This window comes from Podarcis erhardii (genome assembly GCF_964252035.2).
Source record: "Podarcis erhardii genome assembly, chromosome: 15".
Classification (NCBI taxonomy): Eukaryota; Metazoa; Chordata; class Lepidosauria; order Squamata; family Lacertidae; genus Podarcis; species Podarcis erhardii.
The window spans coordinates 1,625,472-1,679,013 of NC_138505.1; the positions used below are offsets into that span (position 1 = coordinate 1,625,472).

Genomic DNA, 53,542 nt, shown 5'->3' on the forward strand with positions numbered 1-53,542 from the left:
CCCTTTCTCTAGCATCAGACAGCAAAGAGAAAAAGAACAAAGGACAATAGTCCCACTTCACGGAACACAGTAAAACAAATATCCTGTCTCCATCACTTCCCACTCTGTGGAGTCAAAACATACACCTTCATGTAATAGACAACAATCCCATAACTGCAATCATGGAGCAGGAATTCTAACAGTTATATGGTTGCACCTCACCAAACATAAAATGCTAGCAGACACATTTGACAATAGCTGCAACTTCCAGTTTGTCTTCAAAGGCAGCCTCAAAAAGAGGGTGCTATGGAAATCTAATTGGAGGGTTACCAGAGCATGGATTGTTGTGGAAAGGCAATCATACGGATTACTGTGACAAGGTATCAGTATGATGAAAAAAGCATGTGAGGCACTGAACAGGAAACATGTAGCAACAATGATGGGGATAATCAAGTCCACAATAAAAGACGGAAGCAAAGTATAAATTTAGAGGTCAGGAGAGATGAGAGTGATACTGTGGAAGGAGAATAAAATAAAATAATTTTTAAAAAATTGAAATTTGTGTGAGAAGGGCTGAGCAAGTGAAGGTTGGAATGCGAAGCTTGTGTTTGCAAGAGAACCATGAAAGGGGGACAGAACGAAACATGCAAAGGAGCTGTTGCTTTAACTGTTGAGAAAGAAGGAGGAAGGCAAAGATAAGAAAGCTGGCATGCCTCACTATTAAAGCAGTATAAACTAGTAGAAGGAAGCATTGACATACACAGACATAACTGATCCTTTGCTCCCACTTGATTGCAAGTGTATAACTGCTTGTGCAGTTTTTATATTTGCTGTGCCACCCTTCAACTACTTCCCGGTTGAGGTTGTGTTGCTGACATTTCCAGCCCAATCCGAATAACTTTATTGTACTAGCCATTGGCCAAATCTGAATCAAAAATAAATACCAGCAAAAGGGGTGTCACGCCACAATAGTCTCTATTTAGATCTCTGTGTCTCCCTTACAGTTCAATGCTATATTGTCCAGGGTCTTCTTTCTGATCTTTTTGGCCACCAGAGCAAAAAGGGCAACTCTGTGAGTCACTGAAGCATTTGCATTGCTAAGAAGCCATAGGACCTTCTCTGCCAAGGAGAGACATCCTTCTTGCATGGATGGGAGGGTGGGGAATTGCCCCATGGGTCCAATGTATACTGAGCCGTATAGAAAATAGTACAAGGTGTCTTCCACCTGCGGTTGCCCACATATACAGAGTCTGTCTTCGTACAGTAGTACCCTGTTATATTGTCCATCTAGGACAACGGAGGGCATAGCTTGAAAACGGAGCTTAGTAAAAGCAAATCTTAGTGAGTCTGGAGGCTTGCTGACATTTGGTATCTGAATGAATGAATCTTTATTTGTGTCAGCCATCAACCACAGCAATAAAAGAACAATACGATATACAAAGAATAGAAATAAAAAGTCAATTATATAAAATATACTTTAGGGTTTTGAATCAATAGTCAGATAGTGGATCTTATTCTGATTGCCCCAGCTAAAAACCTTGCAGCCTTTGCTGTCACCTGCTCATCTTGATCTGCCAAGAGAAAGGACCCTGTGGCAGTGGTTGGGCAACCCAGAATGGACAATAAAAGAGGGGTGATAACCTCATTCCTCAAGTCTTTATAAAGAGTGCAAGCCAGAAGGGCATGCACCACCGATTCGGTACTGTCATCTCCACAGGGACATATGCATTTTTCGTGTGGAATCTGTTGGAATCATCCCTCAAGTGCAGCTGAGGGCAATATATTCAATATATTCAAGCGTGTCTATATTTTAGAATTGCTAGGTTATGCAGGAAGGGTGCCAGCGAGTCGAAATGGGAAGGTGGGAAAAAGTCATACCATGGGGAAAATTTCTTTACTGTGGCCAAGTTGTTCTGACACTCGATATCATTTAGGTGCTGACAAATGAGACTGTTTGCTTTACTAAAACCCAAAGTGAGTAGCTGTTGTGGTGATAAACCACAAGAGTGAAGTTTTTGGTAGATAATTTTAGTCCAGGTGCTCTTGTGACAATCTTGCAGCACTAGGGATATTAGACCGGGGGGGATTTGAGTTTAGGCGAAGCCAATAGTTAAGTGTCCTACGCCAGATCAGGAATTCTACCGAGGGCAGATTAGCCTCTAGCTGCAATGATGCATATGGAACACAAGGTGGGGTCTGGACTCTATAGGTATTGGGCTTGAACCACAATATTTCCCCGGCAATATTTTCATCATCTGATTACACCACAAAAGCATGAAAATTAATCCTAGTCTTTACACAGGTCGCTGAAGAAATAACGCAAGGGGCTTGCTGGATGCTTTGTGCATTTTAGCAGAGTTAGGCTTTGTTCATATCTCGTTGCCTTCATGAAGCGAGAGCGTGGAGAAAAACACAAGAGAAAAGTTGTGATCTTTGGGAATAATGGGACACAGCAATCTAAAATGTGACATTCAGAAATTATAGTTGGATGCTTCTCAGCTTTGAAATTCCCAGCCAAAAGACATTTACCTAAACGTTTTATTTGGTTCTTAGTTCATTCGGGGGTTAGAATTTACAAAAAAAGCAGGAAAAGTTGTTGAACGGTATATGTTTAGATTTTGATTGCTACTTTGCAATTCCACCTGCAAGTGGCAAAACATGGGGGAGCAGTGGTTGGTGTAACAACTCACCCTGGAGCAGAAAATATTGGTTAAATGGTCCTGCCCAAAACCATTCAAATATCCATGGTGATGTTTTGCTTCATTGGCAACAGGATGGGTGATTCAGAGGAGAGCCACTGTCTTCATTCTTCGGTCTGGTCTGGGACCTTTTTAAACCAATGTTTCTGTAGCAATGGGGGCTTTCCGGGAGTTTCTTTTCTGATGGTCTACTGAAAGACTATCAGCTCTGGTTCTAGGGCACACCGTCCAACATTTTCTCTGATGAAAACAGGGACACTTCTCTCATTCATTCATTTCTACCCCACCCATCTGACTGGGTTGCCCCAGCAACTCTGGTTGGGTCTATCTATCTATCTATCTATCTATCTATCTATCTATCTATCTATTAAAACATTAAACTTTAACAAACATCCCTATACAGGGCTGTCTTCAGATGTCTTCCTTGCCTCAGGAGTCGCATAACTCCATAGTCTCCAACATTGATGAAGATAGGGACATCCTATGGAAAAGCAGCACATTCCAGGATCAAATCAGAAACTGGGGTGGCTTCTGTAAATCCGGGACTGTTGCTGGAAAATAGGGACACTTGGAGGTTCTGCTAGGGTCCCATTCAAACCCCAAAGCAGCAGCATAACTCAGGGCCCCCTTCATCCCCAAACGAACACTGTATCCCATAGTCCCAACGATCCTCGTGATTCCTGTTGAAACTGTTGTCTAGGGGACAACACACAAGGCCTCGTTCTCGGGATTCGCAGGATGGCCTCACTGAACAGCCCTCTCTGTTCCAGTCAACCTGCAGGTTCAGAGAGAAAGAGAAAAAGCTAAACAACACAATGCAGTAGACTCTGGGGCGCAGCTCCTAAAAGAGTTTCTGAGCACCGGAGGCCACCTAAACCCTGGATGCGGATTAAGCTCTGGCCAGGCCCAGTTTGATCTGAGAAGTGCAGATGGCTTAACTATACTGCTTAGTTCAAGTATTTGGGGAGCTTGCTTCTATTGACTGCTGGATCACCCATCTGCATAGGTGACCTTGTTCCACATCTGAAGGTTGGCTTATAAACTGCTGAAAGTTCAGAATGTGTAATTGCTGTATTGGAATCATTTACTGTGCTTACCTGGACCCCTCCTTTCCCACTGCACATATCATTGGTTCCAACTGCCTTGGGATGCAGAGAAGCAGGGTCATCTGTTCTGGGAATTGTGGCAACATCTGGGCCCCCTACCATTCAAACATTATTGGACATGGGTGGCACTGTGGTCTAAACTACTGAGCCTCATGGGCTTGCCAGTCGGAAGGTCAGTGGTTTGAATCCCCACAATGGGGTGAGTTCCCATTGCTCTGTCCCAGCTCCTGCCAACCTAGCAGTTCGAAAGCACACCAGTGCAAGTAGATAAATAGGTACTGCTGTGCAGGAAGGTAAACGGTGTTTCTGTGTGCTCTGGTTTCTGTCTTGGTGTTCTGTTGCACCAGAAGCAGATTAGTCATGCTGGCCACATGCCCTGGAAAGCTGTCTGTGGACAAACACTGGCTCCCTCGGCCTGAAAGCAAGATGAGCCCCACAACCCCATAGCTGCCTTTGACTGGACTTAACCGTCCAGGGGTCTTTTACCTTTTTTACCTATTGGAGTGACAAAACCTGACAAATTCCATATATTTCTTAATTGCTAGTAGGCTGCACAGATCCATACGATTGTAGGGATAGATGAGGAGGAGTGCTGGAGATTGCCTGACCAAGTGGCCTCCAAGGAAAGTTCAGGAGAGGACAGTTTGGACCCAGGTTAGTGGTGGTGGGAGGAGGAAGAGAGGTGTGGAAAAGTGGAAGCTGGGGGTCAGGAGGATGAGGAACAGGTGCAAACAAGCAGATGCCCCAGCCCTGAGCAAGGACAGGAGACAGACTTAATAGAGATTGCACATCTCACCTGGGGATCAACATAGGTGGTTCCATCTCTCTCTCTTTTCCTGGATTTTCTTTTCTTCACTATGATTATTGTGACCACCAATAAACAGGCAACGATGGGGAGAAGAAGAATTAACATGAACTCCCAACGTATAATTTGTCCAAGGCCACCTGCAATGTACAATAAGAGTCTCTTGGAATATACTGTAATGAAAAATGTAGCATGAAAAATATTTTGGAATAAGCGATAAAAAAAGACTCAGCAATAACTCATTGTCAAAACTGAAAATTGTCCAGTAGCACCTTAGAAACCAAGTAAGTTTGTTCTGGGTATAAGCTTTCATGTGCATAAGCTGGGGATAAGCTTTTGTGTATCTGAAGAAGTGTGCATGCACATGAAAGCTCATACCAATAACAAACTTAGTTGGTCTCTAAGGTGCTACTAAGGTCCGTATAGTTAAAGCTATGGTTTTCCCAATAGTGATGTATGGAAGTGAGAGCTGGACCATAAAGAAGGCTGATCACCGAAGAATGGATGCTTTTGAATTCTGGTGCTGGAGGAGACTCTTGAGAGTCCCATGGACTGCAAGAAGATCAAACCTCTCCATTCTGAAGGAAATCAGCCCTGAGTGCTCACTGGAAGGACAGATCGTGAAGCTGAGACTCCAATACTTTGGCCACCTCATGAGAAGAGAAGACTCCCTGGAAAAGACCCTGATGTTGGGAAAGATGGAGGGCACAAGGAGAAGGGGACGACAGAAGACGAGATGGTTGGACAGTGTTCTCGAAGCTACTAACATGAGTTTGACCAAACTGCGGGAGGCAGTGGAAGACAGAAGTGCCTGGTGTGCTCTTTATCCATGGGGTCACGAAGAGTCGGACACGACTAAATGACTAAACAACAACAACAATAAAAGGTCTACTGGAAGGATTTTTTAAAGATTTTGTTTCAACAAACCCTTCCTTAATGTTAAAAACCATGGGTGTAGTTCTGACCCTGGAGGTTCCAGAAGAACAGAAGAAGAGGCCACAGGGGGCCCATCCAGTCCAACTACATGCCTCTCACTGGCCAACCAGATACTTTCAATGGAAGCCGGCAAGCAGGACCTGACTCCCCCTCCCTTCTATTATTCACTGCCTGCCCAGAGCCATTTCCTTGAAGGCCACACCTCAAATCACTTCCTTTGTAGCTAGAAAAAAGAAGGGTGTGTGTGTTAGTTTGAACAGCTTGTTTTTTTAGAGAGAGAGCAGTGGCAGACAGAAAGTGTGAGTATCTTCCTGCAATATTTATTTTTTACAGATTCATTTGTCTTTATTTACGTGAATGGGGGAGGGAGATGGGGAGGAGAAGGGGTGAGGGCCATAGCTGAATGGATGAAGTTCACAGGCTCAACCCCTGATGGCATCTCCAGAAAAGGGCTGGCAGCAACTCTCAGCCTTAAACCTTGCAGAGCCACTGCCAATCAGTGTAGACAATAGTGAACTAGATGGTATGACGTCATGTAAGGCAGTTTCCTGTGTAACTGAGAAATGGTGGGTCTTTTCTTTGCTTGTCACAACAACTATGGAGGTTTTCCATTCCTGTTTCCATTTAGTTTCAAAAAACACAAATGCTCTGCGTGCCCACACACTTCTCCTTGATTCCCTAGTTTTTAGAGATACCCCAAGTTTTCACCACCCTAAGCAACACCTCTCAGAAATGTGGGGTGGGGGGAAGAATACATTTCTCACCTCTATCACTTGTGCAGATTTTGAGAATGTCAACTGAGGTTTCCTTTTGATCTGAAGAACTGCTGACCATGCAGGTGAATGTGGAGTCATTAGAACCTTTTCGCCAGGAGACATGGAGATCCCTACCATTGTGGGAAAGCTGGTATTCACCTGAACCTCCAGCTAAGGTCCTTGGGGGGTTCCCTTTTCCCCAGGAGATAACAAACTTTTCTTCTGTGGATGCAATGCACTGCAGGGTCACATTGCAGCCTTCTGGAGTCTTGGAGATGTTTTGGGGGAGTATCTGAGGTGCTGGCACTGGCTCTGTTCAATACAAACAAAAGTTACATGAAGTTTGTGCTTCAGTGGCTGCCACTAACTGTGTAAGGCAGTGAAAAGAGACCTCATGCCCTGGTTCTCTCTAGTTGGCCCTTGAGACTCTTTCAAGTCTGCACCCATGTACACCCTCTGCTCCATGCCCCCACACAAGTGCTTTTTGCCTTTCTGGGATGTTTCCTTCAACAAAGGTAGAAGGCACATTTGTTGCTCTGCCAAATTTTGCCTTTGGCCTGGAAGAAACGTGGGCCTCAGAATGTGTGATCAGATCCACCACGGTGCTGGGCCCAGGGGGTTAACCCGAGCAACGCGGTCCAGGTCTGGCCCCAAATCCAAGGGTTCTGCAAGGAGTCAGTCCAACAGGGCCAAGGCAGGACACGAGGCAGGAAACCAGGCAAGGACAGGTACAGGATCACAGGCAGGTTCTGGCAAACAGCAATATTGCTCCCACAACCTGGGGCAGGGTCCAACAGCCTTTTATCTTTGTCAGGGTAACGGCCGGTCCTGTTCCCCCAGTGACTCACCTCCCTGTCTCACCCGAAGGCGAGCACTCCTCCTGCGAGTACTCAGGTCTCTTTTTCTCCCAGACCTTAGACTCTGCAGCTCAGGAGATGTCAGTGGGTTACTAGACCCAGGGGCTGCCACAGCCCCCCTGACCCAACCAGTAGTGGAGCAGCTGTAAGTGATGGTCCAGCTGAAGGCAACAAGGTCATCCCCGCATCTGAAGCCAGGGCAGACTCAGGCCCCTGACTCGGCCCAGCTGGTGCTTGTTGCAGGGGAACCTGTGCAGACTGGGACTCTTCAGGATCAGGTCCCAGATGTGGTTCAGATGTTGCCTGAGGCAAAGGAACTGGTGTGGACTGAGACTCCTCTGGTTCCGAGTCCGAGCCCGAGGCCCAGGCCATCACACCAACAAGCGCAACAACACTCTCCCCTCCTATGGTTTCCAGCAACTGGTGTTCAGAAGCATTACTGCCACCAAGTATGGAATAGTCAAGGTTGGTGGCCATCACAGTCACCCCTGGGAATGAGTTCCATAGTTTAACTACTGTATGCGCTGTAAGGACAAGTAGTTCATTCTTGCAGCTGAAATTTTCCCTCACCCTTGACATGTCCTCAACAATCTCCTCCTGATACCCAGTAGATGGTATCTGGCTTCTCCAATTTCCCCATCTCTGGACTCACAAAGCTTACCATTTCTGGGATGAATGACGTCCACTCTTCCTCCCTGGACTCTCTTCACCCGATGGGTTGGATTCTCTGCTGCTTGACTTAAAGTTCCTTTAGGGAGACAAAGAGGGTGGGAAACATTGTTCAGGGCTCTGTTTCGGGTCCCCTATTGCTTTTGCGAACTGAATTTCTCCCTCCCTTCCAGCGCTGAAGGATTTACCAAAGGCAGAGAAGATCAACAGATGGAAGTCAAGAAGGATGAACAAGCTTCTGTGAGTGACTTTCATGGCCGGTTCTCTCTGGCAATGAAGTGAGCTTTCAGTGTTTCCTGGAGAGGCAAGGAGGAGAGAGAGGGTAGCTTACCCCAATTGCAGTCCACTCCTTTGCTATCTGCAAACTACAACACAGAACAGGTGCCAACGGAGAAACTTCCGCCAAGCCGTTGCAAATAAATGTAAGGCTAACGACTGGAAGCCATAAAAATGAACCATGTGACATATTGCTCTCCCATAAAATCACTTTACAAGTATTTAAAAGTATGAGTCAAGGTTAAGTAACACCTAAATTACAGTCAGGCTAGCTATCCAATGAACAAAATGAGTTCTTTAGATCTGCTTGCTCTCTCTAGTCCTTTTAGTGATGCTGTGTATCTTTCTGTCCTGTTTTAATCTCTAGCATTATCACTTATTCTTGTATCTGCCTTATTGCAGGGCAGATTCGAGGGTAAACCATACGTGGAACGAATCTGCCCCTGCGGCTTGATGGAGGTAGAAACTGTCTCTCATGTCTCGTTACGCTGCCGTTTCTACGGGGATAGATGCTCAGTATTTATCACTCCTGTTATACAAAAATCTCCAAATGGGTCCGAACTTAAATGTCTAAAACTCCTGGTAGAGGACAAGGATCTAGAGATTATGCTAAGGGTGGCCAAATTCTGTGCAATTGCCATAAAACTTAGGGAACAAGCTGTACTACCAAAATGATTAAGGTTTTAAATGATAATTTTAGTTATATTTTAATGATCAAGATTTAATTTTTTTAAAAAACTGCTGCTAAGATCAAATCTATCCATTCTTAAGGAAATCAGCCCTGAATGCTCACTGGAAGGACAGATCCTAAAGCTGGGACTCCAATACTTTGGCCACCTCATGAGAAGACTCCCTGGAAAAGACCCTGATGTTGGGAAAGATGGAGGACACAAGGAGAAGGGGACGACAGAGGACGACATGGTGGGACAGTGTTCTCAAAGCTACTAGCATGAGTTTGGCCAAAGGGTCTTTTCCCGGGAATCTTCTCTTCTCACGAGGTGGCCAAAGTCTTGGAGCCTCAGCTTCAGGATCTGTCCTTCCAGTGAGCACTCAGGGCTGATTTCCTTCAGAATGGAGAGGTTTGATCTTCTTGCAGTCCATCGGACTCTCAAGAGTCTCCTCCAGCAGCAGAATTCAAAAGCATCCATTCTTTGGCGATCAGCCTTCTTTATGGTCCAGCTCTCACTTCCATACATCACTACTGGGAAAACCAGAGCTTTAACTATACAGACCTTTGTTGGCAAGGTGATGTCTATTAAAATTTTCTATGAAAATGGGGGGAATGGGACCCTGCTGAAATAAATGTTCCTTACCTAGGAGGGAGAGAGGGAGGGAGCCTGTCTGCTATCAGCCAGGATGGAGTTCCACAGAATCGGCCCACAGAACTGGATGCAAATGGCTGATGGTGGAGACAAACTGTGTTTCTGAGCCATTGGGGAGCACTTACAAGAGACACACCCACCCAAGACTTCAAACATAAGGGTTCAGGAGGCTCTTATGGTATCCTGGACCCAATGACTTTGTGAATTAAGGCAACCCAGTAAGATGTGTGGGGTATGAATTGTAAAATTATCATTATGGAATGGGACGTCACTATTTTCATCGGAGAAATGCTGGAGTCAGAAATTGGATCGTTTTTATCCAAACAAAAGAAATACAACGAGAAATCCAATTTCAAGCAATACTTGCTTTCTGGCGCCATCTGGTGTTGCATGTTTAAAACACATACAAATCACATTATTGTGACGAATGTAGCTGAGTCCTCAATCCGCTCAGAGCTGCTTCTTTGAAGGAAGGGTGCTAGTTTGAACAGCTTGGTTTTTTTTGTTTTTTGTTTTTTTTTTAGAGAGAGAGAGAGCAGTGGCAGACAGAGTGTGAGTATCTTCCTGCAATATTTATTTTTTACAAATTCATTTGTCTTTATTTATGTGAATGGGGGAGGGAGATGGGGAGGAGAAGGGGTGAGGGCCATAGCTGAATGGATGACGTTCACAGGCTCAACCCCTGATGGCATCTCCAGAAAAGGGCTGGGAGCGACTCTCAGCCTTAAACCTTGCAGAGCCACTGCCAATCCGTGTAGACAATAGTGAACTAGATGGTATGAAGTCATGTAAGGCAGTTTCTTGTGCAGCTGAGAAATGGTGGGTCTTTTCTGTGCTTGTCACAACTTCCAGCAGAAGGAGTATGGAGGTTTTCCAATCCTGTTTCCATTTAGTTTCAAAAACCACAAATGCTCTGCGTGCCCACATACTTCTCCTTGATTCCTTGATGCTTTTTTTAGAGATACCCAAAGTTTTCACCACCCCAAGCAACACCTCTCAGAAATGTGGGGTGGGGGGAAGAATACATTTTTCACCTCTATCACTTGTGCAGATTTTGAGCATGTCAACTGAGGTTTCCTTTTGATCTTCAGAATTGCTGACCATGCAGGTGAATGTGGAGTCATTAGAACCTTTTCGCCAGGAGATACAGAGAGTCCTGACATTGTCAGAAAGTTCATTCTTAGCCAAAACTCCAGAACCCAGAGGCCTTATTTCTTTTCCATATGATTTTGAATGTTTCTTCTCCATATGCACGGCACTGCAGGGTCACATTGCAGCTGTCTGGAGTCTTGGAGATGTTTTAAATCACTGAATGGAGCAGTCTTTAATTTTTACAAGCCTTTCACGCTTCCTGAAAGAAAACGTGAATTGAAGCACAGCCACCCTTTGGATTTCAGGGTGAATTTTGCAGTAGAGTTCCTCAACCAACAATTGTGGACAATATGCGGCCATTAGTAAAACGTGTGCATTAAATTGCATGGATTAGTTAAAATAACACACAAAAGGGAGAGTATGAAATCAACAGTGCTCTTTAGCTATACAACCCTGTAGTATCTGGTATCTGGAGGTAGCATAGCTGTCAACGTTTCCCTTTTTTAAAGGGAAATTCTCTTATTCTGAATAGGATTCCTCACAAGAAAAGGGAAAAGTTGGGAGGTAGAATGCCTCTGTCAGTGGAAGGTCCACATTTCCACTAAGAGCTTTCAACAATTCCTCCTCCATTTTGAATTTACCTAACACCCTTTCTAAGGGACCCCATTTAAGAGTCCTCTTGTGAGCTTTTGGAGGCAAGTTTAATCTTCATTGAGTGGTAAACTTTTTTCTCTTCCCTCCAGACATTTTCTGCTACAACTCCCATCTGCCCCTGCAGTCAGAAGGCCCAATCATCTGAAGGCATATATTTTCTTTATTTCAAAAATAAATACACCAGTTAACACTGTAGTGCCTGAGGTTTCAAAAGATACATCTGCATTATTATTATTTGCAGAATTTATATACCACTTTTCAGACAGACTTCACAAGCAATTTACATAATATTATAACAACAATAAGCATCACATTTAAAAAAAGAATAGTTATAATAGATATAATATAATAATAATAATATAACTTCTTCATTTGGAAGAAAAGCTGTTGCTACTTCAGATGCCCTCAACTGTCCCATTAAAACTGGAACATCCCATTTTCCCACACAGCAGCACAGTGGCCCAGTTTTTCGCCTTGACATGTTGAAGGCTATGCATTTGGTAGCACCTCAAAGCGGTTTGCAAAAGATAAAATCAAGGGGGGGAAATGCAGCCCGCCTTTAAAACAGACAAAAGTTAAAATACTGAAACAGATTAAAAGTGATGTTGTTGTTCAGTGTCTTTATAAACGACAGTGAAGGCACCTGCTTGAGTTATACAGGCAGGGAGTTCCAAAGTGCAAGCTCTGCCATGCTATAGGGTTGAGTTCTTACACCCACAGGTCTGATGTTGTGGGGCACCTGTACTAGTGCAATTCTGCCAGTCGAAGCGGATGAGTGGGCATATGTGAGGTAAGGCAGTTTTGTATGTAAACTGCTCCCAAGCTGTTAAGGGTTTTATATACAGGCAACTCCCAATTTGCATGGGGATTGTGTTCTGGGTCATCTCACACTGCAGTGCAATGCAGCCCAGCCCAATCCAACCCCATTATGCACTTTTACCCCCCACTATGCCCTGTTATAAGGGACGTGGGTGGCGCTGTGGGTTAAACCACAGAGCCTAGGGCTTGTCGATCAGAAGGTTGGCAGTTCAAATCCCCGTGACGGGGTGAGCTCCCGTTGCTCAGTCCCTGCTCCTGCCAACCTAGCAGTTTGAAAGCATGTCAAAGTGCAAGTAGATAAATAGGTACCGCTCCAGCGGGAAGGTAAACAGCGTTTCCGTGCACTGCTCTGGTTCGCCAGAAGCGGCTTAATCATGCTGGCCACATGACCCAGAAGCGGTACACCGGCTCTCATGACCAATAAAGCGAGATGAGCACCGCAACCCCAGAGTCGTCCACAACTGGACCTAATGGTCAGGAGTCCCTTTACCTTTACCCCGTTATGCCACCACCCCATCAAGGTGTTGCTTTGATCATGCACAAAACAGCCGTTGCCAGTCCTAATATGAACACCTTGAAGTTGGCAGGACATTGGCCAATTGGCAACCAGTGCAGAGCTCTGAGAAGGGGGTGTTTGTGCTGACAAAGCCACACACCTATCAGCAATCATGCCGCAGCATTCTGCAACAACTGCAGCTTCCATATCAAGAGAGGAAACCTGCACGTTGCAGCAATCCAGACTTGAAGTATATGAACTACTGTGGCAAGGCTTTCATGGTCTGGGTATGGCCGTAGCTGTCAAACCACCTTCATGTAGATATGAAATAGAACCCCAGAGAGTGGTTCTGCCTTCACAGCTGGAGACAGCAATGCTTATGAAGATTAGTTGCTAAAAGCAAAGACTCAGGCAGCATTTCCTCTTTATGACGGTCCCAGGAGGGGGAGATGAGCAAAGCCAAATGATGCTTTTCCATTGAAGCCACAGGATCAGAGAAATCAGAGAAAAGTCCCTCTTCTTGATTTTCACCTTGGCCCATGACCTTTTTCAGACAGTGTTCTCCAACAGGGTGGGTGGTGGCGGTGGCGGCCAGCTTGTCTGGCAGTCGCTCGGTTTCTTCAGTCGGGTCCTCAGCTCTGAATCCAGGATAGTTAGCTGCAGTCACAGCTGCAGTCACAGGCATCAGGGGCAGACGCGGTGCAATCAGAAAGGGAATCACAGGCTGGCGGTTCTGAGCACAATGTACCTTCTGCTCCATTCCGGTCAGCCTGCAGGTGGAGGAGAAAGAGGAGCAGTTAAACAACACGGTACAGGAGACTGTGGGAAGCAGCTCCTGAAAGAGCATTGGAACTCACCTAAACCACCAACTCAGCCACAAATTCAGCAAAAGGCAGATGACTCAACTATATCTCTTAGTTCAAGTGTTTAGGGATAGCTTAAGGTCCATGAATAACCATAGGTCAGAGGTCCTGGGCCCTAAGGAAGTCAGATTATCCTCCACCAGGGCCAGGGCCTTCTCAGTGATGGCTCCAACCCGGTGGAATGCTCTGCCCCAGGAGACCAGGGCCCTGCAGGATTTAAGCTCCTTCTGTAGGGCCTATAAGACAGAGCTATTCCGCCTGGCTTTCAATTTGAAATTAGCCTGATCTTTTATTCTCCTTCCTTCCCTCCCCCTCCCCTTTTTATGAAGATTACCCTCTCTGGGATCACTAATTCTCCCCTGGTCTCCTCGCTGGCCCAAATAGGACTAATTTAGTCAGCTAGCCCTGGTGATCATCTAATGTTTATTGGATGGATTTCCCCCATAAATTGATTTTTGAATTCTGAATTTATTTTATACTGTATTTTATGCTGTTTTTGTTGCATCAATTAAGTGCTTTAAATTTGTTGTTAGGCAGTTTTCTGAACTGGGAAGGGTGGGGTATAAATAAAATTATTATTATTATTATTATTATTAGCTTAATTGTGATGAGAGATCCAGGAACCTGTAATGACAGTTTGGCTGTGCTCTTCTGCTTTAGTCAGACAATAATGTTTTAATTCTATTAGAATTTAACGTTTTGGGCCAACAATATAATCAGTATTTTAGAAAGAGAGAAGAATAGATTTTCTTTTGGTGCGGAGAGTCACCAAATGATGGAGGCAATCGAGGCCAGACATTTTTCAGCTTGAGGGAAAGGACCAGATGGTGCCACCACCCCTCATTAAATGTACAGAAGTCTACCAGTTAAATCTGACTTTGAAACTGGCCACAGGGCACTGCCCTCTACTGCACCTCTGGGCTAACTTATGTGGGGGGCAGTCGTCACAGACTCTCGTGCCAAAACCCCTGAAGTCTCTCACTACTCTTGAGATGGCGGTGGCACGTAACAGTAGCACCGAACCATCACCCCTTATTTTCTTGACATACGCATCTCACCTGGACCTCATCATAGGTAGGGGGGCTCATTGCTGTACTGTTGGGGGCAAAAACCATCAAAAGGCGGTTCATCATTGGGTTCTCGGGTGGCGGACGGTACACCATCTCCTCTTGTGCCACAGAGGGAATATCTGCAGAGTGCAACATGAGACACGTTATTTAGTCCTTGGCAATGACCAATCCCTGTCTTCCAGGATACACAAATGGAAGGTGGGAACATATTTGGCAGGGAGCCTCCATCACAGTTGAGATGGAAGGAAGAGTAATAGAGAGGGTTCTACCTCTGTTCCTCTGATTGGATTTCCCCGCCTCATAACACTTGGAGATCACCAAAATACATATAAGGGGTACAAGAACACCCAGTATGATACCCCACCAAGGGATATTTTGTGGAATGCTGCCTGGAACAAAAAAAAAAAAAAAAGAACCTATTGGAACAAGAACATAATAGCTACTGCCAAAGTGACCTCTGCCCCAACATGTGACCAAGAGCAACAGAATAAATAACAGAGAATAAGTGAAAATGCCAATTGGTTTCATTTGTAGGGAAATTCCATAATGGCCAAAGTCATGTTTGTAAGGTCCTTCACGCAATATTTCTCCTACGATCATCTGATAATTGTCCTTAGCATAAAATGAATTGTCAGCTCATCCCATGAGAAAGCCAATCTATCAATATGACAAGGGGTCATTAAGCTGTTCACATGTTTTCTCAGAGAGGTCTTTAACTGAACTTTACGAGGGTGGGAAATTAGAGAAATTCTGAGTTTCCGGTTCTGGTTGTTTCACTTAAATGTTTAAAATGCTACATTGAGAAATGGTTGCCGGTTATTGAAAGCTTTGGAAAACTATATTTTGTTAGGGGCTGCCATCCCTGCCCCCATTGATCACCAACTGCCCTAACTCCCCCTCCACCTCCATGCCAACCCCTACCCACTTGCAACCACACTATGGACCTCACCCTGGTAACCATCCCTCACGGTTGATTCAGCCATTTTGCCATACCTCCTTCCACCCCCAGCCCTCCCAACACAGCTCCTTCTACCCCACCTCCCTGCCACCCCAACCCTGAGTCCCATCCTCTCCCCATGATCCTACCAAAATCCCCCCATGTCCACTCCATCACCCATTGCTCCAGTCCCCAAATACCACTGCCTGGAACAGAGGGGAACGGAAGAGCAGAAAGTCTTTCTCGCTTTAGCTCCACGCTGCTGAGAGACTGACGGTACTTTAAAGGGTGAAGCCAGTGGCGTAGTGTGGGTTGTCAGCACCCGGGGCAAGGCAAGTAATTTGCACCCCCTAACCCGTGGATTTGCACCCCCTAACCCTTGGATTTGTGGCCCCTAACCCTAACCCCCAGATGCTGAGCCCGGTGCGGCCACCCCCCCCCTGCACCCCCACGCTACGCCACTGGGTGAAGCATCCCCAGTTTCCAGCCTCAATTCTATGGAAGGCCTGGAAGGGACTCACTGTCTTAAACCCCAGAAAACCATTGCTGCCAGTCCGTGTAGACAATGCTAAACTAAATGGCCCAGAGTTCTGACTCTGCAAGAAGCAGCTTTCTGTGTGCCCTGAGAAATTGTGTGAGCAACTTTTAACAGAAGTCAGGATGTTTCCCATTTGTGTTTTCCTTCAGGTATTTTTTAAAAATGCTCTGCATGTCTGTGCACCTGTCCTTGAATCTCCATCCCTTAAGGATATGGTAATTGTTCACTGGCCCAAGCAGCATCTCTGGATAATTTCGGGTGGGAGGAAAGATTGCTCACCTTCTGGACGTGCCCAAGGATCAAGGCTTTCTGGGAAATGATCTATAATGAAATGAAAAAGGTATTTAAATATACTTTCCTGAAGAAACCAGAGGCCTTTCTCCTGGGCATGGTCGGCCAATTGGTGCCAAAGAAGGATAGAACTTTCTTTATGTACGCTACAGCAGCAGCAAGAATACTCATCGCAAAGCATTGGAAGACACAAGACCTACCCACCCTGGAAGAATGGCAGATGCAAGTAATGGACTACATGGAAATGGCGGAAATGACTGGCAGAATCCGAGACCAGGGAGAAGAGTTGGTGGAAGAAGATTGGAAGAAATTTAAAATCTATTTACAGAAGCACTGTAAAATTTTTGAATGTTGATGACGTTGAAATGAAATGAAGTGGTTCTAGTAATAAGGCAAAATAAGAATATGCAAGAATGGATTGATATTAGACGAAAATTTGAAGCTATAATATATGAGGATAAATAATTAAGGGTAAATTAAGAGGGTATGAATTTGCTGAACCAATTTTTAAATGGAATACAAAAAAGGGAGGTGTGAGGAAGTCAGGAAAATAAGTAAATGAACGGTGAGAAATTAAAAAGAGGGATTTTTGTTTTTTTATTTTTATTTTTCTTTCTATGTTAAACTTTGGTTTTTGTATTTTTCTTGTGTTTTTTGTTTATTGTCTTGCAACTTTTTTCTTGTTAAAAATTTAATAAAATATCATTTAAAAAAAAAGATTGCTCACCTTTATGAATTTCAACTGCATGACGTTCATAATCCTGGCAGATTCTGCGCAAGTCAAACCAAGCTTTCTTTTGATCTGCCGGATTGTGGACCAGGCAGGTGATGATGGAATGGGAAGAGTCTTTTCTCCAGGAGACATGGAGATTGCTGCCGTTGTCAGAAAATGAGAAACTATCTAAAGCTCTCACGTTTTCCCAGGAGATTTTGTACGTTCCTGTTTCATATGTCTGGCAGTTCAGGGTCACATCACATCCCTTTGGAGTCTTGATCAAATCATAATAGTTGATCCTTGGTTGTGGTGCTGGATCTGTTCAACACAAAAGTCATGTGAGGTTTGTGCCTCATTGGCTGTCACTAAGTGTGTAGGGCAGCAATGGGGGAACCTCAGGACCAGGGGAAAATGCACCCCCCTGGGCCTCTGTATCTGGTCCATGGGACTCTCTCAAGGCCACCCCCAGGCTGTTAAGATATTTATCCACCCAAGCTGCTCAGTAGTAGCACTATGGTTGTTGTTATGTACTGAGTTGAATAGGATCCAAACTGCAGCAGTCAGATTGGTCCTAGAACAATAGGATCCAAAAGGCAGCAGTCTGATTGGTCCTAGAACAATAGGATTCAGAATGCAGCAGTCTGATTGGTCCTTGAACAATGCAGCACTATGATTGGTTGGCAGGAACTACCCAATCATGCTCCAGATAGAAGTGAATCCACAACCTGATTGGCTTACAGTAGAATTCTGGAATTAGCCAATCATGGGCAGCCCATTGTGTAAATAATGTATATAAAGCAGATACTTTGAGGGGACTTTCATTCATTCCTCCTCACCACTATGAGCTGAATAAAGAGCATGAAATCACTTTGCGACTCTGAGTATATTTCAGTTGTTTATATCATGTGAGTGTCTGAGAGCATGAGACAGGAAGTCTCAGGATTGTTGGAAAGTTTTGTTTCGCTTCTGTGTGTGATGCTGTTCTGTACTGCTGATGAGAGAGCACAGACATGCTGATGGATTCTTAGTATATAGACTGTAAATAAAGTAGTTTAGAGCTACTGGTTGTCTCTTTCTTCTACAATGAGATGCCAGAAGACAAGCGTGCTCCTCTCTGGAGAGAGGGGTCGCTTACCACCTGTCTCTCTGGACTGAGGAAGATTTACAGCCAGAGAGTGACCATCGGAGAGACGTCTTGGGAAGGTGGTAGCCTTCTCGGGCGTTTTTCCAACACAGGCATCCCCTCTGCTCCACACTTTGCTTGAGTGTGATTTGCCTTGATGGAATAATACAATCATAGAATTGCAGAGCTGGAAGGGAGCCCAACGATCATCTAGCCCAAGTCCTACAATGCAGAAATCCCAGCCAACTAATCCCTGGCGGCTGGCCATTCAGCTTCTGCTTAAAAGCCCCTAATGAAGGAGACGTCCACCACTTTCCCAGGGAGACCATTTAAAGATGGCTATCGTCTCGCCTTTCAGTCATCTCTGCTCCAGGCTAAATAGTCCCAGCTCCTTCAATATATCCTTCAACTCTGAAAATGATGCTTGCTTGCTTGGAGGGATCGATGGAGGGTTAGACATGGGTGTGAGTTTGAGAGGCTGTGTAGATATTGGCCTACTCAAGAGTCACATTCATTACTCTGCCTACTTTCCCCCCCTTCCACCACCACCATGTGGCCCCAAGAAGATTCCCTAGGAGGAAATGTGGCCCTCAATCTGAAATAGAGGTGTTGATGTGGGCCCCAGATTGTGGGTGCTCAGTGGTGTGCTTGCGTGCGATGTGATGTCATGACATTATGTTGCACGCACAGCGCTCCGCCTCCACTTCCCTCTGCCCCCTGCCGTGCCTCCGCTGGCTCACCAGCACCATAGCGGTGACCAGGCCAGGGCCTCCGCCATGGGGCCTCTGCCTGGGCCCACTGAGGCTGCAGATGCACCCCGTCAAGATGGTGCCTACGTCGCTTTGTGTGACATCACACGCACAACACGTTTTTGTCACCAGGCTGGGCTCCCACAGTGGAAATTCTGTGGGTCCCGAGGCACCCAGGTCCCATCAGAGATGGTGCCTATGGTCTGAAAAAGGCTCCCCATTTCATCTGATGACCATCCTTTTCCATGCTCAGCTCCAGCACAAAACTCAAGAATGGAGAAAAACAATTGCTTACCGTAAAGAGTCACGTTAAAAAAGTGGTCCTCAAACTGTTCTGCATCAAACCAGACACGAGCTTTATAGATTACAGCATCCTGCCTCTTCATCTCCCTGATTATAAGAGTGGTCCTGTCAGCCATCAGCAGCCGACGTCCAAATATGTGCTCCGACATTACATTAGTCACAAAATCATTTTCCCCAAATAACCTATGACCTTGTAGGTTCATCCATGTTGCCATCCACGTGCTGAAATTTGACTTCTTCAGCTTCCAATCTCTGAATTCACAAAGGCGATAGGGCGCTCCGCTTACAGGGCTAATGAGGTCCCATTCAATTTTCTCCACTGGTTTTCCCGGGGGGACCTTTACAGGAAAGGAGACCTGTCCCCCCACGACTCCCTTCACATGCTGGGATGCATTCATCGATGCTTCACCTGTAGTGCCTTTGGGGAAACAAAGAGGGGCGCCATTGTTGTTTGTCCGTTCGCATATGGAATTTATACCACACTCTTCCTCCCAGAGGTGGGGCTAGTTGCTCCAGCACCCAGAGCGGCGCACATGTTGTGTACCCCGCGGGGGCAGGGCTAGCTGCCCGCGGGCGTGGGGCTAGCGTCCCAGGGGGGTGCACTCCCCCTGGGATGACACCCGAGATGGGCTTCAAGGGCACCCACCGCACCCCACTTTCTTCACCAGTGCTTTCTCCTACAATTGAAAAATATTTTTTGTTTAGTAATGATATTGGAAAGCTGTTACATGCAGATACAAGGAAACTCAGAAGGGAGGGACTAGAGGAAGTCAATCAATATGTACATAAGGTTGGGCTTTTAAAGAATTAAGTTCGTTTTTATCGTTTATTTGTTATGGTGGTGGGTAGGATGAAGTTTCTCATATTGTTTTCTTCTTTGACGTGCTTTTTTGTTTTTGTTTTTGGTTGTTGTTCTGTTATGTGATATTTGTTATAATTGTGGAAAACCTAATAAAAAATAAAAATAAAAATGAAGGAGCCCTAAGCAACATCTCTGTCCAGAATGTCAACGTGGGGGAGTCATTTTCAAAACAGTTACCGGCCACATTTATATCAAACTCTCCAACTTTTCTGAGATGAAAATAGGGGCGTTCTATTCAACATCTGTCTCACCCCCTATATACCATATTTTTTGCTCTATAAGACTCACTTTTTCTCTCCTAAAAAGTAAGGGGAAATGTGTGTGCATCTTATGGAACGAATGCAGGCTGCGCAGCTATCCCAGAAGCCAGAACAGTAAGAGGGATTGCTGCTTTCACTGTGCAGCGATCCCTATTTCTGTTCTGGCTTCTGAAATTCAGAATTTTTTTTTTTCTTGTTTTCCTCCTCCAAAAACTAGGTGCGTCTTGTGGTCTGGTGCGTCTTATAGAGCGAAAAATACGGTATATGCACTGACAATAAGGGGGAAAGCGCAGGCGTACCGGGACTTACTTTTAAGCAAACATGCAGTAATAATAATAATTATTATTAATAATATCATTATTTATACCCCACCCATATGCTGGGTTTCCGAAGCCGCTTGTCAAACATTAAAAACATCCTAATAAAGGGCTGCCTTCAGATGTCTTCTAAAAGTCAGGTAGTTGTTTATTTCCTTGACATCTGCTGGGAGGGCGTTCCACAGGGCGGGCGCCACCACCGAGAAGGCCCTCTGCCTGGTTCCCTGTAACTTCACTTATCACAGGGAGGGAACTGCCAGAAGGCCCTTGGCGCTGGACCTCAGTGTCCAGGCTGAATGATGAGGGTGGAGATGCTCCTTCAGGTATACTGGACCCAGGCCGTTTAGGGCTTTAAAGGTCAGCACCAACACTTTGGTATTTGGTGCTTTGAAACATACTTGGAGCCAGTGAAGATCCTTTAGGACTGGTGTTGTATGGTCCCGGCGGCCACTTGCAGTCACCAGTCTAGCTGCTGCATTCTGGATTAGTTGCAGGTTCCGATTTAAAGGAGATATATTTTCATAGTTTTTATAGGAGAGGAACGGGAGCCAAGGTAGCAGTAATGTTATGGCCCCAGCTTAAACCACGATTTCCCATGGTACAGAAACAAAGTGGGATCGCTTATTGCTATCCACAAGTGCCAAGGCTAAATAGGAGCATTTGGAGACTCTGTTATATAAGACATTCAAAGTCGTAACATTTTCTACCATATTTTGAAGGGCTTAAAAGAGGACACATTGGCCAACTTCTACATTTAGCTACGGATCACTATGATGACTCAACCCATGAAAAAGAGGGTGTGTCCTGGAAAAAGAGGACATCTGGCAACCCTAAATTGTTCCCCCCTATGATCATTGTTGGTGCTGAGGTTTTCTTAAGAGATCCCCCTTTCCCCACACAGAACGACAATTCCCAAAGTGGTTCAACAACCGATCTCTCATCCTAATGAACACTTTAAAGGCTGGAAGCCTTTCAGGTCCCATTCTGATAGATTTGGCTTCAACTGAGAACTGAATGGAATTCCTGCCTCCATGCCCACCAGTTTTGAAGGACTTACCAAAGGAAGAAGAGATCAGTAGGGCAAAGGTGAGAAAAACAGGAAGGCTTCTGTGAGTGACATCCATTGCCATTTTTGTCAGACGACGCAGCAGGTCTTGGACGTGGTTCACAGAGTGAGTGGCAAGCAGAACGGAGTTGGTTCACCCTGTTTGCAGCACACTCCTTGGATTCTGCTCTCTGAAAGTAGCAATGCAGGAGAGAGGCTGGCGATATCAATAAGAGTTTTCTACTGTCATTTCCAGTCGTTCCTTCAAGCAGGGAATCCTCTGCCAAGCCCTTCAAGAGAAATCTGGGGTTAGCGAGTACATACGACCAATTACGTCACCTCCTTCCATGAAACCACGTGACCCCAGTTGAAAAGCATCTGTGGAATATCAGCAGCATTTAACCCTTATGCAGCCTCACTATCCAATAAACATAACGAGCTTTTAGATCTGCTCTCTGTTTTTAAGTGACGCTGTATATCTTTCCGTCTCACTTTTCGCTCCTTGGCTTTGAAGCCACTTACTGTTGAAACCAAGCAGCTGCTTTTATTATTTTGTGGTTACTTCTCCTGAATATTTTAAATGGTTTATTACCCAGAAACTCCCCACCCCAGGAGAAACACTTGTGAAGAGCAGCATTTATAAATGTTGTTAATCTGTGAATTAAAGCTGCCCTAAACCTTTTTGCAAGCCCTCTCAGCTCCACGTTGCTCCAAGTTATTTTCTCCTGTAAAAGGAGGGTTCGCCCAACAGCTGTGATTGCTAATAGCTTTCAGCAAGAACCCCTCCTCTTTTTATTTTCTGTACACTCTTCTAAAGCCACTCCAGTTAATGGTCCTCCTGTGTGATTGTGGAAGTGAGTTCAGTGCAAAATGAATTATGCATTGTGTGACGAAAGGCTTCCTCGTATCCTTCAGGTTGTAGGATCTGAATCAAGAAGAATTTGGCCTTAAATTAAGCGTTGGTTGTGCTCCGAGCCCCAAAACCCATCCCTCATGGAAATAAAGACACAGTCTTTATTTAGGAGACAGAATTTAATTTAAATCTTAATGGGCAAATTTTGGCCACAACTTTATTGAATACACAAATGTGACTGGTATTGACTTAGGCATTGGTATCAGAACTATATCTGGCTCCTTTTTTTTTTTTTTTTTTTTTAATAATTTTTATTGGTTTTACAACATAAACAAAAAACAAATAAACATAACACGACTTCCCCAAACCTCCCCTTCCCTGCATCCATATTTTAAAAATTTTTAGCAATTCTTCATCCCATTTTTATATTTAATTCTCTTTAAAAAAATTCTATTTTATAAATTTCAATTTATAGCTGTAATTCTTTGTATCCAATCCCTTGACATCTTAACATTCCGAAATTTTACAACAATTTTTAAGATAGATTTTAAATTTTTTCCAGTCCTCCTCCACTGTCTCTTTCTTCTGGTCACGAATTCTGCCGGTCATCTCTGCCAATCCCATAAATTCAGTCACCTTGGTCTGCCATTCTTCCAGAGTAGGTAATTCTTTAGTCTTCCAATACTTCGCCAAAAGGATTCTTGCTGCTGTTGTTGCATACATAAAAAAGGTCCTATCTTTCTTTGGTACCAATTGGCCGACCATGCCCAGGAGAAAGGCCTCCGGTTTCTTTACAAATGTCCACTTAAGGATTTTCTTAATTTCATTATAGATCATTTCCCAGTAGGCCTTAATCTTTGGGCAGGTCCACCAAAGGTGATAAAAAGTTCCTTCACATTCATTGCACTTCCAACAATTGTTATTGGGCAAATGATATATCTTTGCAAGCTTGACTGGAGTCATGTACCACCTATAGATCATTTTCATTATGTTCTCTTTCAGGGCACTGCATGCCGTAAATTTAATACCTGTGGTCCATAACTGCTCCCAGTCAGCAAACATAATATCATGACCAATATCCTGTGCCCACTTAATCATAGCTGATTTAACCGTTTCATCCTGTGTATTCCATTTTAGCAGCAGATTATACATTCTAGACAAATTCTTGGTATTGGGTTCTAGCAATTCTGTTTCTAACTTTGACCTCTCCTTCTGAAATCCTAGTTTTCTGTCCTGCTTAAAAGTTTCATTGATCTGGAAATAATGTAACCAATCTCGAACTTTAGGTTTCAATTTCTCAAAACTCTGTAGTTTCAACTTTTCACCATCATATTCTATAATTTCACAATATTTTGGCCACTCTGTATCCATGTTCAGTCTTTTTACCGCCTTGGCTTCCATTGGTGACAACCACCTGGGGGTTTTACTTTCAAGCAAATCTTTATATCGATTCCATACATTATACAATGCTTTCCTAACAATATGGTTTTTAAAATTTCTATGTACCTTTACCTTGTCATACCATAAATATGCATGCCAACCAAAACTATTATCATAACCTTCCAGGTCCAGAATGTCTGTATTCTCAAGAAGTAGCCATGGTTTCAGCCAGCAAAAAGCCGCTGCTTCATAATAAAGTTTTAAGTCCGGCAGGGCAAAGCCCCCTCTATCCTTTGCATCAGTCAAAATCTTAAATTTTATTCTGGGTTTTTTGCCCTGCCAGACAAATTTAGATATATCTTTCTGCCACTTCTTGAAACAGTCCATCTTATCTAAAATTTGCAATGTCTGGAACAGAAACAACAATCTCGGCAATACATTCATCTTGATAACAGCAATTCGGCCTAACAAGGAAAGTCTCAATCTTGACCATATATCGAAATCTTTCTTCACTTCGGCCCAGCATTTCTCATAATTGTCTTTAAATAGGTTCACATTCTTAGATGTTAAATTCACCCCCAGATATTTTACCTTTTTAGTAATTTCCAAACCAGTTTCTCTTTGAAAACTATCTTTTTCCCCCACCGTGAGATTTTTTTCCAACACCTTTGTCTTATGTGAACTATATCTGGCTCCTGCCCCACCCTTCAGGAAGCCTGGAAGGGTAAACAACCAGCAGGGGGAGCCCGTCAGTGTATATTGACTGGGTTCCCGGGGGTCCTGGCATTGCCCTAGCCCCTCTCCAGGCTTTGGACGAGGTCCAGACCCTCAGATTCCTTTAACGGAATACCCTATTCATTGGAGGGGCAGGTGATGGCCCCCTCCCCACATTCCTCTAAACCAATGCCTAACCACCAAACCATACAAAGTTGTGACGATTGCTGAGAGGTAGGCAAAAACCAAGTGGCCACAGCCAATCTGTCACATTGGGAAAAAATTCTACCCGGCCTGCATTCCAAAACAGGTGACCAACTGAAGTCCAAAGCAAGGCCAAAGGTAAAGGTCAAGGGACCCCTGACCATTAGGTCTAGTCATGGTCGACTCTGGGGTTGCGGCGCTCATCTCGAGGGAGCCGGTATACAGCTTCTGGGTCATGTGGCCAGTATGACTAAGCTGCTTCTGGCAAAGCAGAGCAGCGCACGGAAAAGCCATTTACCTTCCCGCCGGAGCGGTACCTGCTGATCTACTTGCACTTTGTGGCACTTTTGAACTGCTAGGTTTGCAGGAGCTGGGACTGAGCAATGGGAGCTCACCCCGTCATGGGGATCCGAACCGCCGACCTTCTGATCGGCAACTCCTAGGCCCTGTGGTTTAAACCACAGCACCAAACGCATCCCAAAGCTAAACATGACCTGATTAACAGGTGGGTGGGCGGGTGTTCGGCAGCGTGAAGTAAAAGGAGGTTCCTACGTCCCACTGCCAACCCCAAACCTTTGCCACAATGCTGACTGGCTAAAGGCCAGTGGCATAAGTGTGGCACCACTGGCTTGCAGCAGGGCAAGCCCCACCCTCAATATAGTTGGGGAAGAGTTTCAGGGGCGAGCACAACATGGACCCTCTGTTAGGAGGATCCAACTTGTCAAGCCTGTGCTTGCATAAACTCCGTGTGGATGAGGAGAAAGACAGTGCCTCTCAGGTTGTTGTGAGGTGTATATCTCAACACGTATGCATGTCCAGCAGGCTGGTCTATTCAGCAAACAATTCCAAGAGGAAATCTCGGCATGGGTGTCTGTCATGAATATGTTTTTACCCTTAATCTTATGCTCCATAAATAAGTCACACACTCCGGGAAATAAGGAATACAGTGGTGCCCCGCAAGACGAATGCCTCGCAAGACGGAAAACCCGTTAGACGAAAGGGTTTTCCGTTTTGGAGGCGCTTCGCAAAACGAATTTCCCTATGGGCTTGCTTCGCAAGACAAAAATGTCTTGCGAGTTCCTGTGGGTTTTCCCCCTTCCCCCCCTTTTCCTAAGCCACTAAGCCGCTTATCAGCTGATCCGCTGATAAGCCGCTTAACAGCTGATCGCTAAAAGCCGCTAAACCACTAATAGCGCTAATCCGCTAAGCTGTCAATGGGCTTGCTTCGCAAGACAAAAAAACCGCTATACGAAGAGCCTCACGGAATGGATTAATTTCGTCTTGCGAGGCACCACTGTACATGAAATGAAGAGAGACAGAATATATAGATGCTGCTTCAGGGAGACATGAGTATGGGGGCAGCAAATCATCCAATTCATACACGCCTTAGACCTAAAGCGTAAAGGAATCTCTATGTGATGGCCTGGGATTCCGAGTCTGAGAGTGATCCGGAGGAATCCCAGCCGGCGCAGGAGTCCCCGCCTCCAGGGCCGGCTGAACTGGGGCAAGGCCTAGTTGCTGAGGAAACTCAAGAGCAGGCACCAGGTGAAATCATTCAGGCCCCAGAGGTGCTGGAAGACTCAGTGGCTACAGGTGAGCCTCCCCCGGGGCCCAGTAACCCTTCGGCCTCTCCTGATCTGCAGAGGCTTAGGGCAGAGAGGCGAAGGGAACTGGTGTCTCCCAGGAGGAGTGCTCGCCTTAAGGCCAAGAGAGGCGGGGCTTCTGGGGGCCGGGGCCGCCCCCGGCCTTAGAAGAAGATAAAGGTCAGGCAGCCCGGTCCCAGGTTGCGGGAGCAACGTCGTTGTGAAGTATCTGCTTTACCCAGTCCTTGTTCGGCACTACCAGTGTTCCTGTTCCCCGCCTGGACTCCTGCTTCTGCCTTACCAGTGTTCCTGTTCCCCGCCTGGACTCCTGCTTCTGCCTTACCAGTGTTCCTGTTCCCCGCCCGGACTCCTGCTTCTGCCTTACCAGTGTTCCTGTTCCCCGCCTGGACTCCTGCTTCTACCCTACCAGTGTTCCGGTTCCTCGCCTGGCTTCCTGCTTCTGCCCTACCATCGTTCCTGCTACCCCGCCCGGCTCCCTGTTGATCTTGGCCTACGGTAATAGTACCTCATCCCCCCTGGGACCAGCACAGTTTGCTCCCGCCATACCCGCACTCCCCCTTCGTAGGGGTGCGTTCGGGAAGAGCCAGAGGCCATGGCTGACCAGGCGGCTGCACTGGTGGATTTGGCCCAGAGGAACCAGACCTTGACTCACACCGTGCAGCAGCTCAGTGACGCGGTTGTGGCACTTCAGCAACGCTTGGAAGCCCTACCGGCTCCTGGGGCCGACGCCCCGGCTCCTGGCAAGTACCCAGTGGCTTTGCCTGAGAAATTTGATGGAGCCCCGGCCAGCTTTCCCATGTTCCTGGCCCAGGCCAAGCTGTATATTCAGGGGCGAGCCCGGAACTTTCCTGACGACCGCACCAAGGTGCACTTTTTGATTAGTTTGTTAAAGGACCAGGCGGCCAAGTGGGCGTTGCCGCTACTCAGGCAAGACTCCCCCTTGCTGGCAGACTATACGGGGTTTTGCAATCATTTGGAGGCCGCGTTCGGCAATCCCCAGAAAGGGAGTCAAGCCAACCGGGCGATTCGGCGTTTGAAACAGGGCGAGTCCACGGTCGCCGCATATACCACGGAGTTTCGGCTGCTGGCACAGGACTTGACCTGGAATGATTCGGCACTGCGGGACCAGTATCTCGAGGGGCTTTCAGACGAGGTACTGGACCAGTTGGCCACAATGGAACGCCCCACCACGCTAGACACTCTCATTCAACGGTGTCTACAAATAGACGATCGGTTGGAGGATCGTCGTCAGGCCCGGGGTCGCCGACACTTCCAGTTCACGGCACCAGCTTTTTCCAGCAGCCCCACGGTCACAACTGATTTAACGGAGGAGCCTATGCAGCTCGGGGCAGTGCGGCCACGCCTTTCCCCTGCAGAGAAGGCGCGGCGTCGGGAGGGAAATCTCTGTCTTTACTGTGGCGGAAGTGGACACTTCGCTCGGTCTTGTCCAGAGAAACGCCAGCCGCAGGGAAACCGCCAACCCCAGTAGCTGATGGCCCTAGCTACCGGGGGTCCCAAACAGCACAGAATGGGGCCGCACCAATTGAATTACAACACCTTATGGTTCCGGTACATCTATACCCTCCAGGAGGGCCATGGATTCTTACCCATGCTCTGGTGGATTCAGGGGCAACCCGCTCTTATATGGACGCTGCTTTTGCTGCCCAGCATTGGGTGCCACTTCGGAACAAGCCAGAACCGGTACAGGTGGAGGCAATCGACGGACGGCCACTGCGTTCGGGCGCCGTCACTCAAGAGACCCAGCCCCTGGTCCTGTGCCTCCAGCAGCACCGTGAGATGCGAACTCTGGATATTGCTTCCATGCCCCGGTTCCCCCTGGTGCTTGGGATGGACTGGCTAGAGGCTCACAATGTGCAGATTGACTGGGTCAAACGGACTGTACACTTCCCAGACCCCAATTCTCCTGCTGAGACTGAGATGCTAGCAGCTGCGCCCACTGAGGAGGCGGCTGCGACGCTCCCCGCTGAGTACCGGGACTATCACGACGTGTTCGAGGAACGGGGGGCAGACCAGCTGCCGCCGCATCGGTCCTTTGACTGCGGCATAGACCTCCAGCCCGGAGCGCCTCTACCGGTGAGTCGCTTATACTCGTTAACAGAGCCAGAGCGCGAGGCTTTGCAGGACTTCTTGCGCAAGAACCTGGAGCGTGGGTTCATTAGACCCTCTACCTCGCCCACTGCTGCACCAGTGCTCTTTGTTAAAAAGAAATGTGGGGAGCTCCGCCTTTGCCATGATTACCGGGCCCTGAACAAAATTACCATCCCGGACCGGTACCCCTTGCCCCTTATTTCGGAGTTACTGGAGCAGGTGCAAGGGGCGCAGGTGTTCACCAAGCTAGACCTCCGGGGAGCCTACAATTTGATTCGGATCCGCGCCGGGGATGAGTGGAAGACAGCATTCGGGACCCGGTACGGACAGTTTGAATACCTGGTTATGCCCTTTGGTTTGTGCAACGCGCCTGCTGTGTTCCAACGGTACATCAACCACGTGTTCCAGGACTTGCTAGACAAGTACGTGGTGGTGTACTTGGATGACATTCTGGTTTACTCCCGTGACCCGGCGTGCCACGAGGGCCATGTCCGGACCGTGCTGCAGCGCTTGCGCGAGCATCGTCTGTATGCAAAGCTCAGCAAGTGCGAGTTCCATCAGCAGTCAGTGGACTTCCTGGGTCATCGACTCTCACCAGGTGGGGTGCAAATGGATCCTGGGAAGGTGGCAGCGGTTCGAGAATGGGCGGCACCTCGGAACCGCAAGGACCTACAGCGTTTCCTGGGGTTCGCCAACTATTACCGGACCTTCATTGCGGATTATGCTCACCGCACCACCCCGTTGACCCGGCTTCTGCGCCCCAAGACGCCGTTTTCCTGGGACAAGGAGGCGGAGGAGGCATTTCAAGGGTTGAAGGCCTGTTTCCAGAGAGCGCCAATCTTGCAACATCCGGATCCTTCTCGACCCTTTGTGGTAGAGACTGACGCCTCCAGTACGGCTCTCGGTGCCGTCTTGTCTCAGCAGCACGGACCGGAAGCGCCACTCTTACCCTGCGCCTTCTATTCCCGCCAGCTCCTTCCAGCGGAGCGTAACTATACCGTGTGGGAGCGGGAACTGCTGGCCATCAAGGTGGCCTTTGAGGTTTGGCGCCACCATCTTGAAGGAGCAAGACACCCGGTGGAGGTGAGAACCGACCACCGGAACCTGGAATACCTCCAGACCACCCGCAAGCTGAACCAAAGGCAGATCCGGTGGGCGTTGTTCTTTTCCCGGTTCCAGTTCCGGATCCGCTACATCCCTAGCTCCCAAAACCAGAAGGCGGATGCCCTGTCCCGGAAACCTGAAGACAACGCAGACACGGTTCAGCAAGCAGCACCCACCACGATCCTACCACCAGCTGCGTTCCTGGCCACCCAGGAGGTCGAGCCACTGCAGGCTCGGGTGCGGGAACAGCAGGGGGTCGACGCTTGGGCCCAGGAACGACTCCGGGAACTGGCCGAAGGATCATGCCCTCAGTATCCAGGGCTGGTCTCGCATCAGGGTCTTCTGCTGCACTACGGGCGCCTGTACATCCCACCAGGGCCGCTGCGGGCTGAGGTTCTCCGGATGACCCATGACGCTCCAGCGGCGGGGCACTTTGGGCGGTATCGGACCACCCATCTGGTAAGCCGTGAGTTTTGGTGGCCCCGTTTGAAGGCTGACGTGGCTCGCTACGTCGCTGGTTGTGACGTCTGCAGGCGGGCCAAGGGGCCTACCGGGCGACCCCCCGGCCTCCTTCAGCCGTTGCCGGTTCCACCACGTCCTTGGCACACAGTTTCTCTAGACTTTGTAGTGGAGTTACCCCCGTCTCGTGGCTGCACCTGCCTTCTAGTTTTCTCCGACCACTTCACGAAGATGGTGCACTGTGCCCCCTGCCCATCCATACCCTCAGCTAAGGAAACCGCGCAGCTGTACCTTCAGCATGTCTTCCGCCTGCATGGCCTACCTGAGCGTGTAGTATCCGACCGCGGCGTTCAGTTCACGTCCCGGTTTTGGCGTGCTTTGCACCAGGCCCTCGGAACAGAGGTCTGTCTCTCATCTGCTTACCACCCACAGACTGATGGCCAGACGGAACGGGCGAACGCGGTACTGGAACAGTACCTCCGGTGTTACTGCAGCTACCAGCAGGACGACTGGGTCGACCACCTAGCATTTGCGGAGTTCGCTTATAACAACGCGGTGAATGCGTCCACCCAGCAGACCCCGTTCCAAGCCAGTTATGGCCTTCATCCACGGTTGTTTCCGGATGTGCTGCCGGCATCTACGGTCCCTGCGGTGACAGAGTGGCTTCAGGAGCTCCAGTCCCAGCAACAGCTGTTGATGGAGCAGCTGCACCAGGCCAAGGAGGCGTACAAGGTCCAGGCCGACCGCCACCGCCAGGTGGGGCCGGAACTTCACGTCGGTGACTTGGTATGGCTTTCCACTCGCCACCTCCACCCTTCTCGACCTTCGCGGAAGCTGGACGCCCGGTTCACCGGCCCGTTCCCTATCGTGGACCAGGTCTCGCCTGTGGCATTCCGTCTCCGGTTGCCAGCAAACCTGAAGGTTCACCCGGTATTCCACAGGTCCCTTCTGAGTCCGGTGGCCCCACCCGACGAGTTCCACCCGGACCGTCCCCGACCGCAGCCAGTCTTGGTGCAGGGAGAGCCTGAGTACGAGGTGGAATGCATTCTGGACTCCCGATACCGCAGGGGAAGGCTGCAGTATCTCATTGACTGGAAGGGGTATGGGCCAGAGGACCGTTCCTGGGAACCAGCGGTCAACGTCCACGCACCTGCCTGCATCCGGGAGTTTCATGCAGCGTACCCCAGCAAGCCGGGTCCGGGCCCTCAAGTGAGGGGGGGGGCCTGGGAGGGGGGATGGTGTGATGGCCTGGGATTCCGAGTCTGAGAGTGATCCGGAGGAATCCCAGCCGGTGCAGGAGTCCCCGCCTCCAGGGCCGGCTGAACTGGGGCAAGGCCTAGTTGCTGAGGAAACTCAAGAGCAGGCACCAGGTGAAATCATTCAGGCCCCAGAGGTGCTGGAAGACTCAGTGGCTACAGGTGAGCCTCCCCCGGGGCCCAGTAACCCTTCGGCCTCTCCTGATCTGCAGAGGCTTAGGGCAGAGAGGCGAAGGGAACTGGTGTCTCCCAGGAGGAGTGCTCGCCTTAAGGCCAAGAGAGGCGGGGCTTCTGGGGGCCGGGACCGCCCCCGGCCTTAGAAGAAGATAAAGGTCAGGCAGCCCGGTCCCAGGTTGCGGGAGCAACGTCGTTGTGAAGTATCTGCTTTACCCAGTCCTTGTTCGGCACTCCCAGTGTGCCTGTTCCTCGCCCGGCTTCCTGCTTCTGCCTTACCAGTGTTCCTGTTCCCCGCCTGGACTCCTGCTTCTGCCCTACCAGTGTTCCTGTTCCCCGCCTGGACTCCTGCTTCTACCCTACCAGTGTTCCGGTTCCTCGCCTGGCTTCCTGCTTCTGCCCTACCATCGTTCCTGCTACCCCGCCCGGCTCCCTGTTGATCTTGGCCTACGGTAATAGTACCTCATCCCCCCTGGGACCAGCACACTCTAACTACTGCAAAGCCCAGAGAGTGGTTGCAACAATGTGCCACAGACCCACACTATAAAGAGCGAAAATAAAGGAGGGAGATGTATATATTTAATCTTGTAACCTAATGGAACAGAAAATTAGGGATTAGAATGAATGTGATAACTCTTTTACTATTTGGTGCCATATCTATACAGAACCCAGTTCTTTTTTTACAGGAAGGCATTGTTAAACTTTGCTGGCACACAGCAGACTAGTTTGTGGATTTTTTGCATTGTGCATTTGGAGGTCATGATATTTACTCATACCATTGTTGTAGCCATGGGTTTGTAGTTTTTGCTTTTTGCTTTTTTTTGGCCAAACTCTCCATCGAAGATGCCCAATGTACAGGCTCTTCTTTTAGCTTGTGTGACTTAAATACATGGACGATGTGTTTTGTGATTAAAAGGCTCCCTCTCATTAGAGTTGCACACTGGATTCGGCCAAGGCAGAAACCAATTTGGGCATCTTTGGAGGGACTCAGGTGTTGGAAGATATGGCTAAAGAGATCCACAGATTGTTGCTGAGATGGACCAGTGGTATGACTCATTAAAAGACAGCTTCCAGTGTTTGGGAAATGATGGTTAGCATCTGTGCTTTCTTCGACTTTCAAAAGAAGCATGGAGGATTCCCATTCCTTCTTTTCCCTAGGTGTTTTTTTTTAATGCTCTGTGTGACTGGGTACCTCTCCTGGAATCCCTCATCTTTAGGGGTATCCCGAGCATCCAAAACACACTCAGGATTCAGCACTCCTGGGTAGCAATTGTTGGTATACTGCCGGGGAGACGGGGGCATCAGGAAAGCCCCCAGCTGGCTCCAGCCACTGATTGGCAGCCGGACAATCACCAGTCTCCCTTGGAACAGGATCAATCAGCGACACGAGCCTCAGATATGTTTAGAGACCCGTGCACGCTCTGTCAGCAGAGTGAATAAATCTTCTCACAGCAGAAGCGGCGGACAGACCCATGTGTAAGCATTATTTGACAAGCGTTTATTCAGCATAGTTCAGGAACAAAGGAAAACATGTCTGCTTCTCCAGCAAAACAGCAGCAAAGCAAAAGCAATATACAAAACGGAAGTTCCCAGCAGACTGCTGGAATGTAAACAGGCATGTGACACACAACAGTCATGCCTGTTCCCTGTTAAGGTGGAACGGAACTATATCCTAACAGCAATGTGAAGGTTAGGACAGCTTTCTCTCATTCAACGCTTGTGCAGATTTTGAGCAAGTCAATTGAGGCTTCGTTTTGATCCGCAGGATTGTTAGCCAAGCATGTGAAGGTGGAGTCAGGGGAGCCTTTTCTCCAGGAGACACAGAGTTTCCTGCTGTTGGACAAAAGCTGGTACTTAGATGAACCTCCTGCTGAGGCCCTGGAAAGATTGCCTCTTTCCCAGGAGATATGGTACTTTCCCTGACGAGATACCTGACACCACAGGGTCACATTGCAGCCTTCTCGAGTATTGGAGTACACACGATAGAGTATCCATGGTACTGGCACTGGCTCTGTTCAACACAAAGAGAAGTCATGTGAAGTCATGTGAAGTTTGTGCCTCGGTGGCCATCGCTAACTGTGCTGGGCAGTGACGGAGAGACACGGACCCTCCAAGCATCCTTAAGAGGATTGCGCCCTGTGGCACTCCACACACCAAGGAGTGGCACAATGACATCTCCCTCCCTAGTGCCACCCTCAGTCCCTGACCAGAGATAAAGGAGCACAGCCATTTTTGGGCTATGCCCTGTATCCCCACGTCTGCGAGGCGGTGGTCCAGAAGATCATGATCGACCATGTCAAAGGCTGCTGACAAATCTAAGAGAATCAGCAGTTCCGACCCGCCTCGATCGAGTTGTCTACGGAGATCATCTGTTAGGGCGAACAGAGCCGTCTCAGTCCCCAAACCAGGACGGAACCCAGACTGAAATGGATGTAAAGCTGATGTTTCCTCCGGAAACCTATCAAGCTGTTCAGCAACCACTCTATTGTCAGGGAATGGTCTGGATCTGAAGAGTGGGGAATGCAGTTGCAGGCAGATCAGCCTCTCTCAGAAGAGGAGGGGGAATATTCGCGCATCCTCTGCCTCCCGCATTTTCAGAAATAGAGAGACAGGCAGACACAGACACAGAAGCTGAACAGATTAGGGAGGAGCTACCCAGCTATGAGATAATGACAAGAGATCCTTAAGGGAGAGGTAATTGGGAGACGCAGCAACTGAGAATGTGGGGAAACCCCCCTCCCCACTCAGAGGTCTGAACGTATCAGAGAACGAAGGAGGCAGAGAGGGGGAGGAACTTCCCGTTGGAGTGCTCCTTGCTGAGGAAGTAGGGAATCGGATTCAGAGTAAGCAATTGCCCTCCTTGCGGAGAGCTGTGTATTTTGTGACTGCAACATGAAACCGTAATAAAAGGACTATAAATCTGTCAACTGCTCGTGAATTCTTATCTGTGAAGTTACCCAAGGGAGGGGAGGACTCCCTGAGCTTGAGAGCTATAAGATAGACACGTAGAATGAGCACATGAGTCAAGACAAAGAAGTTTTAGTAAAGACTGGCCTCCAAATATTCCTAGAGTGCTCCCCGGCCCCTTTGCTGGAATGTTTCCTTTCAGTCTGATCCATTTATAGCATTTCCACCCCTCTTTTTCCTGCAAGGAGTTCAGAGTGATATACCTGGTTCTCCCCATCCTTGCTTAATCCCCACAATAACCCTGTGAGGTAAGTAAGGCTGAGAGGCAGTGACTGGCCCCCAAGGTTACACCCAGTGAGCTTCATGGCTGACTGGGAGGATTCGAACCCTGATCCGTTTTCAGGTCCTAGTCTGACACTCTAAGCACCACACTGGATGTATGCTTTCTTTGGTGCAGCATAGAGGTGTGTGCATGCATGTAGAAGCTACCCTACTCTGCAAAGTTATAATTCACATTCACATTTAGCTGTGATTCCTGCAATTGGGCCAGATGACCTTCCAACTCTACAATTCCCTGATTAATTTCTCCCCCCCTTTTTTGCCTCTGATCCCTCCAAGCTCTGGCATGTGGCCCACCAGAAAATTGCCCAAGAGGGAATGTGGCCCCCAAGAGGGAATGTGGTCCTCACTCAATCCCATGGCCATCCTATTCCATGCTGAGCTCCAGCCCACAAACTGACAGGGATGGTGAAATTAATGACTTACCGTAAACATCAAGGTTAAATTTGTGCTCTTTAAACTGTTCTGCATTAAACCAAACACGCGCTCTATAAATTCCAGCATCCTCTTTCTCCAGAAAACTGATATTCAGCATGGTCCTATTAACCAATGCCAGCCGATCTCTAGACAAGTGTGTGCCATTTAAATCCCCACAAAATATGGTTTCATTGTGGCGTTCAGTCCAGTCACTGAGATTTGCCCTCATCCTCAACAGCTTCTCAGCAGTCTTCTCCTCCAGTTGCTTAGACCTGCTGCTGATATCTGACTGCTCCAGTTTCTCACCTCTGAACACATCAAGGAGACAGGGCTTTCCATTTGTGGGGTGAAAGAAGTCCCATTCAATTTTCTCTACTGCTGCTGCAGAGGATAGCTTTAAGGGAATGTAGACTGATCCATTCAGGACTCCGTTCACCTGATGGGGCGAATTCTCAGCTGCTTGCCTTAAAGTGCCTTTAAGGGAGTAGGAAAATATTGGTTATTTATTGAATTCATACCCCACCTTTCCTCCTAAAGAAGCCCAGAGCAGCAGACCTATCTGCAACCCAACAATTTAAAGGAGGTAAGGTAAGGTAAAGGGACCCCTGACCATTAGGTCCAGTTGTGGCTGATTCTGGGGTTGAGGTGCTCATCTCGCTTTACTGGCCAAGGGAGCCGGCGTACAGCTTCCGGATCATGTGGCCAGCATGACTAAGCCGCTTCTGGTGAACCAGAGCAGCGCACGGAAATGCTGTTTACCTTCCTGCCAGAGTGGTACTTATTTATCTACTTGCACTTGACGTGCTTTCAAACTGCTAGGTTGGCAGGAGCAGGGACCAAGCAACGGGAGCTCACCCCATTGAGGGGATTCGAACCGCCGACCTTCTGATTGGCAAGTCCTAGGCTCTGTGGTTTAACCTGCAGCACCAACCACGACCCTTTTAAAGGGGGTAGGACACTCTTAAAAATAAATAAATACATGAGCCCATCTATGCCATACATTCAATCCTTGGAGCCGATTAGTTTAAATGGACATGTTTCCCCCCTGCCGAAGAATTCTGGGAACTATAGCTCATTAAGGGTGCTGAGAGTTGTTAAGGAGTCTCCCAACCATTCTCCTCATAAAGTTGCAATTCCCAGAGGGTCTAGCAGTCAATCCCTCTTCCCAGCGCAAATTTCAATTACAAATTTCAGTTTCTGTATCGTTTCAGAAAGTGCGATTTTGAAAGATTCAGCTTAAATGCAAACTGAATGGACTGTCTCCTTCTCCACCTACATGCCAGCACTGAAGGACTTACCAGAGACAGAGAAGGTCAATAGGCTGGAGGTGAGAAGAATCAGGAGGCTTCTGCAAGTAACCTTCATGTTCGGTCCTCTCTGGTAATGCAGTGAGCCTTTGGTGCGGTGTGTCCCATAGAGTGCATAGAGGGGCAGAGTTGGACCTCCCCAATTGAAGCCCACTGCTTGGGCTCTGATATCTGGTGGAAACAACACAGGAGACTTGCTGGTATTGCCACCAAGAGTTTTATGCAGGAATAAGAAACTCTGCACTAGGCACACATCAGCTTCATGATGCGTTCAAACATAGAAGCAGCTATCAAGCCCATGAAGAGAAACCTGAAGATCATTTTTTGAGGCTGAGGACAACTTAAATACAAATGGTGTGGCATATTTTCTCTTCTGCGGAATTCCTGGACAGCAATATGAAACTTATGAATCAGCGGTAAACAATACTGAATCCCTAATCAGGATCATCATCCCAGGAACACCATTGGTTTTTAGACCTGCTCCCTCTATTTTTAGCGATGTTGCGTATCATTTTTCCTGTTTCACTCACTGATACTTACCTCTGTTGAAACCGGAGTGCTGTTTCCATTATTCTGTGCTTGATGTTTCGTTGTATGGAAGTTTCCCCCAGAGGAAGAACTGTGAATGGGCAGCAGAGATCAGTAGGCTAAGGGTGAGAAGGTTGCAGAAGCTTCTGTCAGTGCCATTCCTGGTTGCTTCTTGCCGGGAATGCAATGAACCTTGGATGTGCCTGGTACAGAATGAGAATTGTTGGGTTGGGAGGAACCAAAAGGGTCATCTAGTCGAACCCCCTGCAATGCAGGAATCCCTGGCAGATGGCCATTCAACCTCTGCTTGAAAACCCCCAATGAAGGAAGCAGTCCACAGAATGGGTAGGGGGCAGGAGTTGTCTCTCTCTACCTTTGGGGGCTGCTCTTTGCAGGCAACAAGACAGAAGAGGTTCTGGAGATGTCACCTACAGGGTTCTGCTGTCATTTTGAGGCATGGGAAGATACACCTCAGCTTCAACATGTTAGACATCAAGTATTAGGCATCTGGGAATCTGATTCCCCCACGGCAGGCGGCCAGGGATAAATAGTCAAGAAAAGCTCTTACCAAAGTCTTTTATTCAATATTCACAGAGTGAGGCTTAGAAAGTCAGCCTCTTGGAGTAATGGCATTGCTCAGAGTAATCGCCTCCTTACCTTCCCCTCTCAATCATCAACGGCACCAACCCCCTTACAGTGGCTGCTTAAGACCACTTGTGCCTTAGCTCTTTGCTCTCCTACTTTCAATGCTCGCCGGGTTCTGGGAGAAGAGGGGTCTGGAATGCTTTCTAGTGACAACGTGTCAGCCAGCTGCTCCAGCTCTGCTTCCTGCCCACCTCTTCTCCCATTATTTCCCAGCTTTTCCCCTCATCTATCTCTGAGCCGTGATCTTCTGCAAACCACTGTTTTAAATCTATACAGTGATACCTCGGTTTAAGAACAGTCCTGTTTACGAACGATTTGGTTTACGAACTCTGCAAAACCCGAAGTAGTGTCCCAGTTTGCGAACTTTACCTCGTTCTAAGAACGGAATCTGAACAGTGGAAGGGCACCAGCGGTGGAGGGCCTCATTAGGGAAAGCGCACCTTGATTTAAGAACGGTCTCAGTTTAAGAATGGACTTCCAGAACAGATTAAGTTTGTAAACCAAGGTATGACTGTACTGTCTTCCTCTTCTCTGGAAGTTTCAGGAGGAGGGACAGGACGGTCTCCACCATTCCTCCTCAGTCCGTTCCCCTGACATCAGGCCATTGAAGAGGAATGTGGGGTGATTTGGGGGTTGCAAGAACCATATGACCTATTTCCTCTTCCATGCAATCACATGACAGCGATTCCAAACTGTGAGTCAGAGATCAGCAGTGTGTAACCCTCAGTCAGCCTCTCTATCCCATCAACAGAATGAATATTTAGATGTGCGCCCTCTATTTTTTATTTTATTTTTAAGAAATGCTGTGCCTCTTTCTGCCCTGTTTTCCTCTCTGTTGTTCATACTTATTCTTGCTGAAACTGGGCTGCCGTTGTATTATTTTGTGGTTTTATTACACAGAAGTTCCCCCAGAGGAAACGCCGCAATTGAGCAGCATTTATAAATGCTGATATTCAATAAGTAAAGCATTTCTAAGGTTTCCTTCACACTTCCTGAAACAGCCCCTGAAAGGAAACAGAGCTTTCCTTAGAAATCTGCACTACTTCAAATTCTGCAGGGCATTTCTCCAACCGACAAATGTCTACAAAGTTGTGTAAAATTGTGTAATTTCAGAAAAAGTGGGCCTTAGAGTGCATGGATGAGTGAAAGCAACACACAAAAGGGAGGGAATGAAAATGAGTGCTTTGCAGCTGTATTTTCCACTAGCATCTGGTATCTGGAGGTAGACTGTTTCTATAAAGGGAAGGTCCACATAACAGTCGTCATCCCTAAAATCTCTTGACAACAGGTGCAGCTGTTTGAATACGCCCAACGCTCTTTTGAAGCCACTGCATTTAATGGTTCTCTCATGTAATTGTAGAAGTGAGTTCAGTATACCTATTTTTCGCTCTGTAAGTCACACCTGACCATAAGACACACCTAGTTTTTGGAGGAGGAAAAGAAGAAAAAAAAATTGAATTTCAGAAGCCAGAACAACAAGAGGGATCGCTGCGCAGCAAAAGCAGCGATCCCTCTTGCTGTTCTGGCTTCTGGGATAGCTGCGCAGCCAGCATTTGCTCCATAAGATGCACACATTTCCCCTTACTTTTTAAGAGGGAAAAAAGTGAGTCTTATAGAGCAAAAAATACGGTAAATGAATTTACGCTTTGTGAGGTGAAAGGCTCTCTTTTATCTGCTGGCTTGTAGGATCCAAATGATCCAGAAAGTGGGTTTAAATTAAACTTTAATGTGCACTTGCATAAACTCTGTGTGGATGAGGAAAAGGACAACCCCTCTCAGCTGGTTGTGAAATGTATGTCTGAACCCACATGCATGTTCTGCACCTGTGTTTATTCAAGGATTGGATTTTTGTACTGGAGTCGGTATTCATGACTGTTATGAATATGAGTTTAGCCTTAAGCTTATACCCCATAAAGAAGTTACGCACTCCAGGGGATAATTTTGGGTGTTGGGATTCATCTGTCTTGAGAGGTAGTGGTGAAGTAAAAATGTAGTACTGAAATGGCCTCCGTGGGCAGTATGTACAGAGGTTCTGTGATGCCCAGATGACAAGACACAACCAGCCCCCCAGGCCTTGCTGATGCTGAGGTCCAAAGAAAAGTAGAGCAATACGTAGACCAATAGATTGGTCTCAACTAGGGCCAGGGCCTTTTCAGTACTGGCCCTGACTTGGTGGAACGCTCTGTCCCAAGAGACCAGGGCCCTGCAGGACTTGACATCTTTCCACAGGGCCTGCAAGACAGCTGCTCCGCCTGGCCTTTGGTTTGGACTCAGTCTGACCCTTCTGTTTCCCTCCCCTTATGGTTTTGATCCATGGACTACTTTTAAAATGAGGCTGCATTTTAAATTGCATTTTAACCCATATTTTAAATTGATCCCCCCCCATTATGTTTTTACTGTGATTTTATTGGGAGGCGTATAAATAATAATAATAATTTGTTGTTGTTGTTTAGTCGTTTAGTCCTTTCCGACTCTTCGTGACCCCCTGGACCAGAGCACGCCAGGCTCTCCTGTCTTCCACTGCCTCCCGCACTTTGGTCAAACTCATGCTGGTAGCTTCGAGAACACTGTCCCACCATCTCGTCCTCTGTCGTCCCCTTCTCCTTGTGCCCTCCATCTTCCCCAACACCAGGGTCTTTTCCAGGGAGTCTTCTCTTCTCATGAGGTGGCCAAAGTATTGGAGCCTCAGCTTCAGGATCTGTCCTTCCAGTGAGAACTCAGGGCTGATTTCCCTAAGAATGGAGAGGTTGGATCTTCTTGCAGTCCATGGGACTCTCCAGAGTCTCCTCCAGCACCAGAATTCAAAAGCATCTATTCTTCGGTGATCAGCCTTCTTGATGGTCCAGCTCTCACTTCCATACATCACTACTGGGAAAACCATAGCTTGAACTATACTGACCTTTGTTGGCAAGGTGATGTCTCTGCTTTTTAAGATGCTGTCTAGGTTTGTCATTGATTGTTGTTGTTGTTGTTGTTGTTGTTGTTGTTGGCACCAGTTGCAGGATTTGCTGGAAGGAGGCATACAAAGCGCCATCCAACTGCCTTAAGGACTTTGCTCTGGATTTACCTCTTAGCCTTTTCTTCTCCCAAAGATCTTTCTTAACAACCCATCTCTCTTCCCAGCGCAAAATTTCAGTTCCCATGTTGTTTCAGAACGCATGATTTCAATAGATTCAACTCAAAATCAAATTGAATGGAATTTCTCCCTTCTTCCCTACCAGCCTGCACAAAGGAAGAGAGGGTCATGCAATCACAGAACTCTAAATTTGGGAGGGACTCTGAGGGTCATCTTAATCCAACCCCCTGCAATGTAGGAACCTCTACTAGATCATATGTGAGAAATAGCCATACAATCTCTGCTTAAAAACCTCCAAGGAAGGAGAGTTTTGTTATTTCCCTTGCTCCCTAATCACTAGTTGACCCACAGAAACAAAAAGAGTATATGTTTGACTAAACATACTTTCACCCCGGGCTTTTTTCCACTTTGAACTCTCCGGAACAGCGTTCCAGCACCTCTCAGCTGGGCCCCAGAAGTGTGGGGAGAGATTTGACCAGCCTCAGCAAAGCCGCCTTTGGGCTCTGAGGTGGGTCTTCTGAGATAAGTGCATTCTGGCACCTTTTTCTCTAGGAAAAAAAAGCACTGTTCTCATCAAATCCACACCATGGAATGAACAGGAGGGAACATAGTGCTTTGGGCTTATTCATTTGCAAATAAAATTAAGTTATGACATATTGCAAAACACTCGTCTCTTGCACTATGTCCTCTAGGAACTTTCACGCTGTGGGAATTATTTTTTTGAATACCAGTAACCTAAGCTGTCTAAACCAAACACTTTCCGAAATTTGCTCTCACTGCCGTTACAGGTGTGAAATTAGTTCTTTATTTATTTAGCTCTCGATCTGCATCTATATAGAGATTTTAAGGAGCCAGAACTTTGTAGAGCCCATTTTCCCACGGTGATAAAAATAGAAGACAAAGAAGACTGAACACAAGTATTAAGTGCACTTCACTGAGGATGCTTCCTCATTGACCACATGAGGGCACTCCGACACTACAATGGGTAGAGAAAATACAGCAACTCAAACATATTTTTTTTGGGGGGGGGTGGAACTGAGGATGACATGAAGAAATAGACCCAGTAATTAGGAGAGACTGTGCTTCCTAAACTCACTCTTTCTTTCTTTCTTTCTTTCTTTCTTTCTTTCTTTCTTTCTTTCTTTCTTTCTCTCTCTCTCTCTCTCTCTCTCTCTCTCTCTCACACACACACACACACAATAATCTGCAGACCAAAATAAATAAATATAAATATAGTCCAGTCATTTATATATCACTTGTTTGGTCATACAAATGTATATACCCCTTGATTATAAACACACACAGGAACATCAAAGTGATTTACAAACAAGCTGTTTGTTTGTTTTGTTTGTTTATACCCTGCGTTTCCCCCTGATGGGACTCAAGACAACTTACAACTAAAAATAAGAACCACTTAAAACATAGAAGAAACAATAATTTACCAAAATTAAACACTGATAGAACATAAATTACATATATTATGTGTGTGTGTTTGAGAGAGAGAGAGAGAGAGAGAGAGAATAAAAAAAAGAAATTTAAAGCAGTCTTAACACTGTAGTCCATGAGCTGAGGAGGTAAAAACTAGGCTACTCTATAAGGGTAAAATTCAAATTTTTTGCCCTCTCCATTTTTCCCTCTGCCCCATAGTGTGTGTCCTGTGGAGTGAGTGGGAGGCCGGAATTGGTTCACCTTGCTTGCAACCCAGCCCTTTTGGCTCAGCTCAGATGGAACATATTCTTGTAATGTCATGAAGCGGTACCTGCTAATATTTCAGGGCATAAGAAACCTTATGGGACTTATGCAGCCTAGGACCCTCATACCTACGGGACTGCCTCTCCTAGTATGTCCCATGGAGGACCTTAAGGTCCACAAATGACGACACTTTGGAGGTCCCGAGCTGCAAGGTGGTTAGATTGGTCTCAACTAGGGCCAGGGCCTTTTTAGTACTGGCCCCGACTTGGTGGAACGCTCTGTCCCAAGAGACCAGGGCCCTGTGGGACTTGACATCTTTCCGCAGGGCCTGCAAGACAGAGCTGTTCCGCCTGGCCTTTGGCTTGGACTCAGTCTGACCCTTATGTTTTCCCTCCCCTTATGGTTTTGATCTATGGGCTACTACTAGAATGAGGCTGCATTTTAACCTGTATTTTAAATTGTCCTCCCCCATTATGTTTTTACTGTAATTTTTACTGGCTGGGGAAGGCACGGTATAAATAAATTATTGCAGCAGGAGCAGAACTGTCAATGTTTCCCTTTTTTAAAGGGAAATTCCCTTATTCCAAATAGGATTCCTTGCAAGAAAAGGGAAAAGTTGACAGCTATGTCCAGGAGGGAAGCAGTCTCAGCCAGGACCCATTGTTTAAATAATGTATATAAAGCCTGAGGTTTAGAGGGGGAATCAACAACTGTTCCTATGAGCTGAAATAAAGAGCATGAAATTACTACTCGACTCTGACTATATCTCACAAGCACTTGAAGAGGCACGTGAAGGAGGTCCAACAAAGTAGGAGTGTCAATCTGGGGGTGCCAAGAATGTTGAAAACAAAACAAAAACCAAACAAACTCTTTACTCTTCCATGGGATCACCTGTCACTGATTCAAAATGGAGTCAGAGATCAGCAGCGTTTAACTCTTAGTTAGCCTCCCTATCCCATAAACAGAATGCTCTCTCTATTTTGTGTGCAATGTTCTGGCACTGATATGGATTTCTCTTGAAACTGGTGTGTTGTTTCTTTTTTGTGGTCACTCCTCCTACAAATAAATGGATTTTTTAAAAAAATCTGGAAGCCCCCTCCCTGAAAGGAAAGACTTTGAGAAGCTTTTATGAATGTTGTCAATCAAGGAATAGAGCAGGCACCGTGTTTTCCAGGCCCTCTCACCTCACAGCTGCTCTACACTTCCCCAGGTATTTTCACCCCCATGTCCATCACAGAAGATGTCTCCAGACCATACTCAAAATCTCCTTCCAGTGGAAGTTGACGCCAGGTGGGAGATAGAGTCCCAACGTTTTAGTGCTTAGATATTGATAAGTTACTTTACGAAAAGTCTCTCTGACTTTTTGATGTGATGGATGTCGGAATGACGGAGAAATGTAGTTCAATTTGCCTTTGTAATTCACACTTCCTGGAACAGCAGGTGAACCGAAACAGGTGTACTTAGAAACCCACGCTTCTTTGAATTTTGTGAGGTACTTCCCCAAGCAACAGTAGTGTGCACATTAGCAGAAAGTGTGCATTGGAAATGCCTTGCTTAATGAAAACAGCACACCAAAGGTAGGGTGTGAAATCAATAATAATAATATAATAATATTTTTTTATTTATACCCTGCTCATCTGGCTGAGTCTCCCCAGCCACTCTGGGTGGCTTCCAATCAAGTGTTAAAAACAATACAGCATTGAATGTTAAAAACTTCCCTAAACAGATGTCTTTTAAAGAGAAGATAGCTGCTTATTTCCTTGACATCTGATGGGAGGGCGTTCCATAGGGTGGGCGCTACTACTGAGAAGGCCCTCTGTCTGGTTCCCTGTAACCTCAGTTCTCGCAATGAGGGAACCGCCAGAAGGCCCTCGGTGCTGGATCTTAGTGTGCAGGCTGAACGATGGGGGTGGAGACGCTCCTTCAGGTATACAGGACGAGGCCTGTATACCTGTGTATACAGTGCTCTTCAGCTGCCTGCAACCCTAGCATCTGATATTAGATGATGGAAGAGATGGGTACAGTTTGCTACAGGTTGTGTTGGACAGCCCAGAATGATTCATTGGCTGTATGGGGCAGGGCATCAGTTGTAGTTCAGAATATGTGAAAGGCACCAAGTTAGCAAAGGCTTGTAGGAATAATAAGGGGACACGGGTGGTGCTGTGGGTTAAAGCACAGGGCCTAGAACTTGCTGATCAGAAGGTCAGTGGTTCAAATCCCTACGACGGGGTGAGTTCCCGTCAGCGGCGTAGCGTGGGTTATCAGCACCCGGGGCAAGGCAAGTAATTTGCGCCCCCCAACCCGGGGCAAGGCAAATAATTTGCGCCCCCTAACCCGGGGCAAGGCAAGTACAGTAATTTACTCTCCCAAGCAGCAGCAGCAGCGAGGCTTCTCTCCTTAATTGATTCCCCCTCCACACCGCATCATTTCCTGGCTGCTCCCCCCCCTTCCCCTCTCTCTCCTCCTCGCTCTGCTTGCCTTGCCCTGCCCTGCCTGAGGGCACCCTGAGGAGACTCCGCTCTCCTTTTTGACCAGGCGAGGTGGGAAAAAGGGGGGAAAGTCTCTTCCCGCCCCCTCGCCAGACTCCCTGCTCCGCTCGGCTCACTACCCAGGCGGCCAGTGGAAAGAGAGACGCAATTACCTCTCCCTCCGCTTCGCCAAGCTGTCAAAGCCCGGCAGCAGCGGCAACGGCAGCAGCAGGCGCAGCCAGACCCCCGCGAGCCAGCCAGCCAGCCCGCCCGCCCGCCCGGCTTCCTCTCCTTTTTTTGCCAGCGGCAGAAGGCTTTGCTCTCCCCCTTCTGCGACCTCCTCGCCAAGCCGAGCGAGCGCGGGCTCCCTAACCAGTGGATTTTAGTAGGGGCAGAGAGCTGCTAGTGCGAGTGCGCCCCTGCCCAAGTTGCGCCCGGTGCGGCCGGCACCCCTGGCACCCCCCACGCTACGCCACTGGTTCCCGTGGTTCAGTCCCAGCTCTTGCCAACCTAGCACTTCAAAAACGCGTAAAAGTGTAAGTAGATAAATAGGTACTGTGCCTGCAGGAAGTTAAACAGCATTCCCATGCACTGCTCTGGTTCGTCAGAAGCAGCTTAGTCATGCTGGCCACATGACCTGGAAAAAGTTTTTGTGGGCGAACACCGGTTCCTTCAGCCAGTAAGGCAAGATGAGCGCCACAACCCCAGAGTCATCTGAGATTGGACTTAATGGTCAGGGGTCCTTTACCTTTATTTTTTTGTAGGAATAATAGGCATACCATAAGTAAAAAAAAATACTTTATTCATTTCAAAAACTTATATACCACTTAACACCACAGTCCCTGTGCAGTGTAGAAGAAGGTTCCAAAAGATACAATAGAAATAAATATCAATTTAAGATGAAAATAATATTGGAAATGCTGCTGAAATGCAAAGGTCTTCACGAAGGAAGATGAAATTCATCAAAGAGGAAGGGAGCAGCTCTGATCTCAGCCAGAATTGAGTTCTGAAGAGCCAGGCTCACAATACTGAAGGTACAGTTTCTGGCAGATATGAGCTGTGCATCTGAGCCACTGAGGAGCACTAACGGAGTCTACACCTGAAGGTCACAGTGATCCAGCAGGGAAATAAGGGATCAGATGGCCCTTGAGGTATCCTGGGTCCATGTTGTGTAAGGCCTTATAAATTGATACAAGAACCTTGAAGACTTTGTTGATGCAGCCTAGAATAGCATTCACTCCTGACATATGGTTGTCAAGCCTCTGCTTAAAGACCTCCAAAGAAGGAGACTCCACCACACTCCTTGGCAGCAAATTCCACTGTCGAACAGCTCTCACTGTCAGGAAGTTCCTCCTAATGTTTAGGTGGAATCTTTTTTCTTGTAGTTTGGAACCATTGCTCCGTGTCCACTTCTCTGGAGCAGCAGAAAACAACCTTTCTCCCTCCTCTATGTGACATCCTTTTATATATTTGGACATGGCTATCATATCACCCCTTAACCTCCTCTTCTCCAGGCTAAACATGCCCAGCTCCCTTAGCCGTTCCTCATAAGGCATCGTTTCCAGGCCTTTGACCATTTTGGTTGCCCTCCTTTGGACACGTTCCAGTTTGTCAGTGTCCTTCTTGAACTGTGGTGCCCAGAACTGGACACAGTACTCCAGCTGAGGTCTGACCAGAGCAGAATACAGTGGCACTATTACTTCCCTTGATCTAGATGCTATACTCCTATTGATGCAGCCCAGAATTGCATTGGCTTTTTTAGCTGCCGCGTCACACTGTTGGCTCATGTCAAGTTTGTGGTCAACCAAGACTCCTAGATCCTTTTCACATGTACTGCTCTCAAGCCAGGTGTCACCCATCTTGTATTTGTGCCTCTCATTTATTTTTTTTTGCCCAAGTGCAATACTTTACATTTCTCTCTGTTCCCTCTTCCATGGAATCCTGACAGCAGTTTGAAACTATGATTCAGAGGTAACTAATTGTAGGGATGGAAAGGTCACCTAGTCCAACTTCCTGCTATGCAGAAATTGCAGCTAAGGAACAGATGGACAAACAACCTCTGTTTAAAAACCACCACCTCCATGGAAGTCCATAGAGTAGGTGGAAGACAGTGCTGGCTCACTCTACTTGCAGCTGGATCTCTAGAGCTTTTTAAAATCTAGCTCCTTATGAAACTTATCTAGAAAATCAGTTCCATGTTACATGGCTTTAGTAGAAATGATATAAGGAGTTAAGTACAAATAAGTTTTAAGGTATTAATGGTAAGATAAGGTTAAAATAAATTAAGATAAGATTGCTTTTGCTGAGATAATTAATAACTAGAATACAAAAAAAGGAGATGTGAGGAGGTCGATGAAACAAGTAAATGAAAGAAAAAGAAATGGAAAATTGGATGTGTTTTTAACTGTTTTTGCTTTTATTTTTGTTTTGGATGTATTTTTGTGTGTGTATTGTAATGTATTGATTTGTTTTGCTTATTTTTTTTAAAAAAAATTCTTTCTTCTTCTTTCTGTAATCTTTAAACTTTTAATAAATATCTTTAAAAAAAGAAAGAAAGAAAATCAGTTCCATGACCACCCACTCAAGAGCCTTCCCCAAGAAGGGGAGATGGGCAAATAGGTGGTAGTTACTTAGATTTCAAGGTGTGAGCAACCCAACAGGACACACCCTGTCTTCATTGCCCTAGCTGTCAATGCATCAAAGAGAATTTTTTTGGGTGCCAGGAAGGTGATAGCAATGAACCACATGACGTCTTTACTCTTCCATGGAATCACTTGGCAGCGATTCCGAACTGTGAGTCAGAGATCAGCAGCATTTAACCCCAGTCAGTCTCGCTATCCCATAAACAGATTTCCTTCCTCCATTTTTCGTGACACTGTAAATATTCCTGTCCTGTTTTCCTCATTGGCATTGATTCTTATTTCTCTTTTAATATCTGGAAGCCCCTTCCCGGAAGGAAACTGACTCAGAGGATTTTATAACTGCTGTCAATCAAGGAATGAAACAGTCCTCATGGTTTTCCAGGACATCCTTAGAAATCCGATTTAGATGAAAAGATCTTTCTGACAGTATGAGATGTTTGAGAGTGAGCAGTGGCCTCATTAGGAAGAACTTCCTGACAGTGAGAGCTGTTTGACAGTGGAATTTGCTGCCAAGGAGTGTGGTGGAGTCTCCTTCTTTGGAGGTCTTTAAGCAGAGGCTTGACAACCATATGTCAGGAGTGCTCTGATGGTGTTTCCTGCTTGGCAGGGGGTTGGACTCAATGGCCCTTGTGGTCTCTTCCAACTCTATGATTCTATGATTCTATGGATGCACCACTGAAGAATTTAACCAGAGGCTCCATGGCCCACCTGTCAGGGATGTTGTGACTGTTGATTTTCTGCATCAACATGGGTTGGACTTAGGAAGGGGTCACCAACATGGCCCCTCTGGGTGCATGTTGTCAGCCAGCAATGCCTTCCTTTAGGATACACCATTCCATACCCTCTTACAGGTCCTGCAGAAGGAGATCAAGTCCTGCAAGGCCCTGGTCTCATGGGACAGAGCATTCCACCAGGTCGGAGCCATCACTGAAAAGGCCCTGGCCCTGGTGGAGGATACACACACATCAATATATAAATTTTAGAAAAGGGCAAGGTTAGACATGGATGCACAAAACAGTTTTAATGGGGGGGGGATCAAGATTCCTTGTGTTCCACTTCACTTTTCTTCCGGCCCAGGGCAGCCCTGCCCCCTTGCTTGCCCCTCAGAGCTGGTACATCATGTGGGGCTGGGCCTCGGCATCAAAACAGTGCATCAAAATGCATTTATGAGTGAATATAACACACAAAGAGGCATTATTTTTAGATGTTTAGGGAAGTTTTTAATGTTTAATGCTGTATTGTGCTTTAATATTCGGTTGGGAGCTGCCCAGAGTGGCTGGGGAAACCCAGCCAGATGGGTGGGGTATACATAATAAATTATTATTATTATTATTATTATTATTATTATTATTATTATTATACCTCGGGTTAAGTACTTAATTCGTTCCGGAGGTCCGTTCTTAACCTGAAACTGTTCTTAACCTGAAGCACCACTTTAGCTAATGGGGCCTCCTGATGCTGCCGTGCCGCCCGAGCATGATTTCTGTTCTCATCCTGAAGCAAAGTTCTTAACCCGAGGTACTATTTCTGGGTTAGCGGAGTCTGTAACCTGAAACGTATGTAACCTGAGGTACCACTGTATTATTATTTAGGGAAAACCGCATCCAAAATACTTGCATATGAGGAGAGAGCCACCTGAAAAGGCTGCTGAATTTCCATGAGGATTAAATTGTTGTAATTTTTCACAGGTTGCTATGGAAAAGTGGAGAATTGAATTTAATATCAAGAAAATGAATATATATATATATGTAATGGACAGATTTACGTGTCCCTAGTGGGGACTGAATCTTTTACTTTTCTCCATAGCAACTGCTATTTGAGCAGAAGGGGAAAAAGGATCGCACCGCCATTATCTCTTGTGAATCACCTTTCCTTGCTTTCCAGGGTAAAAACAGAACCCAGCTGCTTGATGACATGCCCACTCTTGGGGCTGCTTTTCCTCATGAAACAAAACAAGTCATTATGTTCTTTCTCTCCACCCTCTTCTCTCTTTTTTGAAGCCAAGCTTTGTTCACTCCCACCTCCACCACCCAACACAAAAATAGAAGATGCTTTGACACTTCTGAACAGCAGTGCATGTCCCTTCGTCAACCCCAAGTCTAGGACACACAAGACCTGCATTTGGGCAGGTTGAGAAGCGAGGAGAGACAATGTGGTGCAGTGGTTACAGTGCACTCAGGCATGAAGCTCACCAGGAGTGACCTTGGGGGCCAGGCGCTGTCGTTCAGTCTAACAACCTCACAGGGTTGTTGTGTGGTAAAAGATGGAGGGCGGGAACCATGTACATCACTGTGAGCTCCTTGGAGGAAAAGGTGTGATAGAAATGGAACAAATAAATAAGTAATCACCTGTGCATGCAGAAGGTCCCTCATTTCTTAAGGCAAAATAAAAAAAAAGTCTCTTGGTTCCATTGACTGACTGCCTTGCCAGATCCTTATTTCATATACTATATCTATATCTATCTATCTATCTACCTACCTATCTATCTATATCTATCTATCTATCTATCTATCTATCTATCTATCTATCTATCTATCATCTATCTATATCTATCTATCATTATCTATCATCTATATCTATCTATCTATATCTATCTATCTATCATCTATATCTATCTATCTATATCTATCTATCATTATCTATCTATATCTATCTATCTATCTATCTATCTATCTATCTATCATCTATCTATCATCTATCTATCTATCATCTATCTATCTATCATCTATCATCTATCTATCTATCTATCTATCTATCTATCTATCTATCTATCCATCATCTATCTTCTATCTATATCTACCTGTATCATCTATCGTCTGTCTGTCTGTCTATCATCTATCTATCTATCTATCTATCTATCTATCTATCTATCTATCTATCTATCATCTATCTATCTATCTATCATCTATCTATCGATCTATCGATCTATCTATCTATCAATCTAATCTATCATCTATCTGTCTGTCTGTCTGTCTTTCTGTCTCTATCATCTATCTATCATCTATCTATCTATCATCTATCTATCCTTTTTTTTAGAAATAAGGTGGGATGTGAATGCAAAAAAAGAAAAAAAAAAGAATCAGTTTTACATGCAGAAGGTTCTGGGTTGAGTCCCCAACATCTGCAGTTCAGGACAGGAAAATCCATCAATTTCCATTCCTCTCAGTTCTCATTCCCCCCCCCCACCTAAAATTCCATTCTCTGCATTTCCACATCTGTTTAGAAATCTCTTTAAGTCTTCATGAAAAGCCACCACCATATTGCCACAAATTTCTCCAAATAGACAGATGCTTATATGCATCTTCCTCTAATATAACACACTTTGGTGCTAATAGAATGCACACGGTGTCTCAATTTGTGCAAATCACTTCGCTGGAGGAAGTGCTTTGCAAAATTCAGAGAAGTGTGAATTTTGGAGGCTGGGCCCCTGTGCTGTTCAGGGCTCACTGCAAGGTCCCCCTCCCCATACTGTGCTTTAAATTAGAACACAATAGCATCCTGCCTGCTGGGTCCAGGCCAAAGAGAGCCCATCTAGTCTGGCATCCTTTTCACACAGTGGCCGACCAGATGCCCCGATGGTTAATCTGTGAGCAGGACCTGATTTCAGCTGGACTCCCCCCCGCCTTGTGCATCCCAGCAACTGTTGTCCTTCCGAGACTCAAGTCTGAGCAGGAATTTGGTCAGGCCCCTGTTCTTACATTGGGGGGAAGAGATCGTTTAATTGCCCTGATGAAGGATTTCCTGATGAGATGCGACATCAGTGCCCGCTCTCACCGAACCCTCCGATTAAATCGTCATCTGGTGATAATCCGCGCCGTCCGGGACTGAAACTCTGTTCACGCACAAGAGAGAGAGAGAGTCTTTCTCTCTCACACACACAGAGATTTGTTCAGGAACTCAGTTGCTATCGAAGAGCCGCAAACAATAATTATGATCAGTTAAGGGGTGCTAATTAACACTTGTAGCTGAGCGAGAGAGAGAGAGAAAGAGAGAGAGAGAGAGAGAGAGAGAGAGAGAGAGAGAGAGAGAAGGAGAGAGCGAGATCTCCAAGGACTCCGTGATGTGCTTCTCCCTGTGGCAGCTCCCCACCTCCCCAGCAGATGCTCTTGAGGGCAGGGCAAAGAGGAACCTGGCAGGGAGGAAATGGAGATGAAATGGGCAATGCTCAGAAAGAATGCTCTCGCTTTATTGCTCTTGACACTCGCCAGCTTCTTAACAGGTAAGTGAATTAGACCTGCGTGTAAGACACAGAAGATCCCTGGGGGATGGGTGTGGGTGTGTGTTTGTGTGTGGAGACCTGGTGTTTGGAGGTGAGGTGATTTAACAAAGGTGAGAGTGTATCTATTCCCACACAGCCCCGGCCACCCTATAGGCACAGCTCACTTGCCTTCAGTGTGCCCTTGTTTGAGGTGGGCTGGAATAAAAACTTGACCTCGTGTGAAACTTTTGCTATGATTCTATTGATGGCTTTTAGCATACGGGACTATTGGCGGTTGCTAAATGCCCTCTGGGGTATCCTCTGCATCTTTTACTTGGGAGACAGCCCCACTGAAAATGGCATGGCTTACTTCTGAGTAAACTCACATAGGATCAGGTTTGCGAGGAAGACTTCTAGGGTGGTTTAAAATTTGTGGTTCTGGACTCACTCGTTTTCACTGTTTTTGAAGCGTGGGCATGAGCACACTTGGGGTGCTGCCTTGAGCATTTGTTTTAGAAAAGAAGCATGGGTTTATTTCAGCTTAAAATATCTTTCAGCAGTAGGCAAGTCGCTTGTGGGCAAATCAGTGTCTGCTTTCAGCAGAATTCCCCCACTCCCCTATAATCATGCCGTCCATATATCTCCTACTGAGCCTTGCACCAGGCTGTCTCTTGGTTCCATGGACTTACTGCCTTGCCGGATCCTTATTTATAAAAATTCAGTAGCCAGATTCACATGTTTTACATGCATCCCTCACCCATGGCATAATGTGCTTGCATTTATGTTCTCAAACGCAAATTGCTTGGTGACCTTTTAGGTAACAAGTGACTATTAAGCATAACGAGTGATTAAATCAATAAATAACCTGGTCTGCATTGGGGAGAACCAAAAGGCACATTTCACCATGCAATTTTCACACACCAGTTGTATTTACACTAACGTGCAGCTCCAGTTCATTTCAAAGTGACTCGCAACAGGATCACACCTGACACGATTTTGACTGGACGCAGGTGGTGGAAATGAAAGTTTGCATCTGCTATGCAATGGCATGCAAAAGAACTCTCTCTGATTCTTGACTCTCTGATCCAGATTCTATCCTTCTCCATTCCCCCCCCCCCTGGCAACTTTTGCCTGCAGAGGCAACTTGGTAGCAAAGGTGGCTGGATATTATTAGCACACAGCCAGATGTTACAGCTCCAAATAACTTGCACATGAGAGACGCTCCAGGGAGGAAGAGATCTCAGCTCCAGAAACACTTTCTGTAAGGAATGCAGGACCCGTAATGTGAAGCGTGTGCAGAATTAGCAGTTCCTCAAACACCTCTCATTTCATCTACTGCTCAGTTCATTCCTATTACTAATTCTTCGTATTCAGCCTGGGGTGTGTATTTTTTTCTTAATTGGTTAGAAGCAGGGATAATTAGATCTGTTAACTCCAGTTCTCTCAGTTTTCCAATCTTAAATTGAGTCCTCCACTTTTCTGCAGAAATTTGCTTTTTTTAAATAAAAAAATCCTGAAAATTCATGTATTTCTCCATATTTTGTATGCAGTTTTGACTAATGTACAGGGTTTTTTTGCAAGCAATTTGCCCAAACATGATAATACATCATGGTTCTGATGTATTTATTTATTATGCACACATTCCCCTAAAAGATTCAGTTTTGTAATTGTTGGTTGAAAAACTGCCTTGAAATATTTGGAGAAGTGAAAATTTCTAATGATCGCTGTGTTCTTACCCTACTAAAGTGCAGCTTATTCTTAGACTTACCAATTTCACAGTTCCTTGCATGGGAGGCTGTGAGACCTCAAAAGCTTTAACCTGAAGGTGTAATAGCACCTTACCTATGGAAGGGCAGAATAGACATTTTCATAATGAACGATAATAGCAGCTCTAACTAATGCTTCGGGTTGGTGCAAGGCGTTTTGTT

General features: G+C 46.5%; 3 protein-coding genes across 7 annotated transcripts in view; 1 reads left to right on the forward strand and 2 right to left on the reverse strand.

Annotated features, from left to right (window-relative positions):
* Window positions 1–3,105: 3,105 nt before the first annotated feature.
* On the reverse strand, window positions 3,106–8,295 carry LOC309329998 (uncharacterized protein). Its single transcript, XM_081841381.1, has 5 exons — window positions 7,995–8,295; window positions 7,799–7,885; window positions 6,290–6,592; window positions 4,581–4,729; window positions 3,106–3,453 (listed from the first exon to the last, which is right to left on the reverse strand). Exons 1-5 carry the CDS (start codon window positions 8,059–8,061, stop codon window positions 3,271–3,273), a joined length of 789 nt encoding a protein of 262 aa, XP_081697507.1. The 5' UTR covers window positions 8,062–8,295; the 3' UTR covers window positions 3,106–3,270.
* Window positions 8,296–12,782: 4,487 nt separating this feature from the next.
* Window positions 12,783–21,863, reverse strand: LOC309329934 (T-lymphocyte surface antigen Ly-9-like). Its single transcript, XM_081841177.1, has 6 exons — window positions 21,551–21,863; window positions 19,047–19,472; window positions 16,892–17,197; window positions 14,668–14,787; window positions 14,387–14,517; window positions 12,783–13,235 (listed from the first exon to the last, which is right to left on the reverse strand). Exons 1-6 carry the CDS (start codon window positions 21,621–21,623, stop codon window positions 13,119–13,121), a joined length of 1,173 nt encoding a protein of 390 aa, XP_081697303.1. The 5' UTR covers window positions 21,624–21,863; the 3' UTR covers window positions 12,783–13,118.
* Window positions 21,864–51,080: 29,217 nt separating this feature from the next.
* Window positions 51,081–53,542, forward strand: part of LOC309329944 (SLAM family member 5-like) — a 20,075-nt gene continuing 17,613 nt past the window's right edge. For 2 of the 5 annotated variants that reach the window (XR_014151231.1, XR_014151232.1), the window contains exon 1: window positions 51,081–51,635. Coding sequence is in view for 3 of the 5 variants with exons in the window: in XM_081841211.1 (XP_081697337.1) it covers window positions 51,560–51,635 (76 nt within the window). In the remaining 2 variants the exon portion in view is untranslated. The remainder of the gene's footprint in view (window positions 51,636–53,542) is intronic. The other 3 variants (XM_081841211.1, XM_081841210.1, XM_081841212.1) reach the window with 2 other exon arrangements.

Excerpts from the sequence above, each read along its gene's own strand:
- LOC309329934 (XM_081841177.1), bottom strand. The coding sequence starts at position 21,623 with ATGGCAATGGATGTCACTCACAGAAGCCTTCCTGTTTTTCTCACCTTT. Across the intron at positions 19,473-21,550 it reads ACTGATCTCTTCTTCCTTTG|GCACTACAGGTGAAGCATCG; the intron begins GTAAGTCCTTCA and ends GTTTCCCCAAAG. Across the intron at positions 14,788-16,891 it reads TGCAGTTGAAATTCATAAAG|GCAGCATTCCACAAAATATC; the intron begins GTGAGCAATCTT and ends TTTTTGTTCCAG.
- LOC309329998 (XM_081841381.1), bottom strand. The coding sequence starts at position 8,061 with ATGAAAGTCACTCACAGAAGCTTGTTCATCCTTCTTGACTTCCATCTG. Across the intron at positions 6,593-7,798 it reads CGTCATTCATCCCAGAAATG|AGCCAGTGCCAGCACCTCAG; the intron begins GTAAGCTTTGTG and ends TGTATTGAACAG. Across the intron at positions 4,730-6,289 it reads AATCTGCACAAGTGATAGAG|GTGGCCTTGGACAAATTATA; the intron begins GTGAGAAATGTA and ends TGTACATTGCAG.